At 48.0% G+C, this 72,089-nt stretch overlaps 2 protein-coding genes across 2 annotated transcripts; both read left to right on the forward strand.

The window, feature by feature from the left end:
- The first annotated feature begins 1,339 nt into the window (after positions 1-1,339).
- LOC112588288 (uncharacterized) lies at positions 1,340-6,998 on the forward strand. The gene is made up of 4 exons (XM_025297746.1): positions 1,340-1,709; positions 3,177-3,440; positions 4,341-4,509; positions 6,860-6,998. Exons 1-4 carry the CDS (start codon positions 1,569-1,571, stop codon positions 6,892-6,894), a joined length of 609 nt encoding a protein of 202 aa, XP_025153531.1. The 5' UTR covers positions 1,340-1,568; the 3' UTR covers positions 6,895-6,998.
- A 22,260-nt stretch (positions 6,999-29,258) lies between these two features.
- On the forward strand, positions 29,259-59,272 carry LOC105183137 (zwei Ig domain protein zig-8). The gene is made up of 7 exons (XM_011141042.2): positions 29,259-29,417; positions 39,809-40,084; positions 54,400-54,584; positions 55,138-55,351; positions 57,225-57,411; positions 58,251-58,372; positions 58,846-59,272. Exons 2-7 carry the CDS (start codon positions 39,931-39,933, stop codon positions 58,980-58,982), a joined length of 999 nt encoding a protein of 332 aa, XP_011139344.1. The 5' UTR covers positions 29,259-29,417; positions 39,809-39,930; the 3' UTR covers positions 58,983-59,272.
- The last annotated feature ends 12,817 nt before the right edge of the window (positions 59,273-72,089 follow it).

A 72,089-nucleotide genomic window follows, 5' to 3' on the forward strand; every position in this document is an offset into this window, starting at 1 on the left:
GCGAGCACGATTGTAAAATCGCTGTATGGCCTGTTGAATCGCGTCGGAGACGCGAGTAGGAGCAAGAAAGCGAGCGACGGCTCGTCTCGTTTCACTTTCCCCTCGTAAAGAATAAAAAGTTGCCCGAGAGAGAGAGAGAGAAAGAGAGAGAGAGAGAGAGAGAGAGAGAAAAAGAGAGAGAGAGAGAGAGAGCATTCAATGTAAAATTCTGTTATCTCGCCGTAACGTTTCATTCGTCATTTTACAAAGAGCCAAGTTTCGCGTCGCGGCGCGTCTCGCGGAAAACAAATGCGCGCGATAACTCGTACATAGAAGAGCGTCGTTTTATTCCGTCACTCTTGTTGCATCTCTTCACTTTCGAGCGCGGCGCAAGTTGCGCGCGTAATCAATCTATCGATAAATATGACGGGATCCGGGATGCACGCTTCTCCCCCTCTCTTGCGGTGAAACTCCGTCCGGGAAGCCGAGCGACAGCCGAGTCACTCGGACTCGAGTGTGCGATTTTCACTCGTTCACAGAGCGAATCCTCCGTTCCGAATCGCCGAGTGAATATGTTCACTCGAAATTGAAGAGCGAACCCACGATGTGTTCCACTGTCGCGGGAACAAGTTCGCTCTAATCGACCGAAACATCTACTCGTCGACAGAGTCAGAATCCACTTTAAGCTCGAGTGAAACATTCACTCTCGCGATTCCGAGAATGGCGATATACTCACTGCCGCTTCGAATGATTTTTCACCGCTCTCATGAGTGAGACTTCAAGAAATATTATTACTATTATTATTATTATTATTATTAGAGAATTCTCCTTGTATCTGACACATTCGTTGCCAGCCAGTCACGATACGACACATGATATAAAACACACACTTTGCCCGCTTAACATATTTTACGCACAATTATGTTATAAATGTTATACATGTTTGCGTATTAACATGCGTTAATACTAGGGCAGTTACTCTTCGAAGCTTCGAAGGATGCGAGGCGGTAGGAAGGATTCCGAGCCTGCGCTCTTTGTTTCTGCGTACATGCACTGCCATCTCAGTCATATATTCTATATTCCGTGGATAACAAAAATATCGTGTTTCGATTCCCGAATACCCTCGAATTCTCGAAATTTCGAAGTTCAAAGACTGAAACTTCAATCGTCGACAAGGTCGAATATTTTATGTATATCGAAGCTTCGAAGAAAAATTACACCTCTAATTAATACGCGCCGTATCAAGTACAATTTTTTTTTGAAAATACAACGAGCGACTCGCAATTTGCTCGATTCCAACGCGATAGCGAACGTACTGACGGCCGTTTGTGGCCGTCGCGAATCTATTTTCAGACGGCACGCGTATCATCAGCGGCTGCACGATCGAAGAACAGCCAGTGACTTGCGAATGGTCGGAGGACGAGTTACGGCGGTATTTCGGATCCGCGGGGGCGGAAGAACGCGACAACGGGGTCGCGTCGCATCGCGAGGACTCACCGGCCGCATCGCTCGTTAAGCAGCGAAGAGAGAGGCCAGCGAGGGGATCGATCGCGAATGACGGCTTTGTCTCGATCTTGTTGACTTTCCGCATGGAACACGAGGACTACGCTACAGTGTCGTACGATCAATCGACAATCGGGTGTATTTTATCGATGCCCGACGATCTTCGTGTCAGCATATCGCCAAGAGGTCATTACGAAGTTTCAATGGGGGCCGAAGTTAATCTGAAGGTAATCAAAGGCACACGTACGAGGACGCGTGCTCGATAACGTAGATGTAATTTCAGCGATAACTACGACAACGCTAACGTAACGCCACGATTTTCACGTGCTCTCTCGTCGATCCCTTCTTGGTTGATTCTATGCTCGTCGTTGTCGGCGATGACGACGACGACGACGATGACGACGACGGCGACGACGACGGCGACGGCGACGACGACGACGACGACGACGACGACGAGGCCGACGAGATGCCACGGCGGAAAACAAACTTTCTCATTATGTCTTTCTACATTTTCCTCCGGGGTGTTTTGCCATCGTGCCTGCTTTCTTTCTCTTTTTACATTAAGAACATTACGCGCTATTGTTAGGTCCGCGACGACAGTGCGGTTCTCTCGAAGGAATGCGCCACTTGCGGCGGAAGATCGATGTCGACTTTTGAGTTCAACGAGTTCGCCGATGCGGCTCCGCGGACGATTCTCACGACCATCGATATTCTTGGAAATCTACTCGAGATTAAAAGCGACGGCGCTACGCGTTATCATCGCGCGGACTGTGAGCACGACGGTGGTGTTCACGTTGAACGCGGCGAAGACAGAAGAAATAATGAAAAAGAAGACGAGGAGGAGGAGGAGGAGGAAGAGGAGAAGGAAGAAGAAGAAAGAGCGGAAGTCGTCAACTCGGGGGCGAGGTTCTGCTGCAAGCACCAACGATATTGCGAGAAGCTCGGGTTTCCAGCGAGAAGTCAATACAGAATTTTTGCGATGAATCGCGATCTGACAGCCTACGAGTACCTTCATCGATCGGTTAGACGCGAACAAGAGGTGGCAGCCGTCTTCGACGACGGGACGAGTATGATCCAGTATCCAATTTCACGTCGACCGGAACTTCGTCGCTTGATTACATTTGTGCCGGTGGAACTGGAGTTGAGATCAAAGGAAATATCGTACCACCGCCAGGTTAGATAATCGTGACAACGAGCGAGGCAGACTGAGAGACAGAGAAAAAGACAGAGAGAGAGAGAGAGAGAGAGAGAGAGAGAGAGAGAGAGATACGGTGTTATTTCATACCTATTAATAGATTGCCATATTGCGCCGGTTAAATGTCACGCTCTTTTGTGACGCGCGCGCGATTCGACGGGGGAGTGACCATAATTTTACGAGACGATTGAGAGACGTCTCTTTCGAAAACTTTTCCCGATTCTCTTCTCTGTGGAACGAGAAATACCAATGTTCAACTTCTTCCTCCGCTCATTGTGTCCGGATCGACGTTATTCAGCGGAAAAATAAACATCTCTCTTCTTTTCATTCCGTCGCCCCGGCCTCCATTCAAGAGAGAAATTTTTGTTTTATTTCTCCGTTAAACGATACTAAATACGACGAGCGGGGGAGGAAGTTAAGAAACGAGAATGAATGGCACCGGCCGGGCGCTTGTGTCAATCTCGAACGCTTAATGAATGTTTCATAACAATATGTGCAGGTTACATCGGCCGAGCGGACGGATTATGATGGAATTGAATTACGGCGGAGCACTTGTTCGTTCCCGTACAACTGGCTGTTCCCCTTCGGCAAAGGAGGTCGCGCAGTTCTCTCTACGAAAAGAAGACAGAATGAAGTTTCAGCAAGGCAGAATGAGCAGCCGTTGCCCAAGTTATTACGGGTGCGCGTTTTCTTCGGCATTAAGGAGACGGACGGAAGCGTCCTGATCGATATACAGAGGGCCATGGGACGCTATTGGATATCTGTTAGTAAACAAATTTAATATCTGATCTCTGGAAACACCTCTCATTTGTGCGCGTAAAAGTGTCCCCCCCCCGAAAGTTATCCAAGGTATTTCGCGTGTAAACACTCTCGCTACGGCTAACGCACGGTCGTATTAAGACCGTATCACACTAGCGACTCGCGGCTGCGACTGCGATTGCGATTACGTATAAAACAACACTGGATATAACCTTATTCTAATGATCACTGACTTTTACATATTAAATAAATGTGATTGTGACGAGCGCGCGTCACGTGATTATACGGAGTTCTGTGATTGGTTGCGACTGCGGCTGCGACTCACAGTCGTGAGTCGCAGCCGCAGTCGCAACCAATCACAGAGCTCCGTACAATCACGTGACGCGCTCGTCATAATCACATTTATTTAATAGTATATAGAAGTGATCATTAGAATAAGGTTATATCTGGTGTTGTTTTATGTGTTACATATTTTTTTTTAAATGTCAAAACAATTCAATGAGGAGATAGACTATTATTATTCGGTAGATCTCGTAGAATGTAAGCCCTTTCTCTGGGATTGTACGTGTGACAGTATGTGTAACAGTATTCAGCCGCAGCCGCGGTCGCCAATCGCAAGTGTGATTGGAAAACAAGAAATCGCAATCGCAAACGCAGTCGCAGCCCCGAGTCGCTAGTGTGATACGGTCTTTAGTCGGCGCAAGATTCGGGTACCAACGAAAAATTATCATCTCTACTTCCTACTCATCAGCTCCAACGGATCTTGTTACGTTTTATCTCATTGTTGCAATGCCCCGATATGTGTACGGTTGGTCTTGTCGAAAATCCTCGCATTACGGGGGTGCGCGAGAGCTTGCCCATCCCTCCGATTACATTTCTTCCGAGACTTTCTCTTCCCACCCAGGTGTTCCGTGATGGAGACAAATGCCGGCTATTTTACGCGACTGGAGGCAGTCGACCCGGCCAAGTTGAAAATGATTACGAGAGTTCGGAGAACGGCCTACCACTACGAGAGCTGGCTCTCGGCCTGAAAGCAAGTATCGACGTTCAGACGTACGTCGAAGGCCTTCAGGGTAAGCTCATTAAAGTGAGCACGGGAGCTCGTCGGCAGTCGAGCCGTCTTGCGGAGTTACTCCGACAAAGAGGCTCCGAGTATGAGGAGTATGAATGGTATAAACAGTGCAAAAGGAAACGAATTATTGCACCGTACTTTCGGAATATCGTCAATTCGTGTTACCTGTTACTAAGGGACCTTGTCGACGAGGCGGCGCGCGTATCGAAAAATCGCTCGCCCGTCGCGATGGAAAGTGGAGATGAATCTGTTAATCCATAAATAAATGAAAATCGAAACGAATTTATTGTCCATTAACAATGATGGGAGCGGAAAGTTTGTTAGAATTTCATTTCAAATCAAGCTCGATCAAGCTGAGTTTGACAATCGCATCGCCGAGACCTTACATGGCGTGTGACAACATTTCCTCTTTCGTAACAGCTAAGACGATTGCGCACGCGCGCGCGCTTCCTTTCGGCAAACTTTATTCGCGGACAAAACCCGAGTCGAAATTTTCGTTCCACATTAATCCTGCAAATTTCGCTAAACCCGAAGGATCAATGAAGAATCGTTCAATATTGACTTCCTACCCTGATGCTGCAGATGGCTGTTTACCGCTGTGTTTACTGCCGCTCTCCGTATTGAAGCTCCAAGACGTTGCGCGATCTCCGCTCGTTCAAAAATTGTTTAATATTTGCTTATCTCAGTATATTCTATACTAATATATTTAATATTTCTTCTTTCTTCGGTTAGCAATGTAAAAAACTATACAGTTTATTTAGTTGCAAATGTAGCGTACTGGAGATAAGCAAATATTAAATAATGAAATACAAGTCGATGAGGGAATAGGTGAAAGAAGAGACACATTTTATTCTCATGTCTTCCTAATTTCCTTTTTTCTTTTTTTGGCGTTGGAAGATTCGATGAGAATTTAATCAGCTCTTAAAAGAGCTGATTGAGGTAAAACGTCCAGTAGCCCCGCTATTATTCGCACTTATTGTCCGTTTTCGACATTATTACTTGAATTTTATCAAATGTATAGAAATTAAATTAAAGAAATAATTTGAATAATTAATTTAAAAAATAATCAATTCCTATGGCTACTGCTCATTTTAGCCCACAAGCTGTAAAGAAGAAGAAAACAATTATGTGTCCAATAATGCTGTGTGTACGAATGGAGACTTTAATTTGGATTCTTTCAATAACAAATTTGGATTCTTTCAATAACAAAGCCAAACGTAAATAAGAAAGTGTTGACGGACAGTACACAATGATGTATAACAAACAAAAACCGTACTCGCGGCCCAAAGAGCATTATTAGACGTAAAATTCCATTGCCATTGCGAAATTTACATTACATTCTAAGGCCGTTATGCACAGTTGCAAATTATTCAGATTCTTTGAATGAGGACATTATTGCAGATTCGTATTCATGGGCTGTCATTCGCCTGCTGTAATCGATATGATTCTTGTATGAAATAATATAAGCACAACTAGAGTTTAACAAATAATCGGAAATTCATGAAATTATAATAATTTGTCAAATAATGACTGACTATGAATGCCGGCCTATATTTCGACTCGGGTATCTCTTTGTACTTGTAAGCTCGTTAAAACAAACGTCCGTTAAAAACGGAAAACTTGCCGTGTAATAAATGATTCGACACACCTTGAAGTATACGATGTATCTCTGTCCACGTCGCGACGTCCTGCGACTCTCCTCGACCTGGCATCCTGGCCGCTCCGTCGTGGCACTGACACTGGACACTCGCGTAATTACGATTCGACCAGATAAACGAGTTAATGACCGCGAAATCCACATGAGAGTCCGATTAAATAGTTCAATAGCCAGCGAAATATTTTAATCAATCGATGGAAATGACGCGAATAATACATCGACACATGTGCGCCATGTGACACGCGTATCGACTTTAGACGCGATAAAATATTTTGGAAAACGCGCAGCGCGTGACAACACGTTTGATCCTCATCAAGGTCCGGACTGTTTTGATTGTGTTATGACGCGACGCGCTCGGCTTTATGCGGTCACGGCTGGCTGGCGATAGAGACGAGTCGGAGAGAAGAGTTTCTTACGCTTCTTACCCATTCTTTTTGCACTTGTCGCGAGTTTGCACTCTTCTCCATTGTTACGTCGGTTTCACGTTAGTATTACGATGGTGCAGCTAAACCGGTCGTAATAGTGTATTTACACTAATTAGGACAGTACATTTGCACCACTCATCGACTGTTATACATTTCACGAGAAATAACATTCCTCGGCTCTTGAAGCATTTAATTAGATTCTTTGAGACACCCCTGGTAATTAACGCGCGTTTTTCTTGTTTTTTTAATTCTTTTTTTTCTTTTATCAGATCGTATCTGCGTGAGTGTCGATGCTACGAGCTAATATCCAAAGTGCGACCATGTAGTGCAACCAAGAGCACGATATGCTGCATCGGGAAACTGCAATAAAATTTATATATCAGAACAATGATAATTATACACTTCCAGATGTATAGATATGCGTTTAATATAGATATTTTTCTAACATTAATGAAGAAGCTGCACAATAAAGAAATTATAAAGAAACGCAATTTGTTGGTTTATTTATCCATCAATTAGATTTTCCTATTAATTTTTAGTAAAGTATCGAATATTTGTTTCTCGATCAGCAGTCGCGGAAGTTGTAGAATTAAGACATTGGTTGTTGAATTAGAAGTAAAAATTAAGTGCAGGTAGAGTATTCGGAATAGTCGAATATTGAATAATTCTAAAGTGGAATTTTTTAAATGACAACTGGGTGTGGAGAAAATGGTATTAAGTAAGTAACCATTTGCAGGACGGAATTACACAGGCTGCATTATAAGATTCTCTGGAAGTCCAATGGAACGTGTAGAATTAAATTGGAACCAAAATATCGACTCGAGAAATAACGTGAAAAAGGTTAATATTCCGCTATTTTCATTTTCCTTAAAGTAGAATCTTTCCGCTCTATTCCCCTCCCTCCTCCCGCCTTTTACTTTTATTACGCCAGAAAGGTTCTCTAAGCATCGCAACGTCTCGAGAGTCATTGCACTCGTCCCACATTCAAGTTTTTATCACCTGGTGATTTCGGCGCGTGACCGGAATACCGAAACGTCAAAGTCGAAAAAGGGGGCGAGAGAAGAGGGAGCCGGTGTTGTAAAGGAACGACAGCCGCCACAGTGCCATATGCCTCGTACATTACGTAGAGTCGTAAAAATATGACACGCATTTTTACTCTTTCATCGCGCACGCTGATGCTTCGTTTCGCGCAAGTGTGTGCCTGTGCGTGTTTGTATGTGTGTGTGTGTGTGTGTACCGTTCTCTTATTTTCATGGATTCATAGCAAATCATTGATTTTCTATTTAATCCGCTCACATCTCGAGCGCCTCCAATGACATTTATTAGAGACAGCAAGCCTTATCGCACGTCACCATTCCGACTTGTCACGTCACCATTCCACGTTTCCGTCTTGTTTCGATGCGACACATCGACGTTCCGAAATTGCTCATTATACTGCGGCAAATAACGAGTACCGTTATGAATCGGGTCCGACAATAACGGTAGTCGGCAGAAAGAAGCTCCGCGCGTCATAGGAAGAAATGACGCCGAATTGATTATAATGCGTTACGTCCCCGAGGACGCTAACTCGGGGGACCTATCTGCTGCCCTTTCGCTTGCGCGTTATCTTACGACGCCCGACGAACGCGCAATCCCATATATTTTTGTCGAAATACACGCACACACGGCTCTGTGATACAGGCTATATATATCTATCGACGGTGTCTTTGTAAAAACGCGACATAGCTCTCTCAGAGTCGATCTTTTTCCCTCGCCCGGAGTCTGTCGGTTTCATTCGAGAATAGGAACTCACGACGATACTTCGTATTTCCGACTGGCCGCGGGGACGCGCGTAAAATATTTCGCTCACGTACTTTTAACCTATATCATTTTCCCTTCCGAACGTTATACGGGGCAATAGGAAAAAAGGAAGGAATAGAACGAGAGCGAGAGTGAGACAGAGAGAGAGAGAGAGAGAGAGAGAGAGAGAGAGAGAGAAAGAGAGAGAGAGAGAGAGAGAGAGAGAGAGAGAGAGCGCGCGAGATAAAAAAAGGCATGATGTGTGCGTCATATTATAGGTTTTTCCCCGCATGTAGTGGTCCCGCAGGGTTGCCCTCTTCCTTTCAACATACTGACGTTCGCACACGTAACCATCGCGTATTCCATACGATATTGCCACCTACAGCACTATTATTATTCCTTACGCGGCTCTTAAGTTTTTAAACCAGTAAAAGCCGCCCGTAAAGGAAACATTATTATATAAGGGTATGAAATTTTTTTACGGTACGGCTCACAGCTGGCCGTGAAATTTGACTGGTTGGACGGAATAATGTCACGGAGATAAAGATAACACGTGCGATGCTGCGTCGCAGTTCGGTAGTGTAATTATTTTCACGCGGGACGGCTGGAGCGAACGAGAGATCTTCTCTTCGTCTTACGTGCATGACACAAAACGCTTGCGTGCGTGCGTGCGTGCGTGCAGCAACGAAGCTTTTCCGCGCGACAATTCGAGAATCGAGAGTCGAATTTCGAGAACGAAAAGTCGAAAAGCTCGTACACCAACTGCTTGTTTTCCCATCTCGATCTCTCGTGTAATGTTCCTCGCGCGAGCGCGACGCGGGGCGTTCGCGCCGCTTCTGGTTACGACAAAGAACCACTTTTGTAACGCATCGGCAATCCGCGAAAGAATAATGTCGCTGACTGGTCTAGCGTAGAGATCGTAGCCGAAAGGATAGAGAGGGGGCGGGGAGAGAAAGAAAGAGAGAGAGAGAAAGAGAAAGAGAGAGAGAGAGAGAGAGAGAGAGAGAGAGAGAGAGAGAGAGAGAGAGAGAGAGAGAGAGAGAGAGAGAGAGTACCATAGTACCACGGCATCGCGCAAATATATCTATCTACTCTGGCTGGGTCTTTCGCTGGCCTTGTGTATACGGACGTTTACGTATCGCGTTATTGGACAAAAGTTGCACCATCGGTTTTAGACGCGACGCGATCTGATATATCGCCGGGGACGGATTTTTCGTTACGAGAGGGAGAAACTACGAGACGGGTCATTTTTCTTAGACTGCAGCTGGATGTCGTAACGCGAAAAGCGCTCTCTCCCTTTGCCGCCGGCGGCACCTTCCTCCCCACGGCCTTTCTCCCTCAGCTCTGTTCTCCTTCTCTCTCACACTCGCTCTGAGACAACGAAATATATGAACTCTATACGCTTTACGAGCCAACGGATTGCGAGCCGTTCTGATCGATGTCCCCGGTGCGGCTAAGTATGACCGGTGGGTGCATTTATACGGTGCACGCGCAATTTTTGTTACTGTTCGCGATACAAATGTTTTCCCGCAAAAACACGGGACGATCCGTCGTCATCGTTACTGTAACAATGCGCGAGCGATAAGTAATTTTCGACCGGGGCCGGCGGTGGATTTTTGTTTCGCTCGTTTAAATAAACGCGCTGCGCGAGCGCCTGGATGCGCTGTACAAATTGAATCTGCAAATATGAGACATTAAAAGTTCATCTCGCTGTCTGTATGTACGGAATTATCGATCACGAGAACTCTGCGTGGGCCGTGTCGAAGTTAATTATGAGGCGTATTACCGATGCGTTAGCTCTCCGCTCACGAGGCGACGAGCAACCGCTCTCGCCGCACGTAAGCAAGAAAAATATAACTCTCGATGCATATTTATGCGATTCCGCGTGTAGAATTATCTTTTCGGTTGCGAGTCACTCTCTCGCACATACGCGCGATCAGCATATGCGTATTTGTATGCGTGTTATTTACGCGTTTCGATCGATATCGCTTCACGGCGTTAGTTATATCATGTATAGTGAGGCGCTGCACGTGATATGATATTAAATTTGCGTATAACCCATAAAACATTCATTTGCGAATTTTCATTGTTTCAGCCAGCACTCGATATTATTTAAAGCGCAATTTATCAGCTTTACGCTTATTGTTAGGGAATATTCGGCGATATCAATAAAGCCCTGTCATAATTTAATCCGGCGTTTATAGATTCCAAATACACATTTTAATTCGTACGACAATCCGGAATGAATCTCTCACCGCATCGATATGAATTCGCGCTCGATTTTTATATGCGCAAACAGAGGGAGAGAGAGAGAGAGAGAGAGAGAGAGAGAGAGAGAGAGAGAGAGAGAGAGAGAGAGAGAGAGAGAGAGAGAGAGTGAGAGAGAGAGAGAGAGAGAGAGAGAGAGAGAGAGAGAGAGAGAGAGAGAGAGAGAGAGAGAGAGAGAGAGAGAGAGAGAGAGAGAGTGAGAGAGAAAGATTTCTATTACTTATTGTGCACACCATTTTTTTACACTTCTTTTATTCCTATTATACAATGGTACTCATATAAAATGGTGCTGAATATATGATACCATTTATAATACGATATACACTATATATATATATATATCGATAGTTTACACATTTTGCAAGCATTTATTCGCGTTTGTAAAATGTGTAACCTATCGAATTTCTTGTCGTCGTAAATCCAACATATTTTTTTTAATTTTCCAGGTCGGCAGAGTGATGGCGAATTGATAATCTTTAACGTAGTGAGTATTTTTAGAGTATGTTGAATGATTGAAATAAAATTTTACCGAAAAAAAAAAAAAACAGACGGTTTCACGTTTTCCGATCCGCACCGGGAACTACCGTTCTAAGATTAATGGCACGGCATTTGTATAACGGGCCGGTCGTGATTCGCAGCGCGTTAATCGACGAGGCGAAATGATTCCGACGATCTGGAATCAAAGAACGCTAATTCGATTCTCTTGAATTCCTTCCTTATTAAGAGAAGAAGTAACGAAGTTGGACTTGGCGTTTGAGAAATGAAACATATTCGCGGGCATCGCGTCGATGGAAGTGGCTGCTCCCCTCCCCTCCTCGCCTCTCGCTTTTCCTAGAGTTAATTCGGGTACGATAATTAGAGAGTTAATTTGTTTATGAACACACTGGTGCATTCTTGCGCACCATCGGCCCGCTCGCTCTTCGCGAGCGTGGCGATGCTCGATGCCTAAGCCGATTAATTTTTACGATCCCAGCGAAATAATGGCGCATTGCGGCGAGATGGGGTAATTTACTCGTCGGTTACGGCGACGGAAGGTGATCACTTATCTAACTAAAGAGCAACAGCACGCGGGATACACCGACGTCGTTATTATATCGCGTCGCATTGTTCTTAAACACCTCGCAAATTGAGCGGCCGCGGCAACTTTTCGGACAAGCGCTAAATCGCGAAAGTCTTAACAGGTTTTTAATGAGTTCGAAATAAGTTCCCGGATTTAATGGAATAAAAGTGTGGCCATCGACTTACAGCTGGATTTAATGACGTGGTATTTTAATTAAATAGTTCGCGCTATGTTTCCTTCCGACGAGCGTTATAACAACGGCGGATCTAAGCTCGCGAACGCGCGCGCACGCTGAAAGGAAGAGAGGTGAGCGTGGGGGGAGGGAGAGAAGACAGCTTGAAAATTTACAACGTCTCGATTAACAGATTAACGTTTTGTTCACCTCTACAATCGCGAAGCTTCGGTTCCGCGCGGTTATTGTCATTGACAAACGGGACGCTTCGAGCAACGCGAGTTCGCCTGGGCCACAGCCCGAGATAATTAACTGAAAAAAAAAAAAAAGAAATTTATTACAACGCCACGGGTAGGAGTGTGTGTCGTCATGATTAGCTCGGGGGAGATTAGATCGTGCCCTGGTATCGGCGCGTCTGGCGCTTCGACGGTAATCTCGTCAATCAAAGATCCAATAAAATGCGATTTCCGCTGAAACTAGGACTTTAATGAGAATCCGATTTGGAGGTGCAGCGATAGTTTCTCATTTGCTTCCAGCGCACGTAATAACCGCGCGCCCGCTACCTCCTCCTCCTCCTCCTCCTCTTCCCCACCCCCTACTCGCTTTTCTAGGTGCCCACGGTCGTTCGTGTGATATTCCGGAGAACTACCCCCTCGTGGCTATACACGCTTCAACCTCTGAGAAAGAGTACGCTCGACCGCAGGTGAATAAGGGATGAGAAAGCGTTGGGATTTCTGGTGAAGCGACGGAATCGCTCTTTGCCGGGGCGAGCTTGGCGCCTATAAATTTCCGGTGGGTTGAACACGCTTTTTTTTAGATCGCGCGTCATCAACGAGAGAGAGAGAGAGAGAGGGGGGGGAGGGGGAGTGAGCGAAAGAGTTAGAACAAAGGAGACGCGAAAATCGCGAGTATGTAGAGCCGGGATTTCGATGGACACGAGAAATCACCTCGATGTGAACAACGCAGTTGTATGTACGAGAAACGTTGAGAAATCAATCGTCGGCGAATTATCGACGACTTGGGTGGCCGATGAGAGCCAAGTCGACGAGAACGTTCAAAAAATGTTCTACGTTCGATCCTCGAGCGCGCCCGCGATTTCTAACGCTAGGAGAATTCGCGAGGCGCGGAGAGTTCGCGGCAAGAGGGTTTTGAACTTTCCGATAAAAAGGTTCCGATGTGCAATAATACGGAACTTTCGTCTTACCATTTTTAACTTATTGTTCGCATAACGAACGCTTCATGGCTCCCCATGCGGCAATATCGCGTCTGATATTTTTTTCATTTTAACGGCGTCGCATTGAAATATTTTTCGTATCTCTAAGTTTTTATATTCGGAAAAGTTAAAAATTATTTATACTGAACACACCAGTCTCTCTTTCTTTCTCTCTCTAGTCGAACAATTTTAAATAATAATTATTGGGCGACTATTTGTTGCACGTATACGAGGAGATATGTGTGTGTGTGTGTGGGTGAGTATTCGTAATGGCGAATAAACACGCGCTTTAAATTATTCATCGCGACGGGAAAGAAATAATAATGGAGAAATGCATTTATTCATTGACGATCGCGCGATCATTATGTGGCGGAGAGAGAGAGAGAGAGACCCTTTGTCGCGCTACGCGCGTTCTATAACGAGCGTGAGTGCGCGCGCGACAAAAATGACGAATTTCCGTTCGTTCGTCACGCCTGAATTCTGAATACATACTACATCGCGGATCCGAAAGAACTTAATCGTGTGAATCGAACTAAAACATGGAACTGCATCGATAAATTTACGAGGGTCTGAGTCGATTCCAGGGTTTTAAATTTCGCGTTATTGGCGGAGGATCGGCTTCTCGGATTGCCACCGGTAAGGTGGTGAATCTGAAGCGAACATTACGTGGAATATAAAGTCGTCTCAGAATATAAGCAATTTCGTGCAGTCGCTGTTACAACGTTACAGGCGCGAAAACTTCACCAGGAGTAATTAAATAAGCGCATCCTACCAGTAATGACTTTGTGGAAATTATTAAAGTTTTCTACATATATACCCCCCTCTCTCTCTCCTTTCTTCGTTCTTTCTACATCGATATCGCTTTTCTCTTTATCCCTCTTGGTTTATCCTCTCGAAATTTCATAATATTCTATAATCAAAGCTATGTCGAGGATAGGATAGGATTAGGATAGGATAGTACACGAGACAAATTTTACTCGAGGAAGAGGAATAGAGAAAGAGAGGGAGGGAAAGAGAGAGAGAGAGAGAGGGAGAGAGAGAGAGAGAGAGAGAGAGAGAGAGGCAGAGAGTGAGTACATGTTACATTAATTTGATAAATATTTAACTGGATTCCTTCGAGTGAACAAATCCCACTGTGGATTATCCCAAGTTCCTTCGCTTTCACCTCGGTTCTACAAACCACAGTTTGTATCAGGCCGGTGCTTGTAAGTTCGGAAAATTGCACTCGCCTCGGCGCCCGTAAAAACGTCGGAATATAGCCACCGAGAAAGCAACAGTTCGATAAGCAGGCAACAACTCGATAAGCCAACTAACTAACGAGCGAAGCCGTACATACAACACGCTATGGACATTATTTCACTTCGCGTTACGATTTCGCAATTTTATTCCGCCAGCGGCGATGCGGGGCTCCCTGAACGTGTCTCGACCGAGCGAACGAGACACGCCGGTTGGCTCCACCGTCGTTGTTATCGTCGTTGACGTCGTCGTCGTCGAACGCCCTTACTTTCAACCTTGACAATGCCGCATCAAGCGAATACGTAAGAGCTCGCGAAAACGCGAACGCGATCGACTCGATTATTTTCTAATTGGAAACAAACACAAGTTCCTCCGCATCGGGGCTTCATAGGACTTCGCGCTGAAGTTTCATCACGAAGTTGAAACGCGGTTGGTTAACTTTCGAGATCTTACTTCTACCACCAGCCTATCTTCATCTTTTCTCGTCAGCCGGGTAAAATAAACAATTACTAGCCGATGAATACGATGGATCGATAGCTTCTCGAGTGCTTTCGAGATTGAATAAATTCTATCTCGATAAGAAAGTTCTGACTTCTATCGAACTTCCGCGCCTGAGCTTTTAAATAAGGATCGTTATCAGTCTAAGTATTTTACTTGCGGCGTATGGAGAGAGAGAGAGAGAGAGAGAGAGAGAAAGAGAGAGAGAGAGAGAGAGAGGGGGGAAAAATAGGCCGTCGCAAAAATCGGGATAAAGTTCCTTTATCCTTTTCTCAATGCAGGCGGATCCCATTCGAAATTCGTCTGCGTTAATATCGTTAATGAATCACGCCGTTATCCGCCAATGAGAGAAAAAGGGCGGAGAAGAACAAGGAGGGAGGATTCGAGTGCGTCTTGCCAACATCAAAAGAGCTCGCTTGAAAGACGGAGAACAACTTGTTCTTTGATTGCACAACGCCGTTAAAAGTACCGATTCATCGAAGTTCGTCCTGTAAAAATGTCCCGTAAAAATCTTTCGGATTTTCCCGACGTCGAATTTATCGAGATGAGATCTTAACAAGAAGACAGTAACGTCATTGTGCGTCGGTATAATAGTCGCTCACGATCGCGCAGCCAACGGTAGATTCTCGCAGCGCGAACGGGCGGAGGAGAGGAGGGGGGAGAGAGAGGGAGAGGGAGAGGAAGGGGAAGAGGACGGAGTTCCGATAAAACAAAGCCAGGTGTGATTGGCAGGGGAATCGTTATCGAATAAGAACTCGTTTCGCCCTGTCCCGATAGAGGCAGGCGCAGCGCGGGAATGTCGTGAGAGACCTGGAAATAATTCCGTATGTGTTCCAGGGCAAGCCACGCGGGAACAGATAAGACCGGGCACGGTAATAAAGGCGATTGTCGATAAGCGTCCGAAAAAAAATCATTCGTATGCAAACACACGGCGCGCTCCCGGCTTCGGAGGAAAATATTCCCGCGCGCGCTATCATTTCGGGACGGCTGGTGTGGTCGCCGCTCTTTCCTTCTGCTCATCTCTTTTCTTATTTTCTTTTTCCCGAAATTATGCGGATATGTCGAGTTAATTGTGAGATCTTCAATACGGCGCGCCGATATCGAATTATCTCGGGGCGCTTCGGCCGCTTCGCGAATTTCACGTAAGGATGCGTGTCGAGGACGAGGAGGCCTGGTCGCGGTCGGTCGACTCGTCTTCTTATCTCGCCCACCCGCATGGCGTGTCCGTGTTCTTCTCGCACGTACGAATTATCGGACGCGTCGACGGGAAAATACGTACACTCGACGATACACTCTCCGAGGCTGAGATCCCGTCTTTAAGCGCGAAGAACAGACGCGAGAACTTGCACACGCGCGTGGAAAAAGGTATAAAATACGCGCCGCATGCAAACTCCCGCTCCTTTCCTCGCAGTCCGTCGCTTTGGATCCGCTGATTAACACGCGTTGTTTGTACCACCGAATAACGAATTGATTTTTATTTCGTCGCTTTTTTCCCGGCAACAGCGAAACGACAGAGCCATACGTTTCATTTTATAACGCAATAGCCACTGCAACATTTTCTGTTTCATCCGCACTATTTCTCATGACGGCTTGGTAGCTGGAAAATATCCCAAGGCAATGTTTCCGCGTAAGACTGGCCGACAAGCGTAGCAGTTAAATTCTGACTCGTATAAATTGTTGCAATTCTCTCGATTCGTGATTGCGAGATGCGATATATATATATATATATATCGCATCTCGCAATCACGAATCTATATGTCTATATCTATAACATATATATATATATACACAGACACGCACACACACGCGACAGTAAGATGACGTATGATAACGCGCGATAAAAATTGCCCTCTCTTATCTGTCTCTGCCTCCGTTTTCTCTCATTTTATAGAGACTCTCCTCCCCAAGCCGATCGCGCGCGAGACGCGCGTCCCTTTCACTCTCTTTAAATTCGCCATTATTAAACGATGTCACGATCCTCCGGGAGGCAATCGGAAGCTAAAGGAATTTATCACGCGCGCCGAGATAGCGAGTGTAATCATCGATCGACGATCTTTCCTTCGGAAAGACAAGCCGCCCTCGTCAATTAACGAAGGGTTCGTTTTCTGCGGATATTCTCCGGACTGACTTCGTCATCGGAGAGATGTGGCAACGCGACGCGAAGAGACAGCTAATTTCCCTGCTGCTGCTGCTGCTGCTGCTGCTGCTGCCGCCGCTCTCCTTCTTCTTTGTCGACGTTGCGCTTTCGCGCGAGCGCATGTGGAAGAACTGGGACGCGGAACGTAATTCCGAGGGAAATCGGGCAACTCGTTTGCCGATCGACTTCGACGTGACTCACTCTGCTCAACTCTGCTACGTTTCCCTTTCTTTTCCCCTTCTCAGTGTGTTTTCCCTCTCTCGCTCGCACGCGCGCGGGCGCACACACACACACACACACACACACACACACACCTCGCTACACTGTGCGCGCTCGCGTACCGCACTACAAACGTCGGACCTTCGTTACTTAAACTAATTGGGGCCTGATTAATTAGGGAACTTTGGTTGAATTACAGCGCGACTCTACGCGTCGCGGTCTATGTCGGGAGCCTCGAAAATGCGAAGAGTACTAGCGGTTCTGCCTAGCGGCGCTTGGATGCGAGTTACTACAGCCGCGAAAGGATTGCCGAGACAAAGAGGACATTTGATGGACATTTAGCTGAGCGAGGGATAAAGTAGTTTAGTGTTTGTCGTTCGAACAAATTTGATAATACAATCCAGAAGTAGGACAGCGACGTTATGAATGAGATCAACACTCGAATGCATTGATTAACGGTCGCTTAGGGATTAAAGAAGGAAATCCGAGTCGGGATTTTGCTTTCGTATTGATCTTGCAAGTTTCGCTGAACTTAAAGAATTAGTGGAGAACCTCGAAAATATCTCAAACCCTACGTTTTATTTCGATACAGACTGTTATTTTCCCCACAGGCTTGAAGAGATTTATTTAAAAATTATTTGAAGCGAATGATAGCAAGTAACGATTTGCAATATCAGAACAATAGATCAGGGCAATAGTCTGTTAATAATGTTATATCCCGAGAGTTTTCCAGTCTTCCGAATTCGATAATATTTACGGAGTTAATGCAAGAGCCGAAATCTCGATTGGGAGCAAAGTTGATTAAAATTAACGGATTGATATCTATTAAATATAAGAGGAGATTATTATTTCACTACTGAGCAAACACGGGAGGTTCATCGGGAGCAGAAGAGAGAAGATTTGATGAAATATTGAAATGTCGAGTAATTAGAGATTTAAACAGATAGAAAAGTTCGCGAATTAATGTGAGCGCGGTGTTATCTCCGTATATTACCCGCGGCTCCGGATAGGACACGTTTTTCACCTCTTTCAATCACCGCACATCTCTCGAAAGATCGAGAGACAGAGGGGCGGAAAAGTTCCAATGGATTTTACGCAATCGTTACGTTAGCGAAATGAAGTCTCTGGAGGTTGTGCCGATATTTCGATATCTCGTGTTCCGAGGGCGCCGTTTCGCGCGATATCTCTCCTCCGATGTCGCGGTGTCATGATACAACTCATACATCCCACGGAAAATATTTCTATATTATTTTCTTCATTTGTCTTTCTTGTCCGGCGATATCGGATAACGGCGATTCTTCGCCTTTCCCACGCGACGAATCATTTTCTTTTCACTCTCTCCTTTTCCTTCCCTTCTTTTCTCTTTTTCTTAACCAACCGTGAACTCTCCGAGAATTATGTGAAAAGGTCGCTTACCGTAATTTGCGACCGACACGCACGTCCGGCGCAAATAACAAAGATGTTTATCTCGGTTCTAAAAAGTTGGAGTATTTTTTCACGCTGCTCCCGAAGAAAGCCAGACTTTATTTCGAATTAAATCGAATTGAAACTCCCGACGAGAATAATAAGGTGAAATGTGTCACTTTACTTTCGGAAACGCTGGAATACAATTTTTCTAAAAATGAAGAGAAATTGGAAAAATGTCTTAAAAATTAAATCTTTTTAAGAGATTGAGACGCAAGCAGTATTTCCTCTATCGCGATCAAGCATTCCAAAGTTAATAACTAAACGCCAATTGCACGGAATACTTTCAAACTTTTCTTCCGAACGTTTAAAAAGTGCCGTTTCAATTCTCGTCCGCGCTATTTTCTGGAAAATTAAGATTAAGCGACTCGAGTTCGTCCATTGAAGATTTGACAATCCATCAAGCGTTACAAGACCGCCCTGAAACAGTCGAGTTGTTTCTCGCCCCGGCAGAAAGAGAAAGAGGATGCCAGAGAGAAAAAGAGGAAAGAGGAAAAAGGAAAGGAAAAAAGAAAGAAACCCAGAGGAAGCGAAGAGAGAGAGAGAGAGAGAGATATAGGTTAAAAGAGTTTCGGCCGTCGTGAAGTCCAAGAAATATAACTGGACATTACTCAGCCTCGAATTTCTTATTATACCGAAGCTGTTTCCGAGGACCTGAAGCGTGCGCGAGCGCTGGCTCGACTAGCTTCGGCAGGTTTCTACACTACACGGCAGGTATCTCCGGTTCGTAGCAACATGGTCTCTCTCTCTCTCTCTCTCTCTCTCTCTCTCTCTCTCTCTCCTCTCTCCCTCTTTTTCTTCCGCTTTCTCTCTCGGTGAACGTAAAATTTTGCGCTGTAAATTTATCGCCTCGTCAAACGGGAAGAGATTATTCCGATAGTAACAGCGAGGAGATGCGAAAGAGCGAAGCGCGAGACGATCGTTGTTAGCGCGAGGCGCCCGGTTTCGTTTCGCGCGTCGTTTTGCTCGCATTCACAGTGTCGCGAGAGACCGATCGATCCCGCTCGCACCCCCCGCGCGATTTTCCCACACGAATCTGCCGCCGATCACTTTGGCGGTAGTCCGGCGGCGGTTTTTACGCCGTCGTGAGTAAAAGCTTCGGTGAATTCGCGGCGGTGTAGAACCGAAAGAGCGCGCCGGCATTCACCGTACTCCTCCGGGCGAAATTGAGATCTGGCCATTGTCCAGACTTCGAAGACACGGTTGCATTGATTTTGTTAAAAACACCACAAATCGCGAGCCGGACGACGTGCCGTACCGTCCGTCCGGCCGTTTCTACCGCGTCGCGCGACGAAAGGGAGAGAAGCAAATCGGTGTTCTTGTCGCGTTTCTTCGTGGCAAACGTTGGGAGCTTTTCATTTCTTATTACGCGGCAACGCAACTTCCGTTACGAGACTACGCTTTATGTTTCTTTCGCTCTCCGTTGGTCCGCTTCTAGTGGTTCCCTAATAAGATAAGGAAATAAGAACGCTGTAATAAGATGAAGTAGGCAATCGGATTTCTTGCTTCTTTTTTTCTTCTTTCAACGGACGCGCTACATTTCTTCCTCAATTTATTCGGGAGATTAAAAACGAGTCGTCCATCCGAAATATCCTCCGCGCTTCCGTGCTGTTCTCTCTCTTTCTCTCTCTCTCTCTCTCTCTCTCTCTCATATCTCTTCCTCATACGACGGATACATTTCGAGGTCAAATCCGAGCCGCCCGAATTTCATATCTTCCGCGTTTGGAAAGGATGTGTTGACATATTATCGGCTTGAATCCATGTACGACCCTATGTAATAGGATCAATAAGATCATCCCGCGGGCAAATATATGGAATATATACAAAGCGAAACTACAATTTCAAAATTACATCTCCCTTCATATTCTAATTCGTCGCACGTTGATGCTAATGACGAATATCAAGCAGGCTATCGGCGATGAATGTTTGCCGATGGCTATTTGTAGACGGGGCAAGGTATACGCCATCGAACCGAACTAGCCCGGCTGAAATTAATTATCCGCGATCTGACAAAACTTCGTTGTCCGGCATGAATGAATGCCAATTAAGCGACATTATTTCGTGCTCGAGCTCATTAGTTCTTAATACGCTTGTTTCGAACGCAAAAGTAATGCGTTCCGCCAACCGGCAGTAGTAAAGGCAGAGACAAATCGGACATGAGCGCAGAAGCGTGGGAGCGCGGTCTAAAGTTTTACCTCACGTCGTTATTCGACAAACAGTAAGTAATGTCTAATTAACGGAGAAACAATATAAATTCTTTTCCGTTAAAACCCTACAAACACGTTATCTCTATCGTTAATTTGTCGAACTTGAGGATATGCGACTAAAGAGATTCTAATCAGGCGAATATTGCGATCGCTTGAATTTCGTCGAATTCCTCAGTCAGAAGAGAGAGAGAAAAAAAAGAAAAATAAGAAAAAGAAAACGAGAGAAATTGTAAAAACTTATTTATCGTCAAATTATCAGCGTACGGAACATTGGAAAACGCGTGGGACTTTTTACCTTTGGAAACAGATCAATGGTATATTTATATTTTTACTAGTGGACACTGAATATCAAATAAAATAGCCGTGTTGTGCGTATTTCAGAGTAGTAATTAATTTGTATCTAACGATGAAATAATTCCACGGAGAATTAAAGTGACTTACCATGTGTGCCTTCGTCATGCAACATTTATCCCATTCCGATAAGCTCCCGCTCGTTCAGTCGGATATACCATTCGTTTACCGACTACGGTAAAGCTCAAAAGCTCGCGATACAGAATTGCCCACGCTACTGTATATTTACATTTATGTCATGCCTTATATTGATTCATTAGACGCGATAAAACAATATCAGTCACGGTCCGTCTGATAAAAACAAGAATTTTACCGTCTGGCTTGATTAAGTATCAAATTATAGAAAATTTGATTTGTCTAAGAGACAACTTGGTATGAAATTAGCCACACATAAATTTAGCTTTCACGAGCTCATCGAGCGATTTAATCCGCGGGAAAAAATCATGAGTTAATTATTTCTACCGTTATCGGACATCAGATTGTGCGTTTGGCGCAAGTCAAAACCGCTTCGCAAATTGCCTTAATAACTGCTGCCATCTCGGCTTATGCTATTCCTATTATAACGCGTACAACTGGAAAGAGAATTTCTGTCGTTGCCTTTAGTCGGTTATCGGACGTGGCTAAAACCGGCCGCGGAAAATCGATCGATAACATTTTACGACTTATTCATGCGTTGTCCACTTGTCGATTAAGTTATTTATTATTTTCGTAACTGATGAGTTGAATTGGCTGCAGGCGGAATAATGCATGCGCCCGAATTTGCGAAAACAAATGTTCGATCTGCACGGTGTTTCAAAGATGGACTCGACGCGAATGTAACAGCGAATCTCCACAACGCAAACAAAACAATAGGAGCAGCTCCTGCTCGATATTACGCAACGGTTTTCCCGATCGAGTTACAATGTGTGATATACGCGTCCGTGTAATATTCGGGAGGAAAAGATTGCAACAACTGACAAGAGCGCAACGTTGTAGAAATTAGCTCCGGATCGATCAGTCGATTATTAATCGATAATTAATCATTGACTCGCAATTTATTTGCGGTGAGCATCGTGAGCAGCCAATGGAATTGTATTGTACCAAAAACCTCAGAATAAATACACATTATTTGTCGCGCATGTCAAGCACACGCTTCAAATTATCAAGGCAAATGACGTTTTTAACGAAGCTCTCGCATCTAATTAACGAGTCGGAGCGTAGACACTAGCCAGGCAAACACGCAAATCCAATTGCATATTTGAGCCAGTGGAAATCGAGCGCGAAACCGCGAGCGCATTCATTGGGATATGACCGCCGTGCGTATACTTTCGTTTACAGCTACATACACACACACACACACACACACACACACACACACACACACACACACACATATACGATTTGTTGTTATTAACATTTTTCCATTATTATCAAATACAATCTCGAGAATATCGATATTGCGATATCACCGATTAACTAATTTGACGAAGCGATGTTTCTTTCCAGCGAGTGGATTTGTAATCTCACGTATTCTCCAAAGGAAAAGCGAACAATAAATACAATCGCACGTCGGGAAGTAATTATTAATGTTAACAATAATGGTACTGAAAATTACAACTAAATTTTGAATAAAAACGCGAGTACGCGTTGACGAAGTTTTCCTATTTTACGACGAGGAAAACGTAAGAGAGAGAGAGAGAGAGAGAGAGAGAGAGAGAGAGAGAGAGAGAGAGAGAGAGAGAGAGGAGGGGGCGAGAGGAGAGCATATAAATATAATTAATATCAATATAAAAAAATGTAAAAACAATAGAATCACAAGTGCACAGGACACATACGATGGACGAAATTGGGACCCGACACGTTTTATACATTATTCATGCGAATCGTTCGCTCGCGATCGACGCCCTTTACTGTCTATTCGCTGCGAAGGTGATGGATCAAAGTATCGCTCCAGTGTCCGGAGCGTTCAAAGAGCACAGAGACAGCTGCAAATGGCAAACAACTCGGCGTGCACCGCGCGCGCCTGCGGATTGCGGTCGATCCCATGGTTTCAACCCCAAAACAACGCAAAACCGCAGTCGCGTCTTTTTTCCGCTCTCTCATTTTGCATCCATCGGAAACTTATTTGCCGTGAAAATTGTCGTCCTTTTTCCTTCGGTTCTGTGGAGCCTCCCTTTTTTTATGCCGATACGACGCGGCGGATAGATAAATTATCCGGTTTCGATGGCCACGTTCGTTTTATCACCGGCCTCGGAGAACATCCTGCTGTCGCCAGCGCGCTTTGATGTGCGCCGCGAGAGCCTGTTATTAATGCTTTCCTCGAAAAACGGGATTCAATACGTCACCACTTTCGATTGCTCGAATAGAGCGCATGATGTCCGATATCTCGCCGCGAGAATAGTTTTCCCTTTTACTCTTTCTCTTGTTTTCATTCTGTTTCTGTTTCTTCCTCCTTTTTGTTATCGTCGTCAATCTCGACGCATAACCAGCGCGACCGCGCGGCCCACGTCTGTGAGACCTTCGGTTGCGATTATCGACGGGGCGATTTAAATTTGAAATCAGTGCGCGCGCGCACACGGGAGTGTATTATCGCGACATTGTGAATTCCGTATACAAAAATATCTGAGGTGACCGTGGCTTGTAATTACGATGCTCGACGACGGGCCAAAAATAACAACGTATCGCGTGTTGTAACAACGGAATCACTGGGCTTACTCGCCCAGTGGATATTCTAATGCGAATGTTTAAATTAAGCACGGACCGATAAGCGCGCGTCAACGTCGCGCCAAGGTCTTATGAAGATTTCCGACGTCCGATACTCAACGACGGAAGAAGTGATTTTTCCTGAAAATTCTTAGCCAGCAACATATTTATTACGTCTCCGAAAAACAGATTCTTCCATTGAATATCGCACGGGTTGCATCGCAGACGCGCTGCGAATCCTCCATTATCCCGCACCTGCAGCCAACGTTAAGGCTACGTCTTTTTAATTCCAGGTTCGCTTTCCTTTTTTACTCGAGCATCACGTGGGACTCGAGCCTGAGCGTCGGAAAAGCGTACTTAGCGTTCGATATGCGTTCGGAATAAAGGACTTCCGATAGTACAGGCGACGCAAATCGCCGCTCTCTCCGTCGTCGTCATTCTCATCCTCGCCCTCGTTCTCGTCGTCGCACAGACGACTTGCCTCTGTGTGCTTTCACTCGCGCACCGTGATATCTAATCGCGAGCCGATCGACTGACCTTTCGTCAGTTGCGATGCAACGTCACCGAGAGCCTTGCCTCTCATCCCGTGCAAACAGACGTATCGGACGTATCCGCGCCGCGCGGCTCCGGATAGAGAGAACGCGTGTGTGGCCTCTCTCTCTCTCTCTCTCTCTCTCTCGCACACGTGCCCGTCGCCGCCGCGCACGTCTAGTGCTTATGGCGGGTTTATACGTGCGCGTACCCAACATGAACAGCCCATATGGGTCACTGCCAGTGACAGGGAAATACTGCCGCTGCTAACTACTGCCTTTTGCTCTAAGTTATAGCGGCGCGCGTTATATGGATCCGATGCCGCGCGCGTTCGCTGGGCTTTCATTATTTTTCTCTGCGCTCCCTCTTGCCGCTCAACGACCGTCAACCCTCCGTCGCGACGTCCTTCGCGACGGCTGTCGAAGGAACTTGCGCGGTCTCGCCGCTCGCGCTTTCGCAAAATCATTGCGAAAGTCGGCGAGGTGATCCGTCGCACCTTATGACCGTGCGAAGGAGCGATCTTCGCGAAGAGGACTGACACTTATTCCTGAGATTATGATTTCTACGACGAGCGCGACGAGTGCCCTCGTAGAGCTTGACCCGCTGTAATTTGGCGAATCGCGGCCGCCGGCTCGTTTCATCTTCCGTTTTCTTCGGATCTGAGAGCAGAGAGTCTCATTTAATTTTCATGAAACCACACCGCGCCGAGTAAACGTCGGGAAGTTATTTCGCCTTGCGGTAATTTGAATAAATGCTCCACTTGCGCGATCGGTATTGGGAAACGCGTCGGACTTCTCTCGTGTACGATACCTAACGCGTTCGCTCTAAATGGTACAGGTATGTACCATAGTCGACTTGCTCCCTTCCCCGCTATTTTAACGAAAAACTGATGAATCGAACGGAAAATAATATGAAATCACGAAATGAGATGGTTACGCGACGAATATCACCGTGCCGCGACAAAGCTGCGTAAAGCCGTGACGACACGATTGTGAGTATCGACCGCACTTTTAATCACCCGCTCGCGATTAAGCATTAAAACTTCAAAGTATCCATCGAGAATCTCTGCGAACCGCAGACAGAGTTTGAAATCTTTAAAGTCAACCGAGAGTAAATGTACGCTTCAGCGTAAGTTACCGACGACCTCTTCCTCTCCTCGCGCTCATCCGTCCTTATTTCATGCTTCTTTTTTATTTTCTTCTTCTTTTTTTCATTACGCCCTGACCGCTCTGATGAAATCGCCGGAATCGTCCGCATCGATTCGGCCTCGCCACTTGGCGTCGCCTAATCCACTTGACTGGAGGGTATCCTTTGAATTTCAACTCAGTCGCGAGTTTCGTAATGAGGAAAATATGACTAGACTCCTGTGCGCGCGCGCCGAGTCGCCTCTGCGAGCGTTCAAATTATCGTTATGTCGGGAACGTGACGTGAAAGAAGATCTACCTTCTACCCGATATATATACTTGGCGCTATCGTAATTACGCGAGTAATTTGCTTTAGCAGCCATCCAAGTACCGTATGCCCAATTAAGAGGAATAGACAATGTGATATTCATATGAGCGCGATATCTCAGCGATGGCGCGGATTACGCGATAAATTTTTCACGTTTATCCAATTGCTTCTCTCTCTCTCTCTCCCCCTTTCTCCCTCTCTCTCTCTCTCTCTCTCTCTCTCTCTCTCTCTCTCTCTCTCTCTCTCTCTTATATCGACGAGATATTCCCGGAATTCGATTATTCAAATTTTGAGAACGGTTCGTCGTGTGTACTCAGCGTTAACACAATTCGCGAACCGGTGTGGTAGTGCGGTTTTATTCACGCATGTATTTCAAACACAAGATATGAAATTCGCGCGGTTACACAGGGTATCAATTTGCGTGAAGTAGGTCTGGCTTGCTGCTTGTCCTTTTTTTTGATAATTGCCCGCGTTGATCCTTCGCGGCGATTTATTCTTATTGCCTATTCGTGACGTCGCGAACACATGTGTCAGGAACTCCGTGAGTGCCGGACGAGAGAGAGAGAGAGAGAGAGAGAGAGAGAGAGAGAGAGAGAGAGAGAGAGAGAGAGAGAGAGAGAGAGAGAGAGAACACGGGCGTTTCATTTCGCGGCTACTAACTACACACAGCTGCGCACCGTCATCGTCGTGAGCCCCGTGTAACGCTCGAAATTTTGAGCACGTGTCCTGAAACGACGAATCGCGCGCACGTTAAGTTTGCCCGTATGAATGCCTGGGGCTCGTGTGCGATTTCCCTCGTCCTTTGCCCGTCGCTCGAGATTCGCGTCGTAGATCGCGCGGTAATTAGGAAAGAATTGTGAATTAATGCTCATTCGCTCCGCAATTGAGCGGCGAATTCACCGGGAATATTCTCTCCTGTATTGTGTAATAACATAACGGGTAATTTTATTTGTGCAAATAACGAGACGAACTTTCCTCTGATTTTAATTCTGAGCGCGTTACTGCGGCTGGCGTTCTATTTACATGTTTCTGCCATTTTTAATTACATCACACTTAGAGAGAGAGAGAGAGAGAGAGAGAGAGAGAGAGAGAGAGAGAAAGAGAGAGAGAAAGAGACTCAGTTAAATCGCACGTTACGCGTGTAAAAATAACGAACCTGGATTTGCAATGCTTCAACTTCTCCGCTAACGAAGGGAGTAACACGACGAGCGTCAGGAGTGACGGATACGCGAGACTGAGGAGCCAATTTCGGGTCTTGGCGGGATGAACGAATGAGTGAATAAATAAATGAAGGAGGAATAAATCTCTGATTGAGTTGAAACAGAGTGAATTGGAAGGTATCGCGGAAGACAAACGAAAGAGCTTCTCAGATTGCCTCGCGATACTCGCCGGTGTCAATAGTTAACGTACGGCTGTTCTTACGAAGAGAGATCCTATTCAAGAAATCACACAGAACACGCCGCGCTCGAGCTCGCGTGGATGTCGGAAGTAAGAAGTGAGCAGCGCACACAGACCCTAATGAACAGATTACACGCAACGGAGAATTGCGGAGCTACTCCGCTCGCTCGTTCGCTCAGTTACTCGTAGGTGCTCGGGCATGCTACGTAATAGGATCGCGGAATTAGAATTGATAAAATCCATTAAGAATCAGCGCAGATCTGAGCGCAGCCTGTACGAGCGAGCTGAACATTCGTCCTTGCACGAGCGCTAAATTGCCGGTGAAATCGCAGTCGCGCTTCCTCGCGACGTGCCTGACGCGCAGGCCGAGAAATGCGAATCTCACCGTCGCCATTCGTCACCATTCGTTTATGGTGGTTACGTTTCATCGTGCACCACTTCTTCCTCGTAGGACATTTATTCGTAGATATTTCTAAAATTCGTCGTTCAGCATTTCATCGTCCGCAACATCATCCAGCAGATATATCATCCTTGCTTGCTAAATTTCATCGTTTATTTTTTCTGTTTTAATATCGCGTATTACAGATTTTTCGTCTCGTTAAATCGATGATTCAAGCAATTTTTCTTCCTGGAACTTTTCACAGACCGAGGTGGCATTTCGATTTCATTGGAAAGAAAATATGTGTACGTAAGCAAACTGCCAATACAAAGGGAAACGTCACGAGCGAAAAAATGTAAACAATGAGTAAATATAACGGCGACGAAGAAGCGGACAGTGAACGATGAAATGTTGTCGTGGGCGACAAAGTGTTGTATACGGTGAAATATAATAGACAACGAGGTAGCTCAAGGACAGGTGTCTACAAACAAGCGTCCAACGACGAAGTGGCAACTCAGATGATATCATTATCATTACCTTTGGCAAATTCGCGTGCGGGTGTGTGTGTACGATGTGATAACGAGCGAATGAGCGATACAAGCGCGCGATAAATAATTGTCACCGATGCAATTGGCTTCGTTGCAAAGTCACCGCGACCTTGTTATTTATAAAATGTTATTTATGAAATATTATAAATTTACACGTACATATTTCACGACACATATGAAGAACGTTGTGTTTTGTCCTCATCAATTGAACGCGGATCGCAGATACCGTAATTTATAGCGAGACCCGGATACATCAAGACGAAATAACGAAAAACGTTTTTGCGTCTTCTGCGCGCAAGCGCTCGCTGAAGACGGGGTTTCCCCGTGAGATTAGTTAGCTGTAAATAATAACTGAAAAGCATGTTGCGCGCTTACGTAACTTGCAGCAGTTATTCCATCAAACACTTATTTCCGGCCAGGACTTCCGTCCAATTTTAACGACATGTTGGAGACTTGCGAAAGCTCGTCGGACCGCCGACGATTTTACTGGCTCAAAAGATGAATCACTTTACAGACACGGTGTCAGACAATTACCTGAAGAAACGTAGCAGAAAAAAACACAGCTAAGCGACAGAAGATGGATAACGGTGACATTTTGATTGAACATGGTACGTTCTCTGTTTCGTTATTTATTGCTAAAAGAGACACGATTAGAAATAATCCGACAAACTCCCGCAAGTTCCTGATTATATCGTGTGCGACCCGCACGATATAATACAAGACGATTTTCCAAGTTAAATTTTTGAAGAGTTGTATTTGTGTGTATGTGTGTGTGTGGATGCAAACTCCACTAAAAATTACTCTACTAAGGAGAATACAAAGATGATAAGGACGAGACAAAGTCCGAGTGTGCCGCAGGAATGCAATATCTCTCGCGGGAGCAGGAGAAGCGCGCAGTCTCATAACGTTTATGAGACTCGATTGATATACTCGACGAGTATCGGTCGATTGCAATTTTTTGCGAGCTTAGTTTCGGTCGAAGGACTGCGTTTCATAGGCATATCACGGGGGCGCCAGTGCACGGTCACTGCAAGCACGTGGTAGTTATAGAGGTCGCCTAGAGAATCGGGAGCTTTCAAACCCCGCAGCAGTCAGTCGGCAGCCGCCCGTGCTGTACCAACCGGGGGTGATATTTTCCGCTCTCGTAAAGTTCATCTCTCGTCAGCATCGTAAAAGGGGAAAAAAACATCACACGGGCTCGTGACAGGCGGTGACTGGCGGATTTGTAACGAGGTAAGTGACGAGGATGTTCGACGAGAGTGAATCTTTACCGCGAATTTAATTTGCAAGAGATCGACGGAGAACAAAAAAAGCGAGAAAAAGATGACATACACGAGCGTAAGTTGACGCGTCTCTTCCGCCGAAACTGTGTATTTTATTTTCCGAATTTAATGAATATTTAATGAGCTTTTCGACGATTTTTCGTTTCGTGAAATGCGAACCTAGTGAGAAATAGAGCGAGAGAGAGAGAGAGAGAGAGAGAGAGAGAGAGAGAGAGAGAGAGAGAAAGAGAGACATAGAAAGAAAGAGATAGAAAGGCGCAGCGACGGAATTTATCACTGACAATGTGAATTTTTACGGTGATCAACAATGCTCGCAAACTCATGGGGATCAATAAAAGCGTTGGCCGTATGCAACGACTAATGACGGCTTCTCTTTTTGTCCATGTGTGGCTTGTTACGCGTTAGTTAATTAGTTTGCTGAGCGTCAACGAAAGAGAGAGAAAAACTGAACACGCGAAATACCTTGAGTCGCAATAATCGTAATATGTTTGTTAGCCATATTTCCGAGCAAAAACACGCGCACGACCCTCTAATTTCCGGTTAAGTACGCCGAGGATGCGACCGTCCTTTTTCGCCGTCGCAAATCATATTTTTGCTACCACCGTTCGAAAGATTACGTCTCCCTCTCTTCCCCCCCCCTCTCTCTCTCTTTTTCTTTCTCTTTTTCTGTGGTCGAATTATCTTTTTAATGAAAGCTGTCTCGTAGTATTTTGCCATCTTAAAAATCTTCTCTCTTTTTCCTTCGCTTTTAATCTACTTTGCATATTCGATTTTCTTTTCAATTTCTGCGTAATATCGCCAAGATTATCGACGAACACAATATAGCACACCTTGAGGCATAAAGTATGTTAAATACTTAATATGGCACGGGGAACGCAGTATCGTAACGTATACTTGAACCACGACATAGAGGGAAAGAGAGAGAGAGAGAGAGAGAGAGAGAGAGAGAGAGAGAGAGAGAGAGAGAGAGAGAGAGAGAGAGAGAGAGAGAGAGAGAGAGAGAGCAAAGGGAAAAATTTATATAAAATAAATGCACGCGCAGAGGTGCGCGCATACACACACACACACACACACACACACACACACACACACACACGACGACGCCTAGATTTTTTTATGAAGAACGCGTGCCATGAATCTGCGACGAAAAGTCACATATGTTTAGAATTTTATTTAGTTCCAGAGTCCAGTATCGGAGGGAGGGAGAGGCTTAAACTGCGCGATTGAATAATATATAAAGATTCGCCGTGACACTGTATTTTGCTCGAAGCGCGCGCCCGACGTCGAGAGTCGTCGTGTCGACTTGGCGCTTTTTCCGAAAATTCCACCCTCCTGAATGATGCATATCTGCCGATAACGAACATCATGTAGGCTTCCTTTAATCGATTTCACATGCCGCGTTCGGATAACGCGTTTGACACGATCAGCGAGCCGTCCTCCTATCCGTCTTCCTATGTAAATGATTCGGTACAAGGGACGGCGGATCGGTCGGGCCGATCGTCCAATTTCCATCGTAAGTGCGCGCGTCTGTGAAAGGATCCATATTAAACGACAACCATGAGAACAACGGTGACGACAATCCGAATTCATCGACCCTTATGGATGACCCGGCAGCGGCACGATGAAAATTCGACCTATAGATCATCCGGCAGGTGCACGACGCGCTCATAAATTTAACGCTATTGAAATAAATCTATAGAAAATCGTGACGACCCCGCGATGATTAAAACACCACCGCAAAAAAAACACCTCGGTGCCGTTTGAAAGCTGCCACAGCCGGCGGTTTGTATTAAATTTCCCGAAGCGATTGTATTGGATACGCGAAGGACGCTGTGCCTTTAATTCGTTGACCTTTAATTCGTCGAGAATCATCGTTGTCGCGGCGACGTTCCCATCGATTGGCGAACAACCGATCCGTCACGTAGCGGCACTTCGACAATGGCGCGGGTAGTATTTCGCGTACTTCTTCGTCCACCGGATCATCCGGTTAAGCTATAGCTTTTCAAATCGCTACGAGAATGTCAGCATCTGCCAACTAATCTGCATTAATGCGCTTAGGAAAGCCAAGTTCTCGCGCGAGTTAAGTTGACGTAGTCTCATCACGAAGTTCCACTGTTACCGCCTTTGATTAAGAAACGATGCCCTGATTCGAGGTGTGTGCGAGTGTGTGTGGCTGTAATATTCATAAGTACCCGTAAATACGCCGCGACGCACGTCGCAACTCGTTCAATTATTTCGTCGGCGGATCCGTCGCGCGTTCGCCTAACTTTTCGCCGACGGACGTCGACGGAAGTTCGGCCGCACGTTAATACTCGCGTGCGCATATTCGGAACGAGTGTTGTGTATCCGCCAAATTCCTCCGACATCGTACCTCGGCAATCGGGAACGCGAGCGCGGCTGCGATACTTAGCATTTTTCTTCGGCGATACCGTTCGAATAACGGTTCACGTGTAGCGGCGGTCTCTTTGTGCGCCCGATGATCTCAGCAATAAATTCGACGTGTTACGAAGGAGAAGGAGTACGTGCCAGCTTTGCTAAATGTCCGGTATACTCACACACTCATCCACCCGCACACAGCGCGCGCGCGCACAACACACACACACACACACACACACTCATTCCGGGTTAACGTCGAATGAGTCGCAGTCTCTGGATTCGGAACCGAAACTGCACGTTCGGTCTTGTTTTAAATGGCGACGGATTGACCCGCGACCGACCTTTTAAAGTATTCTCTGATAAACTACGCCCGAACAAAAGGTCGTTTGAGAAACCACCAAGTCTCGCGCGGTGCTGATTCGATTGCGCGCACGGACGAGAGACGTCCGCGAGATTTCTTACTTCCACCACTGTGTTTTCCCTGTTCTCCTTACGACCGTTCCTCATTCTCTCTCTCTCTCTCTCTCTCTCTCTCTCTCTCTCATATCTCTCCTTCTGCCTCCCTCTCCTCTTTCTACTCTTTCTCTCTCCTGCGTACTCCGGGTTTCAACAGCCGCTATATCCATTGTTCTTCCCACGCCCGTTCGCTCACTAGATGCTCTCTCATGGCCGATTTACGTGCACGGCTCGCTGCCGGACGTGCATATTTCGCGAGGAATTCGCGAATTGACCGGGTCAGTCCGATTCTATCACACGCGGATAACATCGCCCGCGCGCTCGTGGTATCGACGAGTATCTTTCTCTCTCTCTCTCTCTCTCTCTCTCTCTCTCTGTGAATTTACGTTAAATCCTTGACTCCGCGATCCGCTAATTCTTTCACCGGCAGGCGTAAATATGATAGCTATTTCCTCGCGTTTTTACACCCCGATTCACGCGAAATCCAATGCGAAGCGTGAAAAGTGCGCGATTCTCATCATTTTTCTCTCACGCTCTCTTCATCCCCTCTCACCGTACGCCTCTGTCATCTTTTCATCCCTCCATTCTCTATTTCTTCCTCTATGTCCTTCGCTTTGACATCTCTCTTTGCATTCTGATTTCTGATTTTTCATAGAATCGCAGAGAGATTTCCTCGACGTCGAATTATCCGTGTTCTTGCGATCAGATTTGCGCGCGATGCACGCGCCAGATATCGAAACAGCGCGGCGAAATTACCACCTTCTCTTCTCCTCCCTTCTCTCCTGGCTTTCTCGTCACACACGTAGTAACACCAAGTTCAACCAAAATTGGGAAACTATACTTGCAAACTAAGAACCATTAATACCTCGGATCATGTTCTTAGCACAGACTTACGGCTCTACAGTGGATTACCTATAATACGATTCGCCGATAAAATCGCTGATCCGTCTAATCTTTGCGACCGGAGAAGAACGCGCGGGCCTCCGAATTAGAAGTTTCAACAGGAGCAAAAAAAAAGAAAAACAAGGAAGAAAAGAAAAATGGGGAACAGGAAAGAATAACCAAAATTTCATAGTGTACTTCCCGGAGAGGGTACTCACCGCTCGTGTGGATACATGTGTATCGTCCATCATCTGTTTGTGATTTTCCCAGCATGATCCACACGGCGAGTCGTAAATTGGACACGCGATATAAGCCGCGGGGCTCGTGCTCTCTCTCTCTCTCTCTCTCTCTCTTTCTGCCGCCCCTCCCGCCTTTCTCTCTCTTTCATTAATTACCAACGCGATTGATAGTTGGCGGTTGATCCGCGCCGACGAATTATGCGGGTTACGCGAATTACGCAAATTGCATGTTAGCCGAATAAATAATCTGCGACATGGCGGACGCCGCCGCCGCCGTCCCGATGTTGGACTCGAAATAATTCCAGGATCGCCATTATACGCGTTACTTAATAACGGGACGACCTCCCGTTGATGAGAAACGACGAGTCGTATTTTCGTCAACTGGTGGGATCGATTGTTCCACGGCGAAGGCGCGCGGTGTATCTCACAATTCTGGCGGGCAGAAATCTCCGGCAGCTTTCATAAGACGGAAGTTTCCCTTAGCGCGAGCGCGAGCGCGCGCTCGCCCGGAGAGCGGAGATTGAATTATTTTTCTTTTCTACGCGGTGGGATTGCACTCGTCAAAAAGTAAGCAATTACAGCGATTGAACGGGATTCGCGCGCAACAATATTTTCAACGCGCGAGGTTTTCAGCGTCGTTGACGTTCTCAATAGTCGAATTACGCGCACAATACATTCCGTGCACACTCGTTTTCCTATACCGGTGTGCTTTGTGTCTTACTACATATATATATATATTATATGTGTATGTGTGTGTGTGTGTGTGTGTGTGTGTGTGTGTGTGTGTTCGATAACTTTTCCTCTCCGATGCGCGATAATACGGTAAATGGTTCAAAGAGCACGACGTCGGAACACGTGTAAGCGCGAGCTCCGACGGCACGCGTTTACGTTCGCGCACGAAAAGTTAATTGTTAAGCGTTCGCTAATAGCATCGCTGTAATACGCACTACTACTTCGTCTTGGCCCGTTCAACTTTCCTTGAGCCGTACAGCTCGAATTTCGTTGCTAAATAGCCACGAGGAGTCGCGTTTCTCGCGAGCTCGGAAACCGAACTTGAACTTTGCGACTCGAATTCGTCTCGGGACCGAACCCCCCGTTTACGCATCCTTTGGACGCTCGCGCGCGCGGAAGACACGCGATAAATTCTCGCGTGGCGCAGTTGCGCGAAGGAACCTTTCGTATGTATTTTCGATACCGTATCATGCCGTACCGTATGGCGCGACTGTGCCATATGAACGCTGCGAGAGATGATGTATACAACGCTTCGGCGCACCGGAATTTCCCAGTGAGATTTTTACGCCCGATTCTCCGGCGAATTTTTCACGCGCACCTCCTCTCCTCTTTCTTTTCTCTGTCTCTTTTGCTCGCTTTCTCCCTCCCGAGAAAAGCCTTATGATAAAACGGACGCCTGTGAAGTGGCTCTTTTGTCGAACGGGCGCGCGCTCGCAAAGTAGCGACATTTGCAGACCGCCGTTAGACACATATATAGCAATTAGTTGTCAGTTGCGAGAGCGGAGTTAACATACGACCCGAACGTAAACGTATTCTCTTCCGTCTGCGGATTTCTCATACCGCTTCGCCGCTCTTCCGTCACTGATCCTCTCTTCTCCGCGCCGGGTTTCGGAGGACCGCCGGTCATCGATCGCGCGGCATTTGCGCTATTCGATTCTCTTGTTTTTTCTATTGTCTCCTCTTTTTCGTTTTCTGCTCTCTCTCTCTCTCTCTCTCTCTCTCTCTCTCTCTCTCTCTCTCTCTCTCTCTCTCTCTCTCTTTATCACGGAATAACGTCGATGATGATTTATCGATAAATTACGAGCCAACGCTCGCATGCACTTTTGCGAACTCGTCTCGTTCGCCCGTTCTCTCTCCTTTGTAACTCACTGAGTGATTGCGATTATTCAAGAGCCGCCATATGAAAACGTGAAAGTTCTACGCGTGCGATGGGAAAACGACGCGACATTCTTGCCGCAAATATTCGCGCGGGTCCGGAACGAAGTTTAATAATTACCGTACTCGCCGGTCCCGCAACGACCTTCTCTCTCCGCAAGTTTGTTGCGTGGCCTCTGATCGGGCCACCCTTTCTGGTATCGATAGCCGATTGCAACAACGTGATATCGCAGCGAGTCGGCGAGGAAGATCGATCGATTCTGAGACGTGCCGCGAGTTGAATTCCCGTGAGCGCCGGCGGAGCCAGGTTTTCTACAGTCCTTTTGCTACTTGGAGAGTCCTTGTAGAACTTGAATCCCTCCAAGCGAGCCTCGTAAGAGAGGATGTAAAATGAACGCCGATAAAACGAGCGAAACAACCGCCGGCCTTTCGAGCTTCAAATCTCCGGACGTTATTTTACATTTGACTATCTCGCTGTCTCGCCGGCCGTTAATCCGCGCGTAATCAAACAGGAAGAGAAGAAAGAATAAGAGGGGCGCGCGGAATTGCTGAAGATTCGTTCGTCGTAAGAGTACGTCAATTAGGCAAATTGTGTCTGTTCGCCTGCCGTTCAGTCGCGCGCGCGCGTATGCGCCGCTGAATCGAATCTGTCAGACAAAAACGACTGCGAAGAAGGAATATCTCTGTCGAATGAAAAACTTACGTAAATTCACGGATGAAAACGAAGCTTTTTACGCGCACCGCGGAGGGGAGGGCTCCCCCTCTCCGGCGGCATTCGTGACGCCGGAAACTTGGTCATGCGCCTTGTTCTCTGCGTTCTTTATTATCGTTTTTACTCCTCATTAATTTTCAGCTCAAGAGAGAGCGCCAGATATATGTTATCGTTACAAGGTGGAACGGCGACTAATTTGCGGGAAAAATTTTCGCTCTTTAGTCTAAAGTTAACGCGCGGTATGTGGCCTACATTGCATGCCGGAAGCTTTTACCCGTGACTTCCTCCCTCCCACCGCCGTCCCGGCTCTCTTGACAAAGAGCCGGTATTATTTTGACAATCGGTGCGTTTTAGTCTAAATTGTGTCATTAACTCCACCGCGATAGCACCGCGATCTTTGTGCCGACCAGCAGCCTCATTGTTAAACATAGCGACATCGCGACATGTTGTATATGACGTTACGCGTCACAAAGTGTTGGGACGCGGAAGTGTTTACGCGGAAGTGTCGCGGCGTCAGCGATGTTCACGATATGAACCTCCTCCAAACATAATGTACAAACTGCATCATTATAACGAGATGACGGTTGTTCTCCTATTAACTGCAATTTGCGAGACGTTTAAGAGACGTTAGATCTAAATTCATACAGAGCGAGTCGTAAAGCGACATTTTGAAGTCTGTTAATTTCATTTGAAGCCAGTCAACTTCGTTTTAAAGCCAATTAATTTTGTAAATATCTCAAAGCGTGATTCATCCATCGGTAAATTAGAAAGAATTAAAAATGCCGAGTCAATTACCGAGAAAAGGATACTGATAATTGTGATACAAGTATCTGCATAAAAATACAAGTAATTATACGAAGTAATTATACTTAATTAAAAATATGAGCAACTTGCGGAAAGGAATAGAAACGAGAAGACCGAGAGAGAGAGAGAGAGAGAGAGAGAGAGAGGGGAGGGGGGGAAAGTAGAAAAAGAGAAGGAGGAAAGGGCGAGGAAGCAAGCGGAAATTTCAAGATTTTTCCTTGTGCGATTTTTTCTCTCCAATGAACACGCATAATTGCAAGCATGTGCTCCGAAAAAGTTTTTCGTCCAAGGAAAGAGGCGAAACGTCGGATCGCGTGAAAATGCTCTTTATAGGGATAGCAGTGAACTACTTCAGCTGCGATTTCAGCAGTAGGTCATGCGATTCGTCGCGTCATAAATATCGGTGGGAAACGGCTTCCTGCAGCGTTGTAACGGATTCCGCGCGTCGTTCCCAAAGCCGAAAAGTAGTATCGTTACTCCGAAGAAAATCTTGGGGAGTCGCGCGTATTGCGATTCCACTATCATTGGCACCGTCCTGCGGCGCCACTCTCCTACTCTCTCTCTCTCTCTCTCTCTCTCTCTCTCGATTTTTCCTAGATGTTGCGCGCATGTGTAAATTATTTCACACGTACGTGTGTATTCGCAAATATTTTATCGGTCGTCTCTCTCTCTCTCTCTCTCTCTCTCTCTCTCTCTCTCTCTCTCTCTCTCTCTCTCTCTCTCTCTCTCTCTATCATTCTATCTCTCGCTCTACCTCTCCCACTGTGTGCACCGAGCTACTCTACCGTGGTGATGTAATATAAATATAAGATAACGATTGCAACATGCGAATGCAAACGTCGAATAGTGCAACGATGCAAAATTCGTCGTAAAAATTCCCACGTTTGTGTGTTTTCACGCGTGTCGCACGGAATAACGTATCGCACGCTGTTTCCCGCGAAAACACGGCGAAATACACGCGGCGAGGTATCGTTGCGTGCCGCCGCCGTCGCCGTCGCCGCCGCCGCCGCTGTCGCCGTCGCTGCTGCTTTTTGAATCGTAGTTTCGTAAACTTAGCAATATCCGAGCTCGAGCGCGAGAGATATTGCGGAGCAAACACGATAAAAAACGATCGATTCGAATGGCAATTAAAAGGGAGCGCGGTATCCGCCGTGACCGAGATGAATGCGCACGATCGTGCGCGAGAGTTTAAAGAGCGCGCGTGTGTTCATGCTCATAGAAAAGCGCCCATCGTCGTAGAAATATCGTTCGCGCAAGAATGGCAAAGGTTTGCATTGCAAATCCATTTACTTTGTTACTCGGACACAATAATCCAGCCGCCTAACGACGCCCGGCTGGGCCGCCACCGTGCGCGTATATTTCCGGACGAAAACCGCGAAGGCGCCCCTCTTCCCCTCCCCCCTCCCTCGCACTCTTTCTCTATCTCTCAGCCCCCCAGTGGCCCACACGTTCTCTCTTTCTCGGCGAAATCGCGGTTTTTGCTCTACGACCGCGAGTGGCTATATCTGGTTGCATTTCCGAGAAAACTGCAAAAATTCAGTCAGTCTCTCTCTCTCTCTCGCTCTCTCTCTCTCTCTCCCTCTCCGTCTATCTCTATGTCTATCTATATGTATATATATATATATATTTCTCATAAGCACGGTCGCATTGCTGCGTCCCTTTACAATTGCACAAAGTGACGTTGCTTTCGTCTTCTCGCCACCTCGTATTTCTTCCTGAGCCAGCTTCTTCTCGTTGTCGCTCTCTCTTAATCTTTATCTCTGCTTCTCTTTACCTTTTCTTTCCCCGGGAGAGAGAGAGAGAGAGAGACAGAGAGAGAGAGAGCCCTTCTCCCACCCAGCATACTTTTTTAATAATTGTGTTCCACGACCCAAACGGGCAGGAGAGTGTGCCGATATTCCGCCCGCGGAATCTAACGAGTCGAGGTCCGTAACATCGATTCCATTAGACGCGCAGACGCCTCCGAAAACAATATAGGCGAAGTTTGCGCGAAGTTGGTCGCCTGCTCTGCTCCGCTTCCGGAACTTATGAAAAGACCGAAGACGAAATTGCGTTTTCTACGCGATCTTTTCTTCCCGTTTTCTTGTACACTCCTCTCCTTTAAATATAGACCGGGAGAAGAAAGAAGAGTCAAGGGAGAATAAGACTACTCTTTACTCTACTCCACTCTCTCTCTCTCTCTCTCTCTCTCTCTCTCTCTCTTCCATTTTTTCTCGCGGGTACACGTCAGGATAATAAAATAATAAATTTCTCACGCGACAACTAAATTCTCGCACCTGTTTCCGGCGCATTCGGATTTTTGCTTCTGCGGCGTGACACCGACGACTTTTGTTTTTGTTTATTCGCGCGCTTCGCTTGCGCGCGATGCATATACATGAACAAAAGCGATATAGAACAACGTACGCACTGCGGCATCAAACCGACCGGCCAAATAACTCGGCGGATTCCGAGCTCCTCCGTGACCTTCGTCTCGCTTCCAGCGAGAAAGATAAATGCACAATATACTCGAGAGTCGCGGCTGATTGTTCCGCGGAACGCGAGAAACACCTATTCCATTTCGACGACATTGTCAATTTCGAGAAATACTCTGCGACACTTACCCTCGATGTAACGCGATCGAATAAACGGGGAAACCGTTTCGCGGGACGCGATCTTGCATTGCACTAATATACAACAAAAACAAAAGAAGCAAAACGAGGCTCTCTCTCTCTCTCTCTCTCTCTTTCTCTCTTATTCGGGAGGGTTCCCTTGATTACCGGTCCCTGCTCGTTTTCAATTCGCACCGCTTTATTTGTCTCCCCGATTACACGGCACGAAAATGCGCTCGTAGCTTCATTTATCAATGCTCCGACTGTGCGTGCACTATGCTTGCTTGTGTACCTACGTATGCATATACGTGTGACTATAGTCAACGTGTTCGTGGGGGGGAACGTCCGCGCGGCTTCATGAGGACATCCGTATCCTTCAGCCATGTTTGGATTTCAGAACACGGAGAACGGCGATCCCCCCCTCGCTCGCGAGGCGCGCTGTAGCAACAACGTCGAGACGATTGCCTGACTGCCTGCATTCGCAAAAACTACGGGGGATGCGAGACACGGTGACGGGCGATGACGGGACAAGCGTGGGGGTCGAGGTTCCTCTTCGTTCTGGCGACGATCACGATCGTTATCGCCAATTATCAGCGGCATCGCGACAGATCCCACCTGCGCGAGCAGCTTGTTAACGGCCACAAAATCACCAGGAATATCACTCAACTGCAAGGTGCGTTATATACACGACACGAGGAGACGAGACGTGCAGCAATCGAGAGAGAGAAATATATATATATATATATATACATACATATATGTATCCATCCACGAAAGAGACACTACAGTTATTTTTATTTTTTACCGCAGCTGTCGAGAACGAGTGACGTCGTTCGAACGAACAGCCACGAGTCTCGACGAGTTCTCCCTTAACCCTTTCTCGTCCCTCGATGTTTCCCCCGTGATTGAGAGTACTTCGGTTTCCGATAGCTATTTGTTCGAGGAAACGGATTAATCCATCGATAAAAATGATCAACTTGCTGTTGTGTTCAGGTGCCGATATTAATATTAATCAACCGCAATTCATAGCGAGTCAACGACAGAGTCGGGCTTTTTCCAGAACGCGTAACACGCAACGCTCGCTACAGTGGCGAAATATTATAGTTAACTTCAGCAACTTCCATCGCGACAGGATACGCGCGCGAACCAAGCGTTCTTACGTTTGCACTTACGAGTCTCCGGCGGTGAGAGGCGTGCACGGGAGAGGAGAGAATTAATTCTCCAATCTAACCTGCTCTAATTAAACCTGCGCCGGCCGTACGAACGCGCGCAGCGGGGAATCGACGAGCTGGACGAACGTATCGACGCGCGAATAATACGCGAATCCGCGAGATAATTCCGCGATACCGTTGTAGTATAATAAACGCCGCGCAGGGATTCGGAATCGCGCGCTCGTGCTCGCGCGTGAAGAAAGAGAGAGAGAGAGGAAGTTCGAGGCTTAATTATCTGCTCCCTAAAGTTGATCACTACGACACGGCCGCCGCCGCCGCCGCGCCGGGTCGTCGGGAAACTGCAGAAGCTGTAAGAGTGATTCGTCTGGTGCGAAAGTTGGTCGGACTTTTCCGTGTGCCGAACCCGAGCAAGCCCAGGGCGTCCAAGTTTCGGCGCCCTGTAGAATTTTACGACGTGCCGCGATCTACGGTGATTAGACTTTTTTTTCTTCCTCTCATGTAAAGCATCGCGCGCTCGCGCGAAAACCGCACGTGGAAGGCGCCCGTGATGGCGAAGTTTCGCTGCTGACGTATAATAAGGAGAAAGAGAGAGAGAGAGAGAGAGAGAGAGAGAGAGAGGGGCGGGGAGAGAAAAGAGAGGAAATACAGTGTTTTTTTTTTCGCATAATTAAAGCAAAGCAGCGAACATTGTCGCTAAGAGGATTAGGAGATTGCTAGTTTTCCCTTATTCTTTCGCTCTTACTTTCCTCTCCTTTCTTTTTCCTCATTCTTGCGTTCGCGCACTTTGCGTTCGCGGAAATTTTAATTGCGCCGTCCGTTCCATTTCTCCGTCGGCATCACCACCATCACGCCCACGACGTCCATGAGACTCTCTCGTCGAGATCGTTTTTTGCAACGTCGGTACAATCCACGGTTAATCGGAGGATCTTTTCGTATTCTTTGTCCGGCGCGATTACAGCACGAAACTCAAGAGGAGAATTGAATTGATCCTCGGTCTTTCGTCGAGGATCAATTCAAACGTCCATTTCACCCGATCGCTCTCGACCGATTCCGGGCATTTATTCGCCGCACAAATTTACAAGCTGACCTCTTCGCCGAGGGGAAGCCGGCGAAAAGCGACGCGCGGCAGTCCGTCCGTCCGTCGTAGCAACGCTCGGATTTCGATGGTCGAACCGATTAGGCTTTAAAGAGTCGTGTCGTCCGTCTGTATTCAGCCGTACATACCCGGGACCTTCATGCAAGTACAATTTCGGGAGTCTCGTCGACGAACATGGCGGAGGAAAAAAGTCGCAGAGTTGCGCGCTCGAAACGCGCCTTCTTACATTTCGAACGTCGTAATGTCGTTCGACCTCTTTGTACCGTGGTACCGTTATTAACTTGGGACGTCAAACAATTCCCTCTGTGCGCGGAGGGTATATTAAAGTGTACGTAAAGTAAATAAAAGTATTATATACATGTATACGTAAAATATAAGGTACGACTATAAAGGGGCACCAAAAATACGATACGGAAGTGCATGAGGATGTGCAGCGTTCAGTTGACTTTTCTGCTCGTTCTCGTCTTATCGATTTTTAGATTCGCAGAAAAGTCATTTTCGCACGCGACGGGAGCACGGCACTGCGTAACTCGCCTCTGTCTCTCTCTCTCTCTCTCTTGCGCGCGCGCGCGCGTAATAGCGTTCGCATTATACTAAGTTGTTTGGAGTAACATGTACGGCTGCCTGTTCTCAAATCCTCATGAAAGTCTAATCCGTTCATCGCCAAGATCGCTTCTCGAAAGCCGCACTTACGGTAATGCAATGCAATTTCATCACAAGGATTTTGGAAAAACCGCCGTTGCCACCACTAGCATCACCGCCGCGGTCGCCGCGGTTTCATCGCATTAAAGTTGTCGTAACTCTGTCTGTAAATATGGGAAAGTCTCGAATGGTTTTTACTTGCCGCGGAGATAAGAGAAATACTTTTCCGCCGTTCGTCGTATATTTTTACACGTCTTTCTCGCCGTATAGACACTCGATAGGATCGAACACGACGCTCGCAATGAAATTTCCTCCGCGAAAGACCGCGTTCGCCGAAATATCGAATTAGGGACATAATTGTTACGGTTTGCTTGATAAACGAGCCGGTCGATATCTTGCTGTGTGCGCGACACACAAACACACACACACAATGTATGTTTATTCGAGCGTGCACGAGCGTGGATGCATAAGTGAATAAATATGGTTGATACAAGCCACTCGCCGCACTAACGATCGGCCGATGTAAACGATGTGACAAGCAGGGAGAATAATTTGTGTTGTGGGATGGTCACGTCGATTCAGAGGCGAGCCGAGTCAAGTCCAGCCGAGTCGCATCGTCCTGTGTCATGATGCGTCCTGCCCTGTCGCGTCGTGTCGCGAGACTCGAAACTCTCGACGGCGAAGAATCGAGCGAATCACAGTTTGTACGTGCGCGATACCGGCTCTTTTGTCGAGAGACGAGGAAGTTGCGTAGTCGGGGTAGCCCGTCGAAGTCGGCCGATGAAATATTCAATTCAAAACTCGTTTGCGACTTGTCATTCGATTGCGCAAGTACGTAGCACTTCGCGGCGTGTGTGCGAGCGCGTAAGTGCAGAGACTGCATACCTGCATACTGTCCGGAACTATTTGCGAAGTTTGCCGTTGCCCGCTCGCACCATGCATTTTATGGCTTCGAGGTAACGTCACACTGAGAATTGGAAATCAAATCTTCGCGTCTCGCCGGTATCCAGCCAGCGCCAGCGAGATTCGGAAAATAACTTTTTTCCCGAAAATTACGATCGCCTCCGCCGGCGCCGCCGGCCGGCCGGAGATATCGATCTTTGCAAATTCCGCGCGAGCGCTTCATTCAATATTATCACCGGCCGCGCGCGAGTAAGTGCCGGATACCGTTGTATTCTCTTTTATATTTTTCCCGTCAGCGCAGATAATTAAAACAATATTGACACTCCGACGCAGCGTTGCGCGCTCATTCTCGCGCGTTGTCGGAACGCCGCGCCGCGCCGCGCCGCGCCGCGATAGTCACGCTGTACGATTTCGCATTATTTTTATGCATTTACGCAAACAATTTGACGTATCGATCAGCCATCGGACCCAGCCAATATCTTCATGGCACGGCGCGCTTCAACTTCCGATTATACCTGAAAACGTATGCAACACAGAATTCGCGTTGCAGCGCGTCGATATGATTTAAGTAGTTTTCGTCAATATTCGGCCAGACTATTGCGTTAAAACGGTTTACTATAACATCCGTGCTTGAAGCCCGAACAGGAATTGAGTAACGCGTCGATATCGCTAACGCATACCGTTACGAGAGTAGTTAACGGCCGGATCTCATTTACGTTGTATCACGTTCGGCTCGGATCATTGTAATGAACAACGTGCGAGGCAGACATCAAGCGCGCGTAATGCGCACGTTGACAAGGCGAATGAATTTAACGAAGTGGATAACGACGTTTTCGCGGTTTTAACGATCCGACCTGCCGTTTCGCGTCGGACACCCGCCATCTTGCTCGCGCGCCATCTTGCACCGCAACATTTTCTTTTCCCGAGCAACTCGATCACCCTTCTAACGCTCAAAGAGAATACGCTTTTGTACGAGAGATTGCTCCCCGTGTAACCGATTGTGAGTGAAACTGATCAATCAAATCTAGGCTTCTCCGGAATGGACTCGAACTCCCCGATCGACATTTCCGCCGTGAGCTGTGGGGATGCGATCCTGAATTTCTTTTACTGTATTTTATAACAATACGCGCGGCGTATCGCGCGTGACCTGCATCACAAATGATGCCCAAATTCTGAAAGCGGTACAGTTAGGAATCGATAGGGATATTTCGGTCGTACATTAACATAACAATTGTTCCGAAGCAACGCCCTTGACGAGGATCCCTTTGTAGTATTTGTGATGTCGAACGAAGCAACATTAGAGAGGAGGGGCCAGCGGGGATACCGGGCGAACAGACAGTTATGGTGTATAGCGAACTTCTGGTTTGTAATGAAGCGTGCGCGCGCGGAACGCGCGGAATACGAGGTGGCAGGAAGTGGATCTCTGCTCATGTTGACCTATACGTTACGTCGCGCAATTAAACTCGTATATATTTTCGTCGTACGGACAATCAAATCGCAAATACATGCGGCGCGCGAATGTCACATATAAGAATGTTATATATGACAGAATATTATATACAATATTCAAACTAATAATATATATTCATATATCAAACTAATAATATATTCAAATTAATAATATATATATATATATATATAAATTATATTTATCTTTCATATATATATTATATATAAAAGAATTCCGCGTGAAAAAAAAAGAGAAGATACCTTTCGCTGGCCAATAAACGCTTTTCGAAAAGCGCCCGCTCGCATGTATTTATTTTTAATCAATTTATTTTTTTATATTTATTTATTTATTTAAATATTTAAATTATCACTCTCAATTTATTTAAATATTTAAATTATCAGTATCGTCGCGAAAACATGGCGCGCCTCCACTCTCCGTATCATCCAATGATAAAAATACAGCTGTAACTTTATACGGTCGAGCGACTCGCGCGATTCGCGAAAGTGACGATATAAACCCGCGAATAGAAATGTTTCCTAATATTGCTCGACGCTTATATACGTTGTACAAGATTAAAATGTCTTATCAGTTACCTTAGCCGACGAGTTGAAAATTAAAAATTCCATATTCTGCGAGGGAGCGAGAGACATAGATAAAGGAGCTAAAAGAGGGAGAAAGCGAGAGAGATGTATGATGGGACGGAGGGAGACGAACAATTTTAAACGCGATACCTCGCAGCGGATAAAACGATAATAATTAAATTACACGAAAATGAGCTCTTCCTTCTGCTGTATCGTTCCCCGGCAACATTCGTAACGTCCGGCGGCGAGAATCCTCCTCCGTCGCGGAAATAGCGATCCAATTACAGCGACTAATTTTGATGGTGCAAGTTGTGTGAGAGGAACGAAACTGCATGAATACTTGAGCGTTTTGCGTCAAGGTAACGGGAACGCAGGAACAAGGGCGAACGAACGCATACAGACGGTGGGAGGGGGAGAGAGAGGGTGTAGAATTACGCCCATGTAGGATTTAATATCGCGCATCGGTTAGGAGGGGGAGAGCACGTCGGGGTTACCTTGCAGAGATTACATGCAAAGTTTTGCCATTGCGACTCGCCGGTGTGTCGTCTCGCGGCAGGATTGGCGTGGCGTCGCACCTGTCCGCATCCTTCGCACGGGGCCGATGAATCGGCCCGGATCATTCCTCGTTTTAATAAACCACGTCTCGCAGAGCTCGTGTGGCGCCGGTTTTCGCGTTAACTGATGACTCACATCCGTCCGTTACTTGCGAGCGCAATTACAACTTTCGCGACTTCAGCATCCTTGCCGGTGGAAGGCAAGCAAGAAGGAAGGAAGGAAGGAAGAAAGGGAGGGAGGGAGGGAGGGAGGGAGGGAGGAAGACTCACGTTGTTGGTATCGCAAAGTTTCCCGACGCGAGATCTTGTCGCGCATAACCGACGTTTTATCTAAGACGACTCGCGACAGTTTTGCAGCGACGAGCTTCTCCGAGCGACGAGGACCGAACGCTCCGAATTCTTCGCGTGCCATCTCACTTAGCATCGCCGGTTCGTCTTTGACGCGTTATAAAAATTGTATCGAGAAGCGCGACGGATCCGGCCGGTAATACCGACGTAAAATGCGCGATCGACGCGACAGCGCTTGTCGCATAAAGTACACCGAAGAGAAGAAAGAAGAAAAAAGAAAAAGAATAACGTGGACCCGTTTCCGTGCGCGCAGGAGGTCCCTTACGGTGTTTCTCGAGGGTCTGACGGCTGGTCGAACGGTCGCCCGACTTACTTCGCAAATTGGACTTGCGGCGACGGACCTTGAGCGCAAAATATTCGAGCAACTCCCGACGAGCGAACACGTCTCATCCCGGGACGGAAGGATCGCGGAAGCATCAACAGGCTCGGCGAGACCGGCCGATGAAAAACGAGCGACAAGACTGATGGTGGAGCGTCTTCGGCGATGGTAGCATTCCTGCCATAAGGCAATGTACGAAAACAAATGGTCTTCTGGATGTATATTTATTACGTCGGTGTGACCTCTGTGACCTCGATCGTCGTAACCCAGCCGAAACGGCCGTTCGAGCGCGCACCGCTGCCACTGCTGCCTCGGATTCGCATGAGCGATGGAAAGGAACGTGGGATGAAGAAAGCTCGCTCGCTTTCGCGCCGGGGACCGAAGGGATTGTGGACTTCTTTTCGGAGCGTATGCGAGCGGCGCTCTCGGTGCCTTTCCTTTCACGTAAATAGGGTCGATGGTACTCCGGATGGATCGGATGAGAAACGTGAGAACGGTCAAGCACTTGTTATTCTATTCCGCCGATCGACTCATAAATAATCTCCGACAGGGCATAACGAGCACTTATTCGCTCGTCAGGCAACTCTCGTCAGCCAACGGAACGCTCGATGAACTGGACGACTATTAGCCGTTGGATAACGCGCACACGATCGTTGATAACAATTGATGAGTGCAGCATTGTTACATCCGGAGACTGCGCTCGGAGACACGAGGGTCTGCACGTACGAGGGTGAATTTGAGGAAAGGAGAGAACAGCACAACCGGGAGAAAACTAGTCACTCAGCGCGAGAAATTATTTCTTCACGGTGTGTGGCTATCCCCGACGACGACTGACGAGCGCGAGCGGTCCCGGAGCGGCAGCGAGACGCGGGTGAATGACATTAATTTTTAGAGCATGCAAATGGCGCCACGTAAACGAGTTGGTACAAGCGCGTCAAATTAGTAACGCGGACGCCGAACGTTTTCACAGATCTTATTATCTCGGGCTCGCGGCCCTCACGAGCGGAGTATCCGTATTATTCGAACGCTGATGAAACCCGGAGGTCACCGCTCGGGGATCCGATTCTCCTCCCCCTCTCCTTGCCTTCCTCGTCGGATAATCGTAAAATTTAAATTCGGTCACTTTAAACGGCGAACGTTCGCTCGTTCGTTCCCTCGCTCGCTCATTCGTCCCCGCATCCCAATTAAGACAGAGCCTCGTCGCAATTAACGGCTACTGCCAAGCAAGCTTCCCCGCGGAGCTACGCGCGAAGGGATCGACGATAATCGATAAGAATTGTCCGCGGATCGACGATGAAACACCTTCGTAAATACTTCAATCTGAGAAGCGCCGCGAAAGGACGGATTTTCCCGCTCGCGCGGCTTCAACCGCTCCCCATTAGCGTTAATGGACGGGGCGCGTATGGCGATTTCCAACTTTTTTCATTATACGCCACCGAATGCCTAATGGACGTGCTTTTAATTAACGTCGCGCTCTCACGAGCGTATGCGACTGCTATGGCACGCGTTTCTTCGCGCAAGAGGACGCATTGACGTTGCGTCTGTTTGGCACGTTTTAAGAACCGCTTTTATCGATCGTTATCGCGTGCATCGTTATAACGTGTACGGAGTGTTTGATGCTTATAAAGGGACGACAAGCAGGGGATAAGGAGATAGAAAAGAAGAGAAGAGAAGAGAGAGAGAGAGAGAGAGAGAGCGAGAGAGAGAGAGAGAGAGAGCAGGAGATAGAAACTGTGGCACAAAAGTGCACCATGATGCACCAAGATATTACCGTATCTCCGAACGCCACGTTGGAATGGCTCGTAATGCTCGTTTAACGTCGTTTACATATCGTACCGCCGCTCTCTCGCTATGCACCGAACCGTTTCACAATCTCGCAAGTTAATTCCTTCGCTTCGTACGCAAAAGTGCTTACGGACAAGCTCGAGCGCTATGAACGAGCGTTGTGTCGCGTCGTGTTCCGTCGTGTTAAACGCCACCGCGGCAGGTGTGTCATTAATCATCCGCGGCGTAGCGGTCGACTCATGCGAACAGCACACGACCGACGTCTCTCTTTCCGCGTTTTCGATCGGATCGCTCGCCGGGCGAATTAACAATACGGCTAATCGATCGCGCGCACGTCAACGGTAGTCCCGACCAGAGTCCCGGCCCGACTGACACGCGCGCGGCTGCCCGAATTTTTCGTCCCCCCCCCCCCCCCGCCCCGCTACGCACGGAATTTGGCCGCTTTATAATTCAACAGTCGTACGACCGGAGAGACCCGGTCGTGTCATCGTAATTCGCGACGTACGTCGACTATTTCGCGAGACACCCGCGGTATGACTGCAGCGTTAATTTAGCGCAGTCGCTAACTCGCGGTCACTTGCGACCGCGTGACAAACAACTGAAATCGCTGAAATCTCGAAGGCGCGCGCGCTCGGACGTTATCGTGCGTTATAATTACCGAGACCCGTGTAACGCAACGCTGCCTGCCTGCCAGCCCACCTTATCCACCCGATTACCTACTCCGCCGCGGAGCAATTTATTCTCAGACGTAACGACGATTACGACTCGTAAAGTACCTCGACCGAATAACGTGAAATTTTACAGGAATCGTCGTCAGAGGAAATTTTCCGCTCTCTCTCTCTCTCTCTCTCTCTCTCTCTCTCTCTCTCTCTCTCTCTCCCTCTCTCTCTCTCCGCTCTCTCTTTCATTTCCCGTCCAACACCCTTTCTCTCATCACCGCCGTGTCACCGCTTCCCGCAGCCGGATTCCAGAATCATCAATCGTTCCTTCGTTCGTTCGTTCGTTCGTTCGTTCGTTCGTTCGTTCATTTGTGTTTTATGCGCTTTTATTACGCCACAAATAATTAACGTTGTGTATCGAGCACAGAGTCGCGGAAAACGCACGCCGCGCTTTTACACGCAGACTCAACGGCAGGCACAGCGGCGGCGTTTCTCGTCCCAGGCAGCAGCGCAGCTGCCGATTCGCGTTTACGTAGCGGATTATATGTAGAACGCGTAACGCGCGCACCAGTCGCTTTAGTGGCACTAAAATCTCGGCGAGCCGGCTTAACACACGTTGCGCATCGCGAGCGCGGCTGCGTTTCACACGCACTCTCGCAGGACCCGCCAATTGTTCCGTTAGGTCCCGACCGCCCCCGAGAGCCCGGGCACAATTAAAAACGCGAAGGCACGAATTATTCCCCGTGAGTGCTCGCACCCTCGTGGAAAAGAGAAACGTAAATCACTCGGATTCCCTCTCGCGGCTCGCTCTCCGCTGTTACTACCTCCGTTCGTTACCTTCCTCGCCGTTCGTGCGTTACCTCGCGCGCTGCTGCGAGATTGTAGCGAAATTTCCAGCGAGATCGTCGCCGCGCGTTAAATCGAACGTACATCCGGGCCGGATAAAATGTTTGTCCCGTGAGCGTAAAAGAAGAAAAACACGATGTCGGATGCAGTAATAAATTAATCTGCCGGCTATTGCATATGTAGAGAGAAGAAAAAGAGAAGATGGGGGAAAAAAAGAAGTCCGCTCAAATCGGCAGGCAAAACGCGTTCTTCAGGCGAACCGTGAATAATCAAGTTGGAGCCGCGCTGCTGAGACTCTCGAGCGTTTTCATATTAAGGTAGAAACGAGAATATCGCGCTATCCGCGAATCTTGCTACCTACTCCACACATCGACGCACGCCGGGGCTCTCGCCTCGTCCCCGGCGCGCCTCCCCAAGCAACAATTTCAAAGCTCAATTCAATCGGAATCCTTCTACCCGTTTGTTTTTCAATGTGGTTATTGTCTATCAAATCAGACGGCGGGGGGTATAAATAAAAACAAAGGATTCCTCCCCCAGGCAGCAGGATGCAGCGGGCTACGAATATGAGACCGCACACGCGCATGAGCGCTCATAATTGCTACATAAGAATGCTTTGTGGTGTAAAATAAGAGAAAGAAAAACGAACAAGGACATCGACCATCGTATATTTCACTTATATACTGCGTTAATCCCGCTAAGAGGGGTCGTACGTGAGATGCTGTTCCTTCCTCCCCCCCCTCTCTCTCTCTCTCTCTCTCTCTCTCTCTCTCCGTGAATCAGACACCGTATACATTTTCAATAGACAGATAATTGCTCACGCGACAGATTAACCAGCACTTTTGTAGCTCTCTCGCGTATAATTGGTAAATCAACATCGATTCCATTCAGGAATTTAACGCTTCGCCTGAGCGATGACCTTTTACCAGCGCTTCCACTTTACAATTATTCGTACTGGTTGAAAATCGCGCACATACGGATAAACGGCGGAAAAGTAAGGAGGAGAGGAACGACAGCGGAGGGATTCAACGAGTCTGAAATATCGCGACTATTGCGAGGGACATTTAATTCTCTACTCCGTTGAGCTCGATCTCGCGCTGCCTCGATCGGATATTAATAAATTGATAGTACTGCGAGTATCGAAATGTACATTTCCCGCGTTCTCTTAATCCGTCCAACCGTCGATATATCTTCGCTGCATTTCGACCGACCGACCGACCGAGCAGGCAAGCTGAGAATTCACGAACGGCCGCGACAATAAAATTGTAAAGATACGTAAAGTACATTCCGTTTGTGGCATCAGCGAAATGTCGATCGGTGAAATATTGCCGCGACCGTATGCGAGAATAATTCGCGCGTTGATAATAATAAACATGTTTGCGTAAATTAACAAAGACACATCAAATTACCTCGGGCGAATTATCTGCTCATTAAGCGGATATCATTTCCCGCTTAACATTCCCCGGCCATTAATGATGTATCGATCGCTGCAAGAATATCGTAATTAATCGATCGAACGCGACGTAATAACTCGATTAAATGTACAACGAGACATTGCAAGCTCGGGGCTCTCGTGACAAATCGCGCAGTTTCCTAAGAACGGCTATAAAACCCGCACTGCGACGGGTGATTAAAACGGTATTCTTTAAGCTGCGATCCCTTAATTCGCTCATCTGATTAAGGCGCGAACCGTGAAGACTGAAAGGGACAAAGGTATGAACGTTGCCGAAGACATTTAGTCTTCTCTCTCTCTCTCTCTCTCTCTCTCTCTCTGAACGCTTCCGTATAATCGAATCAATAACGGATGGGTAATTCCCTCCATCGACTGGAACAAATCAGATCAGTCACAAAGTTCCAGCTGTAAAGACACGTGACGACGAAGAATCGTTTATCGTAATCGTAATTTGCGGACGCGATATCGAATACGATCGTGCTCGCGAGTGAGAGTGAGTGAGATATAAGAGAGAGGGAAGGAGAGAGAGAGAGGGAGAGAGAGAGAGAGAGAGAGAGAGAGAAGCAGGAGACTCTCGAGGCTCGTATAAAATCATAGTGTCTCTCCGCTGCCTCTCCACGCAAGCTCGTATCAGAACATCCGGGCTTTCGACAGCCATGAAGAAAATCAGGGATTGACCCGAGGCGGACCTCGGGATCGTAAGAAAGTGCCGTAACGCACTCTCGCCAGGATACATGTTAGGTCGTTCGCGGACCTGGAAGATACTCGGTCAAGCGATTTTTCAAGGTTCGCCTAAGAAACTACCGTCGCCGTCTCGACGGTTCTTGCGATTTCGCCGCAGCGGCCCGCGGAAGAAAATTTCCCAAAGTATCTCTCTCTCTCTCTCTCTCTCTCTCTCTCTCTCTCGCATCTCCCTCATCCCTCTTCGTCGCGGTTAGGTTCAAACTGCCGATTATCGCTGTCGAAGGGGGATATGACGGATGGATTTCTAGAGCGCGGAGAAAAGAAATTGAAAACGCGTATTTTCTCTCCTTAAAATTCACTCACCGATCGGAGGGACGCCTTCGCGCTCGACGGTACTCGAGTGACCGACATAGTACCCTCCCCTCACCACTTCTCCCTTTCACTCAACGTTATTGCACTCAATAGTTGCGGTCCTCGCGGAAATTCCAAGTTCGTGCGAGCCGTGAAACAATACACAAAGCGCGACGGAGAAACGTTGGCGGCGTAAAATACACCGCCGGTACACCTTAGCCCGCAACTTTCCAACGCCGTGTCGTTCGTTGCGGCGAAGCCACCTGCTCGCCATTACAGCATAATTGTAGCTTTTGTGTTTCGAGTGTCCGTAAAATTTCTGAGTGCTTCGCAACCTGCGCGGCGAAACCTCCGTGCGGTTACCAAGCGTGCGAAATAAAGGGTCAGAAGGTTAACCGGCTGCAGCTTTATCTGGCGTCCTTTTATTCCTTCGCGCGTTTGCTTCGTGTCCGGATGAAGGAGAGTCGAGGATTTTCTCTCCTTCATCCGATCTTTAACGCGGCTGAAAATCGTTCGAATCGTGAAATGTTCGTCCATTTGAAATACTTAATACCATTTAATGGTTAGCGGATGATAGAAGACAAAGAGACAGGGAGAAAGAGAAAAGAAGAGAGGAGAGCGGGAACAAGAGGAATCTCCGTATCTATTATTTGGCCGAATATCGTTCGTTTTACGATGCCGCCCCCCGTCCATCTCGCTCCACCCTTTACTGTTTTTTTAATTAAAACACATTCGCTCCCCGATTCGAGCTCGACCGCTCCCTCGCTTCTCGCTCGTCAATCTCGATTATTTCAAACTTCCGCTGTCCTACGGCATTCAGAAAGATATTGCCTCGCGTTGACTCGAAAGCGGTCGCATTTCACTGCTAATCGTCGCGCGCTCCTGTGATTTCACAACGCGAATACGACAAGAGATTGAGCTTTAAAACAAACGCGCTGTAAAGTCACGTGTCGTGCGGGAATCAATCTGTCACGATGGAGAAGATACGAGAGAGAGAGAGAGAGAGAGAGAGAAAGGGGGGGGAACAAGTAAAACGCTCGAAACGAAAATTTCTCTTCTCGTGATTAAAACCAAACGTCCAATAGCTTCATCGGAGCGATTGCGGGGTGGACGATATTGCGCGCGCGTGATATATCGTTTCGTACTATGAAAAATTTCACGACGTATTTCCAGACATATTTCGATAATAAAGTTTACAACGTGTCGTATATATATATATATATATATACACAAGAGCTTCGCGGCACCTTCTTTTTTACGGCGCGTACAAAGTTGCACGGGACGAAATTCCGTCGCGACGATTGAATCAACTTCTTGCGAGCAAGCCTACGGAAGAAATAAATGTCGCGGTATATCTGATCGCAAAAAAGAAAAGGAGAAAAGAAGGGAAAGAAGAGAAAGAAAGGTGCACTCGCGCTCCCACGAGCATTCGGAATCCGCACGTGTAATATGTTGTCTCGAGTGTGGGAGGAGAGAGCCGCGCGACGGACGGCGCGCGGCGGATGCATAAAACGATCACAGCGTGGCGAGTACACAATCCAGCCGAACTTACATGCACAACGCACTCGCGCCTTTTTCATGCCTCTCAACGCGAATCTCGCGTTTTCGCGAGAATCCCATTACAGCCGCGCCATTCGAGCTGGATGTGTCGGCCGGCTTACGCGAAAATCTCGGCCGAGATTGTATCGTGAGAAACATAGATCGAATCTTTATCCTACGCTTCTTCTACGTGTGGCTAACAATGCAAACCCCCCCCCCTCTTCTTCCCCGAAAAGGTAATCGCTTTGCGAGGGCGCCAGGCCAATGACAGCGTAAACGCTGGAAGATGCTAATGCTGTCGCGCGCGCCCCGCCCTCTCCCCCTGGCCCGTTGGGAGAAAAAGAAACATTTTCATCATCCCGCAACTGTGTGTCGCGTGCGTAACGGGAGCGAAGGGATGAGAAAGTTTCATATCCCCTTTGTGTCACATTTACCGCGCTCGTCTCTCTTCTCCGCTCCTCTCCCCTCTCCCAGCCCCTCGCCCAGCCGTCAGACCGTAGACCGTAGGTAATCGTACGCTCGATTCGCTCTAAATGGAAAATACGGCAAAAGTGCAGCGCGCCAAGTAGGAGCGCGCCGATAATTCGTTTGTCGATACACGTGTTTCAGAGGAGATAACCGCCAATCTGCCGCCGTTGCGAGTGCCGCGCTTGCGGCATCACCGTGTCACAGATTGGAATCCGTACTTCGAGAATGCGGATGGCCAGGGTATCAACGGGTCGCAAAGCGTGGCGTTGCACCTCGGCGCGACTGCCCTGCTCGACTGCCGCGTGGCCATGCTCTCCGGCAAGAAGGTACACACACACACACACGCACACACCTGGCGATCAATCATTCACGCTAATATCGGCCGACGAGGACGCGTTGTTAGCTTCTAACGATATCCGCTCTGCGTATTACCACCTGCCGGGAGTAGCCCGGGGGACTTTCCCCGTCTCACTCATGCACGCAATAGCACGCGTAAGATCAAAGCCGCGTGTTCAGTGCGACTAACGATGGCAACGGCTGCCATCAGCAGAGTTACTCGTGCGCGATCGTCAAGCTTGTAAGGACACGCACTCTCGGGCCCGACTATACGTTTCGTTCGATCCCACCGTCACCGATTCCGACGTCAGTTCCGCCCGCGACTGTTCTCAGTCGGCGTCATGCACACCTCGCTGTTCCCATCGGCCGAGTCCCGGCACGCTGCCGCTTTTCAGCCTAACGCGTGTACGTGTTAAGATCCGAGGTCGCACAAGTGCACTGGTAAATGGTGTAATGGTAAATGGTATAATGGTAAATGGCGTACACGGCGCGCGCATTCATAGAGCGCGAGCGGCAGACTAAGACGCGGGTATTTTCGCACAGGTCATGTGGCTGCGACGGAACGCCGACTGGGCGTCCCTCCTGACTCTCGACAACACCACTCACACCTCGGACTCGAGGTACAGCGTGAGATTCCAGTACCCGAACAACTGGAGACTGGCCATCTCCGGCGTGCGGAGGGAGGATCATGGGGTGTACGTCTGCCAGGTCAACACGCACCCGCCGCGGATGTTGGTTACGAACGTCACCGTTCTCGGTAATGCCGGATTTTTTACGACACGGGACGGAGGAAAAGGGACAGAGAATGAATGGACAGAGAACGAAGCGCGGGTGGGATAATCGTGCGTTTCTCTCGCCCGATATCGCAAAGTTCTATCCGGTCGTGTGATGAAACCAAGTTCTTCGCTCGGTCCGCGCTTGTCCGACCAGTTTGATTGCTCTCGTCACCGTGCGGCTCGTTGCGCGCTTTCTTCCGTACGTTCGACCACCATCCAGCTTCATGAGCCGCGGCTTATGTCAAAAAAGGAAGTCGCGCTCGTTTGCTGAGAGCGCCGCTCGCTCGCGAAATATCTGACGATACGCTACGTAGTCGTGTAACGAGAAATAAACATTTGCGGATGTTATCGCGGACAGTGCGGTATGTATTACCCCGACGGGGTTGCGAGAGCGCGAGAGAGATGCAGTGCGACGATGCGGAGCATTAGTCAACGAGGAGCGTGGCGAAATTAGAACCCCGGGGGCCGAATAAATAACGCCACGTTTGAGTAATTAGTTCGTGAAGCGTCCCGACAAATGTTCCCGATCGTATCTGACGACTTATTAATCGTCACGCCAACTTGATAATTCACCCATTCGTTACGCGTACCCGCTCGATAATTTCTTTCATTAACTCGCTACTCGTAGGTCTCTCTCATTCTACCTCTCTCTCTCTCGTACGTCGCGTGTCCGCTCGACGTAATCGGGACATCTCACACGCGCGCGCGCGCGCGCGTGTGTGTGTCACCTTTTATACGAGCGGAATGGAATTCAATCGCAAAATCCGCAGAATCACAGAATCCGGCTCATCCCCCATAAAGTAGCGGCCCGGTCAGCGTGATGTATTTTTCTTTCCTCCCTCACGTAACTCAGATCTACGTGTTTCACGCGTACGTGTTTTAGACGACCCCGTTGGGGGCTTGTTTTCGAGCCGATTGCGGGGTGTTTATGTAACCCGGCGGCGTCGTGGCGCCGCGGCATATACGCACGCACGCACGCACGCACGCACGCATCTCATTTTCCATCTTCGTTCGCAACCCCGCGCGCGCGCACGCCCATTGCGAATCGCGCGCGCGCGCGCGCCTCGAGCCGGGGAACAGCCGCGAATTTAAATTCCGTCCTCGCTACGATTCAATTACTGCAAGAAAATCTTGCGGCGTCTCTCCCCCTCGCTCTAGCGAAAACAAGTCAGCCGCAGTTGCGTCACGTAGCGGCGGCGCTACAAGACGGAACTTTATTTCACCTGACTTACCTCGCGCGTCAACGAATACAGCCGTACGCGCCAATATTGCAGCGCGCGCGCGCGCGCGCGCTCGCTCGTTCGCTTGCGCTCCCGCTAACTTCACGGCGGAAACTGTTCTCTTATACCGGCTTAATTACGAATGTCGACTACGTAAACGCGTGCGCACGCGCGCACACGAGAGAGAGAGAGAGAGAGAGAGAGAGAGAGAGAGAGAGGGAGAGAGAGAAGGAAGAGACGAAGAGAAAGAGAGCGGCTGTGAAGCAACGTCCCGGTCGAAAATTCGCGCTGCGTGGCGTTGGTCGTCGAGATTTACGGGATTTGATACAACCCCCGCCCCTCCACCGCCGCCCCCCGGAAGCTGGCTTTCCCAGATTTTGCGCGATCAATGTACGTGTTTTACTTTCGTTAATTAAACTGCATTCTACCGATTCACGTTCGGGCGTGGCACGAGAGTTATGCTATAAAGAACGAAAGAGAGAGAGAGAGAGAGAGAGAGAAAGCAACATGTATGACACGCAGGAAGAAACCCAAAGAGTAGAGACGCTAGTAAACGAGGGCGAGACATATGTCTCGTCGTCGGGGGACCACCGACCCGATACTGTCCATACGGCGCACGTTTGTGATTTTACAGCGCCGGATATTAGAATCGTCGACGAGGCCAGGCACGAGCTGCGGGACCGATACTACAAGACCGGAAGCGGTATCGAGCTATCGTGCGTTGTCCGGCCATCCTGCCCCGACTCGAGGGTACCGTATCCCGTCTGGCGGAAAAATGGTGAGATGTTGCCGGATCACGTCAACGTTTATCACGTTAATGGGTGAGCATAAATCGTAAGCGGCGATGGATCGAAGAGAGCTTCCCGAGATGGATGCATACAGCCCGGCGATCTGCATGCGCGCAAGCATACATGTGTGTGCGTGTGTGTGTGTCTGTGTGTCCTGTGTGTAGACGTTGTCTACACACATGAGAGCACGGGGCGACAAGCCGCCGCTCTTATTCCTCCGCGGAGCGCAACGCGAAGCGGCATTACCGCGTCGAAGCCCGCAGGCTGTGCGCGTTGACGAGCCTCGATAACGCTTCGCGGAATGCACTTGCCGCGATCGATTTTTCTCGAGACGCCGCGGCGCGCACACATATGCACACACACTCGCGCGCACGATCGAGCATTTATCTTTCTTTCCGGCGGAACTGCGAGAGCGCGCGCGGTGAAAGAGACGCGCGCTCCGCGTGTCGTCGTGTTCGCGCGCGGCTCGAGGCGCCGCGCCGCGCCGTCGCGAGTCGCGCGCGCCGCCGTTCGGCGATCGTCCCTCCGCCTCTCCGAGGAACGCCCGTCGAGATTGTCGCTGCGATAAAATTGCCATCACGAGCGATTTTTCATTCGACCTCCGCGTGTCGACCGATTCGCTTAGTCGGACTACTCGGCGAGGATGCGTTCCTTTTGCTCGCTTTCAAACTTCTTCTCCCCTGCGAGCCCTGGGAGACAGCGACGAAACACAGCCAGCCGCACGAAGATTACGTATTCTAACGCGCGGTTGTGTATTCCGTTATGGTAAAATGCGATACACCGCGGAAGGCCGACACGCGCGAAAGAACGCCGCTGTCTCGCGCGACAACATTGCGTAATCCAGCGGCCGTTTTTTTTTTTCTTTGTTGCAGATCGAACGAGAACATGATTACAAAGCTGCACATCGAGCGAGCGAAAAAGACTGACAGCGGGGAGTATACGTGCTCAGTGAGCCAATTCAGCACGACCGCGGTGCACATTCACGTCCTAAATGGTAAATTAAATAAAAAATCGCCCAACGGGGAATCAGCGTGGATAAATGGCGTTATGTACGCCGTCGCCGCGGCCCGACGGACGGGGAATATGTATTGTTCGCAAAATTCGTCACTCGCATCATTCCGCCATCTGCTCCCTCCTCGCGTCGGCGGCTTTGGACGACGGATCCTGCGATCCGACCCGGCTACTCGTCGATTTTGCGCGATTTTGTGCGTGCACGTGTGCCTCTCTAAAAATGTAATATCGACCTTCTTTCCCTCTTTCTTATTTTGCCCTCCTTTGTCTCGCCGCTGGTAAAATTGCTCGAATTCCGACGCGAATAGCAGATCGTTCAAAGCGAAGCCCTCCGCGACGCGTCGCAGTGCTGCACGTAGTTTCCGCGTGTGTGAGAGGATGCACGATGAATCTCGTGGCTCCCGAGTGTCTCTGAATTGTCGTCGCAACTAAATCTTCGTTCGTTTCGCCTTGCAGGTGAGAAGCAAGCCGCGGTTCATCACGATCAATGGAACGCAGCGCGCGCCGTCAATCATCACGCGGCTTTCGTCGAGTTTTACGCAGTGTTCGTCAACCTCCTGCTTCACCTGTGGCGAACTTATCAGCCCCTGTGAAAAGTTATTTTTTCAATGTCGGACGCGAGCGCGCGTCGCGCTCATCGAGCTTGAGCTTGAGATTCCCGGCGATGTTCTTATCGATATCCTCCGTGCGCCAACATGCTTCGAAGCGATCCCAGCGAGATACGAGTTCTTCAGTCATTCGCTCCTTCGTCCCCTCTCATCATCGTACACGACGGCATTACTACACAGCCACACAAGCTGTGAACGTTGAATGATTCTGTGTCAGTATTAAAAAACGCTATAAATAAACTGAGCATCGATGTTCAAATAAATATCGTACTTGTCCCTCATCGGCTCGTCTCTTTTCTCCGGCGTCTAACCCTCTCTCTGTGTGATCGACGAACGCTCTTTCGGACGACTTTCAATAAAACGACATTTCGATAGCACTGCAAGTTGCCGCGCGTTCCGGCGGCAAAGCGTCACGGCGCAAAGCGAGAGCTTGCCTTTACCGACCGATGTACACGAAGCTCGCGGAAAGCTGCGAATGGTCCCGCAAGTTCCCCATCACCATACCGCGATACGTATACCAGTAGTAGAGAATGATTCTACGCGAATATCTTGGCGACTCCAGCCGAAATTCCCGTTTTATCCAGTTTCGGCAAAACACGAGCGTTACGGTTATCCTCAGAGATTTTTTAACGAACAAAGGACTTGGCTGTACCGGGCGAGAGACGGAGCTTCGGCGACACTTCCGCGGAGGAAAATGATCACAGAATCATCGTCGACACATTCGCGTGACATTTCATGTACGACGACATTAACAATGTCGCATTAAGAAGGCGTTATCACATTTCGGAGCGGTGCCTTTTTATATTGAAGGATCGCCCGAAGAAACTTGGGCGATATGATAAAAGTCTTGTTGCGGCGAGGAACAAAGTTTGGCCGAGTGGCTTGTTAAAAAGTTAATACCGCGTTAAAAGTTCCGCACAGCTTGGTATCCATCATCATCAATATTATAAATAGCGGAGTGCGCGCCCCGTAAAATCTGTCTATCAAGTTACCGGGAGAGTACGTCGGCCGGCGCGAGTCGGACGCGTCTAAATTAGATGCGCATGCATCTCGACGTTACATTACCGTAACTCCGCTGCGGGTGTGCGGCGCGTGCATACTCACCCATACACACGCACACACACACACACGCACGCACACAGGTACCATACTTCTTTGTTAGCGGCTGTAATCCGCCGCGAGAGCGGCGGCTCTCCGTGCAAAACATCCGACAAGTAAGTTATGGAAGTTCTTTGTAGTTAGGCATAGAATGAACAGGTGTCTTGCGCAGAAACTTAAAGGCTCGCCACACCGACCGCAAACTCCCGCGAAATTTATACGATTGCAAAACAAACGGCGACCTCCACGAGCGATTAACGCGCGCGTCGTCTCGCGCCGCGTCGTCCGTCGCTCCGCGCACTCTTCGGAGGCTGCTAGATTTCGCCGAGATCGACATTTTCCTCGACTCGACATCTCCGCGGGGAATCCGGCGGGATGACCTGAGCTTCGCGTCATTAACAGTACGAGAAATCAGACTCTTCGCTGCGAACGAACGCTCTATTAACGGGCTGTTAGAGATAAGCGCGACGGCGCGCGCGCGCGCACTGTGCACGCGCCAAGCAACTATCGAAGTTGCAGTTGTTGCACTGCGCCATTGTGCTCGATGAGGATCTCATTGATAATCCACGCGATTGTGCGCCGGCAATCCGCCGCCCGACGACGATGTCGTACGCGTGTCGCGATCGCACAACGGACTCTCTCTCTCTCTCTCCCTCTCTCTCTCTCTCTCTCTCTCGGCGACTTCTCTTAGCAGGAAACAACGGTTTCGTGCGAGTCCGCTCTCGTTTGCTCAATAGAGCACGTCTAGGATGTGCGGCTACGACACGGAATCCATGTCGTGGCACCGACGCGGCGCGTCGCGAAGACCCCCGCCCGGTTCGTCGCGTCGTCTCTTCCGACTCGGCGAAATTTTGCGGTGCATTAAGCAACGAACGTATCGATCTAAGGTACGGCGCGATGAGAGGCGACCACCGAGAGCCACATCTCTCTGCTCCCGACCATGTTTTCAGCCTTTTAGCCTTAATGGCGCCTTTCAGATCCACTTAAAAGAATATTTATAAAATATGATGGGCGCGGCTGAAAAGTTGGACGCTACCAAGCGGGGGGAGAGGGAGGGCGCTGAGAGGGGAGGAGGCACGAAGTCGAATGGAAGAGCGGACATGGCCGCGGTGCGACGCGACGACGACACCTATAAGCCAGCTTCGTCAAAGTTTATCGGAGAATTTATCGCGACGACGACGCGAGGTGGGATACAAACTTTTATAACGACATATAAATCGCTAGTCATCGTCCTCGTCGTCGTCGTCGTTGATCGATCGATCGTACCGTCGATGGCTTCCTCGCGGCTCATGAATATTTTTAGCGACATACAACCTCCGCGAAGAAGGGGCGTGCGTTTCAGTACGTCCAAGTTATCCGCCTATCGAAATGCATTGTTATAGGCATTACATTGGGCTAGTGACGCATCAACGGCGCTCATGGATTTTCGCCGAACGCGATCGATCCCGTCAAAGCGACAGACAAAGAGAGAGAGAGAGAGAGAGAGAGAGAGAGAGAGAGAGAGAGAGAGAGAGAGAGAGAGATAGAGAGAGAGAGATTCGCCGCGAAGTGCTCTTAGTACAGCCCTGTGAATCAAAGCTCGATAGTGCTCGATAGTGCTCGATTAGTGTCCGCTTTGTTGACAAGAAAATTATTATCTATTCATTTATTTGTTTATTTAGTTATTCATTTATTTACCGGGGATTGCCCATTAGTGTACAAAAATATTATACCATTATAGAGAATCGATAATATGACAATAAAAATGTTACGTAAAAATGTTACGTAAAAAAAGCAGAAGAGAATGTCGTATAATCATGTTATTATGGGATCAATATTTGATAATAAATTGGGCCGAGTCGGGCATTATTGAGCTTTGATTTGTAGGTTTTTAGTCATCGTGGAAATCGACAGCGCGAGGGATCGCGCGATAAAAGAAAATGTACCGGTGGACACGGGCGATCGCATTCAAATAGTCGTCGGGGGGCTTCTTCCGATCCGTCTCCTTAGAGCCTCGCGATACGACGATTTTCGCGGTCGCGGAAGAAGATCCACGGCGTATGATCCGGGAGAAGCGATCCTGGAGGGTGTGAATCGTCTCTCGTAATCGAATCGTTAGCTGTGAATCGCGCCAGGTTGCCAGGGTTATCGATTCGCCGCGCAAAGTGGTTCGATGGCAACGTATTACCGCTGGTTACCGCCCGCAACGAACGGATGCGGTAAAGTAGAAGGTGAGGGTGAGCAATTATACGGATTAGGACAAATACATTGACACCAAACTTTTCGCCGAGCTCGTCCGCATCCGAAATGCACGTCCGGTAATTAAATTCCGCCGATCAATAGACGAACAATCTAATCGGCAGGAAGGAAGGAAGGAAGGAAGGAAGGAAGGAAGGAAGGAAAGAAGAAAGGAGAAGTAGAGAGGGAAAAAGGAAGAGAGAGAGAGAGGCAAGAAGGATTCATGGAGACGATTCTTTCGAGTCTGAAGATAAAACCGATGTGAGCATATCTAAAATTACTCTTCGTCGCCTCCGCCCGCGTCCAGAGAAGAATGGCTACTGGCAACGATGAATCTATCGGCAACGAAAAATCTGCCCCGCCGTGTTCCCTCCTGGCTGAATGTTTGCGCTGACAACTCAAGCGCGACGATTAGACGCAAAGTTATTGATCGCGAGCGTTCGTCCGCTCGTTCGACGCTATTAAGTCGATAGAGTCTATAGAACAGATACCGCGGATAATCTAATTATTTCTCTCGGGCTCGCGATCGTGCTCTCGCTCTAATCGACGTGTGTGGGAGAGCCGCGACTACGCAGGGTTATATACGCGTGCGATTACACGCGGAATTGCACTGGGCAAATGTTTTCTCTGCTAAATTTACCCCCGACGCTCTCTGGCGACTTACCCCTTCGGTAAATTACTTGTCAACGCGACGTCTGTATCTGTCGAGTAGATGTACCATTCCCGCCGTTGCTCTCGCAAACTACCCCCATTTTCTGTAAATTATTCTTCGATGCACCGGGATTAGTACAATACGACCGGTTGAAATACATTTCAATGCCGGCAGACAGTTTTAATCGCTGCCTTTCATCGAGTCTCAGCTCCTTCTCTCCTCTCTCTCTCTCTCTCTCTCTCTCTCTCTCTCTCTCTCTCTCTCTCTCTCTCTCTCTCTCTTCTCTCTCTACAGAGTAAACTCATGGGACCGAAGCCCCGAGCATCCGACCTCCATAGCGTTCTTCATAGCGATGGTTTATTCGCGTTCCTTAGCCGTTGATGAGAATGTCTTTCAACGCGGAGAACGCGGAACATTGTAATATCGTTGTCGTAAGAACGACACAAAAAATTACAAAACGAGAGAGTTAATACATACCGCGCGATATCGTCGCAAAATAGTTTCCTTTCCCATGGAATCTAAATAGGTAATAAAAACTTAAAAAACAAAACAGAGAGGGAGAGAGCGAGAAGAGAAAGACGTGTCTCATTTCGATCACGAAATCACGCGAGACGCGACTCAAGATTCGCTTGGCTGCCGATTTCACGTGAAGAGGAGCACGTTCGGCCAGCCGGCCGCGCGCTGCGCCGTTCTTCTCCTTACGCTGCCTCTATTATTAAATTCCTCGACCGTTTACATCGACGGCCAGCACATTTTGCAGGTAATCCACGGCGGAGCCGCAATTATTATATTACAAATATACGGCTCGGCCGGCGGACCGTTTGCACGAGGTAACGACTGCGTCCCTTTCCGGCGCGGCGTCGTAATTGCATGCACGGACCGCATTGCGATTTAATACATACACAACGGATGAATATCTCCCCGGTACACACACACACACACACACACACTACGGCGGCTCGAGAGTATGTAGGCGATGCAATCGTAAATAACCGCGCCTTCTCGCCCGCGTATAATTGTCTCGTCCGCGTGCGCGGCGCGTCAATTCGCCGCGCGAATTGTCGCGCTCACGTCGGTCGCGCGCGCTCTTTCGCGACGGCCTGATGAATCCTCACAAAGAGAAGGGAGACGGAAATCTATCTCGTCCTCGGCCGCCGCCGCGCGCGCGCTATTTAACGAGATAAGTTGACACAGCGAGCCCGCTTAGTTGCGTTCGATTTAGATTTATTGCAGGTTTCGCTTATAAATCGCTACGACGGTGAACGCCATTTACCTCCTGCTTCTTTCCCTGCCCCTCCGCCGTAATCTGTCCCGTCGTAATATCTCGGCTGTGCAAACCATAATTTAAGGGAGCACACGATTACGCAACGGCCGGATACCCGACTAGAAATTTTCATCAGGTCCCACCTAACATTGATGAGGATCTAATAGGGTGAATGAAAGATAATCCTAAATAAGTCAGTCCTTATAACGTCCTAACGACAAATGAGTAAGGAAGACCTTTATGAGATTATAATGATTGGGTTCACATTAGGACCTTAATGTATCGACCTAGTGTACGATATATAATATGGTTCAGTTAATCAGGTCCTTGTCGAGACCTTATGCATTGTACCTAATATGATTTGCATTATCAAGTTTTAACAAAATAATGTTTAGGTGTCATTTCCAAATATTAAGATGTTTGTATTGAAAAAATACTTCACGTCACTTGAATATATTTGTAAAATGTTATAGAAACTATCCTTTTCTTAGCGATCAATAAATAGTGGTAAAATTAACGTGACATGCAACTTTTCTCTTTAACACTACTTTATGTCTTGTCACCACCTTGTGATACTTTATGATCTTATGATATTCATTTTATGTTTCTTTTTCGAAACATTTTACAGGTATGCTCAAGCGATCTAAGATATTATTTCATGCGAATATCTTTTTATTTGGAAATGACACGAAAGAATTTTCAGCGTGTCATTTCTTATGTCTTTCTAATGTCATCATCCAATATAGCCGTGGCGAGTAATCAGGAGTCATAATTTGAAAAAAAAAAAAAAAAACGTAATAAGGATTCCATGAGGTAACTCCATAAAGATCAGACTATGAATCTTTACTAAGGTCCTGATATCCACGCTGCGTTACATGATTTACTACGACCCGATAGTATTACCTTATTGGGACCTGATGTCCGAATGAGATCAACCTGGTCAGGACCGTGGGATAAATTTCTAGTCGGGTAGAAGCTCGGCGCGCAACTTCAGCGTAGCGTCGAATCGATGCGAACTTGAAAAAAAAATCCCGCCCGCCGCGCTCGCTGCAACGACGAGAACCGTTTGAAGCGTCGGCGTCGGCGATGCCACTGATCAAACGATCTCGGGATATTTATCTCCATCGGCTAATTGTTATCGATCTCGCCAATAAGCGCGTCCTCGAATCGCGAGCGAGTCCCTGGGAAATAGTCGGAGCTCTCGCGCGCGAATCGCGAAATGGGCACGATCTATTCGTACGTGGAGCAAAAAGGTCTCCTCTCACGTAGCGCGCTCGCGCGTCGCCTCCGGATAGGAATGAGAAAACGTTTGATTTATTGCTGCAGCCAGCGCGCCCACGTCGAGGGGTTCGAAGACCTCCTCTCTCTTCCTCTTTCTCCTCACTTCCTTCACTCCTCGTCGAAGCTGTTCGGTTCGCGCGCTATCTCGTACGTACGGCGTGAATCCCCGCTAAAAACCTGCTCTCTCGGGCGTGTAACCGAAAGGCCAGGGCTCGTAGTTTCCGGCCCTCCGTTTCCTGACCGAGAGGCGCCGCCGAGAAGCGAGATTGCGATCCTTAATCCCGCCAGATGATACTTGGATTCAGCCTTCAAGACCTGCGCGAATGCGGGGTTTCCAGCGTTCTTACGCTCACGACAATCGCCGCACGGCCGAGCGTGAGAGCGAGCAGCGTTCTCCTTTGACCTAAGTTTTGACGTTTCTCTGCTCGTCGTCGACGTCGTCGACGACGTCGACGACGTCCGCGGCGGCGGCGACGAGCGTGAAGAGGAGGAGGAGCACACAGCTAACTCCACGAGTCCCAGGTCGGTCGGCCGATTTGATATCGACGCGATCGGCCCAGTTGCGGGTAGCAACTTCCTGCGTCCGGCTTCCTGCCACGGCGGATGGAGTTAATGACGGTCATTGGGAGTCTTATCTCCGGAATATTCTAATCAGGCTCGCGAAGCCCGCTCTCAAGAACGGCCGTTTCGAAGGCGTAACGATCGATGCGCGAAGTCTTCGAGTGCTGGCCCGTTCGCGGTTAGACAAACGCGAACGGATGAAATTTGCATCGATCGCGCTCTGTCCTCCCCCTACCGCCCCCCCCGTCGCCCTCCCTACGCCCTCTGAACCTCGCATTTCGATATTTACGTGGAAAATATCGGCGAGCGCGGCACGTAAGTACGGGTCGTTGGATGCGGTAAGGAAACGGGGCACGGCACGAAGCCCCCTTCTTCTCCGCCGCCATCTTGAGAGAAATGGAAATTCGCGATGCGTAATACGCGAGCGATTCGCCCGCCGGTCATTGGCGTTATTTACCGCAAATAATGGAATCATTGTCTCGTAAAGACTGCGATATATGTTGCGAAACTTGCGTCGTGCGTGTCCAATGTGATGTAGTAACAAGCCGATTTCGAGCAACTGATTACAATATTCAAATCTTCCGATTTCCATATTTACGCATATTTGCGTGTCTACACAGAGCGTTTCAGAGCGGAACGGACAGGAGCGAGGGACGGAAAACTTCTTAACAAACGCAGGCCAGCGAGCAAAGGGTTCTCGAGATGTCCCACTTTTTACCTCGCAAGCTGAATTCTTCGTGCAATTTGTCGATATTTTTTTTTCTCTGGCTTCTCTTTATCTAATTGTGTTCGTTGGAAACAGGAAACCGAAGCCTCGCAACACCACTAATTAGAGAACTGAGCTTTCGCGGTTCTCATCGCGGGCTGACTTTCGCTCGAATCCGGAGACAATCGAGATTTCATGTCAGCTGTCTGGTTATCGTCCAATCGGTAATAAACTAATAAAAATCTTCAGTGCCAACAAGAACAACTGGCACGTTCGATGGAAGCTGTTTAAGGATGAAACTTTAAGCTTTCTAAGGATTCTCCTCTCAAGTCGCTGCGACTTTCAGAAGCGGAGATACCGGCGGAGCCCGATATCGGAGGAGCACCGCACTTTGGCGCGCGCTCGCCTAGTCGAGCGGTCAGCTGACCCCGACGTCACGTATTACGTAACGCGCGGCCTTCCCCCACGCGCCCAGCTGACCGCTCGACCGCGCACGTGTTCGCTGAGCGAGCGCGCGTCAAAGTGCAGCGGTGGAGCGCAACGAGCGCGTGAATGATGTTTTAAAAAGCCGTAACCGGCGAACGGATGGACGTAGAGACGCGAGGCGACAAGCAGTCTTCTCGGCGAGCGACCGCGCTGTTCGCTCCTTCGCTCGTCGATGGAGGATTCGGAGGACACGGAATAATCGGTTCTTTCTCTGAAGTTTCCGAGATATCGATCGTTCTATAGCGCGCGGGATAAAATGTAATAAATGCGAGATGAAAAGTTGAGTAATACTTCGACGCGTAATTTTCGGCGTTTAACGGGGGCTTCTTCTCGCAAGCGTGATGGTTGGAGAGTTAAATTCTAAACTTCGAAATTCTATAAAACGTCACCTCTCTGACGAAAATGTATGTCCCACATCCCTTCTGTGGGAAAATGTATCTTTCAAGTTCACGACTCTCTCTCTCTCTCTCTCTCTCTCTCTCTCTCTCTCTCTCTCTCTCTCTCGTCGCGTTAAGTGAACTTCACCATTTCCAGATTAAACCCGCTCACACCCAAGTGTGAGATGATCGACAAATTATTTCACGTAATCCAGATTTAATTTACAGCGAAATTTGGCGCGGTGAAGTGATCCTGTAAAATCAATAGTGACAATAAAGTAATCTAGCGAGAGACAAAGCACGCGTGCGCGCGCGCGCGCAAGAGAGAGAGAGAGAGAGAGAGAGAGATAGGGGTAAAGATGGAGAGAGGCTTTCGCGAGGAGATGAGCAGCTGGCGACGTGCGGATAACCGGCAATTAGCTGAGATATGATCGCGATTGGCGATACGCTCGACTAAAATCTACCTATTATCGTCTCTGAGCCGTTGCCGGACCGTTCTCGCGCGGTCCCGCGCCGTCCCGGTCATTTTAACCCGGCCTTTATTCCGACCGCCTGATCAGCCGGCGCCTGCGAACAAGATACGTCCGCGTCGTTTATCAGACGACCTTATTCGGCCAAAGTTCGAAACTATTTCCCGACACTCTTGGCCGACCGCCATTCCTACGCGGCAACCGTGCGGTTTCCGTAGTCGTCCGTGACGCGAATTAAGTTTACTCGCAGGAGCGCGCACGTGCGCGTACGTACGCGGACGTGCGTGTATAAAATACAAATGGTTTTTCGCGCGGGCCGCGCCGAGCGAAATCCGAATATGATTTGTCCGTGCATATTGTTTGTCGAGCCCGCGCGCGCGTATAGCGCTGGATATATATGGAAAACCATTATCTTGCCAATTTGCGCTCGGTTTAAGGAAACTCGGCCGACGCGCGGATGGTGGGTGAAACGCCACTGGTGATTTTTCAGTCGCGCGTACGCGTGAAAATAACATTTCTTTCACGGCCACGCGCGGGAGAGCGCCTCCCGCGTAATTGTTTCTTCAGACGGATATTATTCCACGAGATTAAAACTCGCGGGAACTTTTGCACCCGTGTTCTTTATCCGTCATGTTCTCAAGATCCGCACTCGCACGCAGGTAAGTGCAGATTGCTTTTTTTCTTATTACATCAAGAGAGCAACAGCGAAGTAGAAGGAAGAAAGAGAGAGAGAGAGAGAGAGAGAGAGAAATAGGAAGAGTAACTGCATCGTTCTACCGGGAGTTCTATGACGTTATTATGTCACGAAACAACGCAACTTTCCTTTGACGACTCTCGCCTCAAACGGCAGGTTCATTCGCAAGCGGAAAATGCTCACCGGAAGGTACTTTCGAATTGCACGACGTTATTAAAGTGTAAGCTCGAAAAATGGCGGTACATAAAAGTCAAGACAAAAGGTGCCGCTGGCGATCGTCGCTACGGATAATAGAGGAGCCGCGAGCATCAGCAAAGAGAAGCGAAAAGCGAGCAAACTGGCGGGCGAACGGGCGGGCGGGCGGGCGGGCGGGCGAACGAAGGCGCACACGAAAGACGTGACGGAAGCGCGCCGTGGAAAAAGTAGTGAAGCGAACGAATGTAGAAGAGATACGACGCTGATAATCGACATGAGAGCCGTTGTATCGCGAGAGATGAAAGTTATCTCGCAACGAGGTGGAAAATGCGCGCGACCTTATTCCGATCATAATGCATCGCGCGCCCCGTGCATGCAATCGCGGAGAGCCTCTTATTCTTTTCTTTCATGGATAAATCTGTAACGCGCGCGTGCGCGCGCGTATTCGCGAGCGACGGAGTACAAGCGGCAAATAAAACAGAGAGCGAGAAAAAAAGGGAGTGAACAAAGAGAGAAAGAAACGTGATTTTATACTGTGAGCCAACTTCGCCTAGGCCGTCATTAAGGTCCAGTCATGCCGCGCCTTGATTTACCGAGGTAGCTGGGACTTAATTAGCAGCGGACTCCAAAGCTGCATCCGTTATCGCGCGTAATTTGTCCCGGTGCGAATCCGACCCTACGGGCAATTTTCTTTTTCGGGGAATACGTTATTTTGCGCTTTCGCTAATGAACTTGAGCGGGAATCGTCGAGCGAGAGCGAGAGGAACGCTTCAACATGCAGATCGGACGGGGATGCGGGTGGGGGCGAGTCAAGAGACATTAGAGCCTCATTCACGATGAAAAGGAGCTTGTCGACGGGAAAAAAAAAGGAAGAAAAAAGATTTCACCGTCGCGATTCTATCGTGATCGCACGACTGCGTTCTGTAGCGCGCGCGAGGAGCTGCGCGAGATTTCTCTCATCGCGAAATTGTCACACAGCAAATGTGTGTCGTGCGCTTCCGCGCGATCGTCAGTGTATAAATATTGCGTCGAATCGTGAATTTTAATGAAACGCCATCGTCAAATATTTCCTACCGTGCATTAACAGCATTAATGTAATAACCTACTGCCAGCGGATCAAATGTTTTGAGCTTCTAGATCACCTTCTAATTGATACAATAAAAATTTACGTAATGACATCTTGCTTTAAAAAAAAAAAAAAAAAAGAAAAAATCGTAAGGTCAACAGGATTGCTACGAGGCGGTTGATTTCTCTTTGTAAAATCAAACGCAATATTTATATTTAATTTTATAATTTTATAATTTAAAAAAAACATTACGCGTTTAACAAAGCAAAGTGTTCCTGCGAACGTGTTCCACTCGTTGGCTAATTACACACAAAATCTCGCGAAAATCCAGTCGGTCTCGAATCGCAATCTCGCAACGAGTCTGTCGCGCACGACGACGTGGTGACGCGCAAGATGTGAGTCCCGCGTCTTTTGTTCCATACCGATATTACTTTCTAACGACGATGGTGGCGGCGGCGGCCAACGTATGCGCGTCCTTTCTATGTATATCGTTGTTATTTTATAATGACGACCGGAGACAAAACAGAGCGTAGATACGGCCGCGCGACGACAAGGGGGAAAGGTTCTACACAGAATGCATGCGGCAAGTATCAGCATTTGCGCTGTGGCGAGAAGCGCGACTTTTAACGAGCCTGTTAGACTAACCCCGTTTTAGAGTTTCCGTTCCCATGAACAACCATAATTTCGTTAGCTCAGTTCAACTTTGTAAATTACAGTGTTCGCAACATGATTACCGCGGCTGCTCACTTTTTGCAGGGAACTACGTCTAGCGCGATGTATTTATCACGTTGGAAGAAGGTGGAAACATCGTCTAATATATACACCGAGCATTGTTCTGCCAGTTACATCGCATCGTATGATCATGCCGCTGTGTATGACTCGCGGATAAAATGATAATCGCGACCGCGCTTTCCGCGCGATATGATCGGCTTTGTGTCTGCGAAGCGAGAAATTGTCTTCCCTAAAGTCCCGAGAATTGGAATTTTCACTCCACATGGTTCTACAAATCCCCTCGTATTTGAGGAATTAATGAAGAATCTCCAAATACTGCCGAGTCCCTACTTCCTATTTCAGCTGCTTTTAATAGCGTCCATAGATTTTCGAGCAGCGATGAAGATTTAATTTATATATGTAATGAATTGTAATGTATACCAAGCGAGAAATCTGCTTTTAATACGTTGCGCCGCCGTGAGTAGCGTTAGTAGTAGTGAAGAAGGACGAAAAAACAGAAGATCAGTACTCTCGACGAACACACACACACACACACACACGTGTATTGACTCAGGAAGAAATCTGGCTATTAAACTAAATTTCGCCCAACAACTCTACGCAACTGCTCTTCCATCCTTACATATATAAAAATGGAAATCCTATTCAGTGTTTCCACATGGCAGGAAACGCACAACTTGCCGCTCGTAGGTTCTTAAAGGGATCCGTTGGCAAAGCCGTAGGCTAAATGCAATCCAAATAAGTTGATGTAAACTTCAGAATTAGCGTTATGGAAATGGAATATCGAGGTCGAAAATAGGATCAAAATTTCGACTTGGGATAATATCGAATAGACTATCGACCTACTTTGATGCTGCTGCAGATGGCTGCTTATCGCCCCTTTCTCCATGTTGAAGAAGCACGAGGAAGATGAGAAAGAAGCTCGAGGGAGATGAGAAAGAAGCTCAAGGAAGACGAAGGAGAGCGCGAGGAAAATGGGAAGAAGCTCGAGGAAGATCAGGAAAAAGCTCGAAGACAACGAAGCGATCTCCACTCGTTCAAGCATTATTTAATATTATTAATTATCTCGATATTCAATCGGCATTTAATCTTTATCTTTCATTTCAGTTAATAATATATTAATTATATAACTTATTCATCTGCAAATATACTGTGTATGAAATACGCAAATATTAAATAATCGAATGAAGAGACAGGGGAAATAAGTAGAACACATTTTATTCTTATTTCTTCCTAATTCTTCTCTTTTTCTTCTTGCTTTTTTGGAAGATTTGATAGGAATGGAAAAAAAACTTA

This window comes from Harpegnathos saltator, unplaced genomic scaffold (assembly GCF_003227715.2).
Source record: "Harpegnathos saltator strain DR-91 unplaced genomic scaffold, Hsal_v8.6 scaffold184, whole genome shotgun sequence".
NCBI classification, from domain to species: domain Eukaryota; kingdom Metazoa; phylum Arthropoda; class Insecta; order Hymenoptera; family Formicidae; genus Harpegnathos; species Harpegnathos saltator.

Bases quoted from the DNA above. Each gene is read 5' to 3' on its own strand.
- LOC105183137 (XM_011141042.2), top strand. From the start codon at position 39,931: ATGACGGGACAAGCGTGGGGGTCGAGGTTCCTCTTCGTTCTGGCGACG. The intron at 57,412-58,250 runs GTGAGCATAAAT...TCTTTGTTGCAG, and splicing joins AACGTTTATCACGTTAATGG to ATCGAACGAGAACATGATTA. The intron at 58,373-58,845 runs GTAAATTAAATA...TTCGCCTTGCAG, and splicing joins GCACATTCACGTCCTAAATG to GTGAGAAGCAAGCCGCGGTT.
- LOC112588288 (XM_025297746.1), top strand. From the start codon at position 1,569: ATGGAACACGAGGACTACGCTACAGTGTCGTACGATCAATCGACAATC. The intron at 1,710-3,176 runs GTAATCAAAGGC...CAATATGTGCAG, and splicing joins GGGCCGAAGTTAATCTGAAG to GTTACATCGGCCGAGCGGAC. The intron at 4,510-6,859 runs GTAAGCTCATTA...TTCTTTTATCAG, and splicing joins GTACGTCGAAGGCCTTCAGG to ATCGTATCTGCGTGAGTGTC.